This window comes from Lynx rufus, unplaced genomic scaffold (assembly GCF_022079265.1).
Source record: "Lynx rufus isolate CCGP_SWC_20201006 ecotype Redwood Valley unplaced genomic scaffold, mLynRuf1.p SCAF_18, whole genome shotgun sequence".
Classification (NCBI taxonomy): domain Eukaryota; kingdom Metazoa; phylum Chordata; class Mammalia; order Carnivora; family Felidae; genus Lynx; species Lynx rufus.
The window spans coordinates 22,108,136-22,178,667 of NW_025814832.1; the positions used below are offsets into that span (position 1 = coordinate 22,108,136).

The 70,532-nt window shown below is 51.4% G+C and overlaps 2 protein-coding genes across 3 annotated transcripts; one reads left to right on the forward strand and one right to left on the reverse strand.

Annotated features, from left to right (window-relative positions):
* The first annotated feature begins 10,173 nt into the window (after positions 1-10,173).
* TOB1 (transducer of ERBB2, 1) lies at positions 10,174-15,655 on the forward strand. Of its 2 annotated transcripts, none has more exons than XM_047081028.1 (2): positions 10,174-10,354; positions 13,708-15,655. In XM_047081028.1, the coding sequence occupies exon 2, from the start codon at positions 13,857-13,859 to the stop codon at positions 14,892-14,894; it is 1,038 nt and encodes a 345-aa protein (XP_046936984.1). In that variant the 5' UTR covers positions 10,174-10,354; positions 13,708-13,856; the 3' UTR covers positions 14,895-15,655. The 2 variants fall into 2 exon arrangements, with proteins under 2 accessions (XP_046936984.1, XP_046936983.1); XM_047081027.1 differs by lacking the exon at positions 10,174-10,354 and adding an exon at positions 11,499-11,787.
* Positions 15,656-32,785: 17,130 nt separating this feature from the next.
* On the reverse strand, positions 32,786-37,205 carry WFIKKN2 (WAP, follistatin/kazal, immunoglobulin, kunitz and netrin domain containing 2). The gene is made up of 2 exons (XM_047080398.1): positions 37,005-37,205; positions 32,786-34,306 (listed from the first exon to the last, which is right to left on the reverse strand). The coding sequence occupies exons 1-2, from the start codon at positions 37,203-37,205 to the stop codon at positions 32,786-32,788; spliced, it is 1,722 nt and encodes a 573-aa protein (XP_046936354.1).
* Positions 37,206-70,532: the final 33,327 nt, after the last annotated feature.

A 70,532-nucleotide genomic window follows, 5' to 3' on the forward strand; every position in this document is an offset into this window, starting at 1 on the left:
CTTATCCCCAATACCTCAAACACAATTGAGAGTTACTGATTCTGTTTGGCCTAACTAGGTCAGTGACCATCCCTGAACCCATCACAGTGGCCAGGACAATGCCATGTTCCAGTTGTCTTCAGCATAGATCTTAGGACCCAACAGAAGGAGATGGATGGAGAGTGGCAGAAGGGTAAATGTTCAAACAGAACCCAGGACTGTTGCTGGAGGAAACAGGAATGGATAGTGTCTAAAATACCCAGCATGGACAGAAAAAGTAGAGATAGAAGGAATTAATCTTCCTGGGGGCCCAGCAGAATTTTCCACAGAAAATTTTTAGGTTTTCCAGAAACCAAAAGCTTTGGGCTTATACCCTGCCAGAGAATTGTTCCCTTTTCTTTTGTACCAAGATGGGTAGAAATACTGGTCTACAGACAGGGTCTATTTCCTTGCTAAAAGACAAAGTATTTCGTCTTCAAAATAATAGAACAAGTGAAGAATACTCTATTGAATGATAAAAGCAATTAAACATAGACCGATAGGGCAATTCCTGTGTACCAAGCACTGTACTAGGCTCTGGGGTTCAGAGCTAAATAAAATATGCTCTAAACAGAATTCCAACAATGTCATTTCCCTACTGAAAAATCATTTGATGTCTTCTTGTCTGTTAAAGGCAAAATTCCCAATTTCCTAAGTCAAGGCCCTCAGTATCTGGCTTCTGCCTATCCAGCCTCTTCTCTAGAGTCTCAGTACCTTTCCCCTTTCTCACATAGTCTGTGTTCTTTCATTGGATTAGGCAACTACAGAGCAAAGCCATCAGTCAATATTGATCGACTGCAGGGTCCTACAGAGTTCATGTGCAAAGACATAAAAAAGCTTGGAATCAATCCAACATAGGAGACAGGACATAAACACATGGAAAGCAAGATAACCTAAGAATTAAGTAACAATCTAAAACACCAAAGCATAAGGTTCTGAGAGATGTTTTGAAGACGGAAATGACAGAGTTGGTGACACTGTATATGAGAGAAAAGAGTGTCGCTAATACCTGTTTATAGTTTACAAGCACTTTCACATTATTTCTTCCTTGAACTGAATCAAATTTCCATTGGACAAAAGAAGCAAAGGAGGGGGAAAAGGAGGAGATGAGGAGGGGGGAGGTTGGGAGGGGAGGGGGAACAGGATGAGGAGGAAGGGAAGGAGGAAGGAAGACAATGTTAATATCTACTTAGGGTTTTACAGTTCACCAAGCATTTTCTTCTTCCTTATTTTATTTTATATTTTATTTTATTTTGAGAGAGCGAGAGCATGTGAGCAGGGGGAGGGGCAGAGGGAGAAAGAGAGAGAGAATCCTAAGCAGGCTCCATGCCCAGCAAGGAACTCCCATCTCATGACCTTGAGATCATGAGTTGAGCTGAAACCAAGAATTGGATGCTTAACCGACTGAGACACCCAGGTGTCCCAGCTCACCAACCGTTGTCCCAGGCATGATCTCATTAGATCTCACACAGCTCAGAGGGAGTTAGTGCTTCTATTCATTACAAGAAGGCTGAGACCCAGTGCAGCCATACCCAGCTAACACCTGGCAGAGCAGGACTTAAACACAAATTCTCTCAAGTTCCTAATGTTTCTACTCTGCTCAACTATGGGTGAGATAGCAAAGAAGTGGGAGCTATGCTGGGTACATCCTATGCCAGAGCAAGAACATGCAAAGTCAAAAGGGAATGTCTCAAGTAGTTACCAGTAAACAGTGTGACATGTGGCAGAAGGATGGAGGAGAAATGAAATTGAGTAAACATCACTAGATTTGTTTGTCTTGCCTTTTTTATTTTTAATTTAATTTCATTTGAGGGGTAGGGGAAAGGGGAAGAGGGAGGAAGAGAGAAAGAGAAAGAGAGAGAGAGAGAGAGAGAGAGAGAGGATCTCAAGCAAGCTCCATGCTCAGCACTGAGCCCATTGACGGGCTGGATCTCATGACCCTGGGATCATGACCTGAGCTGAAATCAAGAGTCCATCCCTCAACCAACTGCCCCACCCAGGTGCCTTTTTTTTTTTTTAATGTTTATTTGTTGTTTTTGAAATGGAGACAGAGGATAAGCAGGGAGGGACAGAGGGAGAGAGGGAGACAGAGTTTGAAGCAGGCTCCAGGCTCTGAGCCATCAGCACAGAGCCCGATGCGGGGCTCCAACTCATGAATCACGGGATTATGACCTGAGCTGAAGTTGGATGCCTAACCAACTGAGCCACCCAGGTGCCCCTTGTCCTTTTTTTTTTTTAAAGCATTAATAACCTTTCAATAAGGCCAAATGCTACAAAGTCTAAAATAGATAAGAAATCAAGGTTCTAGGGGTGCCTGGGTGACTCAGTTAAGCATCTGACTCTTGATTTCTGCTCAGGTCATGATATTGGGGTTCACAGGTTCAAGCCCCGCATCAGGCTCTACCCTGACAGTGTGGATCTTGCTTGGGATTCCTTCTTTCTCCCTCTTTCTGTCCCTCCCCCTCCTCTCTCCTAAAGAAATACACTTAAAAAAAAAAAAAGAAGGAAATCAAGGTTCTATAAAGAGGTAAAAGACCCATACTCTGAAAATTATAGAACACTGATGAAAAAAATTGAAGATGACCCAAAGAAATGGAAAGATATTCCATGCTCGTGGATTGGTAGAACAAATATTGTTAACATGTCTATACTACCCAAAGCAATCTACACACTTAATGCAATCCCTATAAAAATACCTATAGCATTTTTCACAGAAGTAGAACAAACAATCCTAAAATTTGTATGGAGCCACAAAAGACCCTGAATAGCCAAAGCAATCTTGAAAGAGAAAAGCAAAGCTTGAGGCATCACAATTCTGGACTTCAAGTTATATTATAAAGCTGTAGTGATCAAAACAGTATGGTACTGGCACATAGATCAATGAAACAGAATAGAAAACCCAGAAACACACCCACAACTATACAGTCAATTAATCTTCAACAAAGGAAGAAAAAATATCTCATAGGAAAAAGTCCCTTCAACAAATGGTGTTGGGAAAACTGGGCAGCAACATGCAAAAGAATGAAACTGGACCGTTTTCATACACTATATACCAAAAATAAATTCAAAATGGATTAAAGCCCTAAGTGTGAGACCTGAAACCATAAAAGAGAGCACAGGCAGTAATTTCTTTGACATTGGCTGTAGCAACTTTTTTCTAGATAGGTCCTCTGAAGCAAGGGGAACAGAAACAAAAATAGACTATTAGGACTACATCAAAATAAAAAGCTTTTGCACAACAAAGGAAACATTCAACAAAACTAAAAGGCAACCTAAGCAATGGGAGTAGACAGATGCAAATGACATATCTAATAAAGGGTTAGTATCCAAAATACATAAAAGAACTTTTAAAACTCAACACCCAGAAAACAAATAAACCAATTAAAAAATGGGCAGAAGAGGGGCACCTGGATGGCTCAGTCAGCTAAGTCTCCAACTTCGGCTCAGGTCATGATCTCTTGGTTTGTGGGTTTAAGCCTTGCATCGGGCTCTGTGCTGACAGCTCAGAGCCTGGAGCCTGCTTCGGATTCTGTGTCTTCCTCTCTCTTTGCCCCTCCCCAACTTGCACTCTGTCTCTGTCTCTCTCTCAAAAATAAATGTTTAAAAAATTTTTTTAAATGGGCAGAAGAGGGGCGCCTGGTGACTCAGTTTGTTGAGCATCCAACTTCGGCTCAGGTCATGATCTCACGGTTCATGGGTTCGAGCCCCGCATCAGGCTCTGTACTGACAGCTCAGAGCCTGGAGCCTGTTTCAAATTCTGTGTCTCCCTCTCTCTCTGCCCCTTCCCCACTCGCGCTCTGTCTCCCTCTGTTTCAAAAATAAATAAACATTAAAAAAAATTTTTTTTAAATGGGCAGAAGACATGAACAGACATTTCTCCGAAGAAGACATCCAGATGGCCAACAGACACATGAAAAGATGCTCAACATCACTCATCATCAGGGAAATGCAAATCAAAACTACAATGAGATATCACCTCATACCTGTCAGATCGCTAAAATCAGCAACACAAGGAACAACAGGTGTTGGTGAGGATGTGGAGAAAAAGGAACTTTCTTGCACTGTTGGTGGGAATCCAAACTGGTGCAGCCACTCCGGAGACACAGTATGGAGGTTCCTCAGAAAACTAAAAATAGAACTACCCTATGATCCACTAATTGAACTACTGGGTATTTACTCAAGGAATACAAAAACCCTAATTCAAAGGGATACACACACCCTGATTTTTATATTAACATTATGATAGCCAAGATATGGAAGCAGCCCAAGTATCCATTGACTGGTGAATGAATAAAGAAGATGTGGTATATATTGACAATGGAATATTCTTCAGGCATAAAAAAGAATGAAATCTTGCCATTTGCAATGACATGGATGGAGCTAGAGAGTATAATGCTAAGGGAAATAAATCAATCAGAGAAAGACAAAGATGACATGATTTCACTCATATGTGGAATTTAAGAAAAAAATAAATGAGCAAAGGGAAAAAAAGAGGAAGAGGCAAACCAAGAAATAGACTCTTAACTACACAGAACAAACTTAGGGTTACCATAGAGGAGCTGGGGTGGGTGGGGAATGACTGAAATAGGTGATGGGAATTAAGGAGTATACTCAGTGTCATGAGCACTGAGTGATTAAAATAAAAACTTAAAAAAATAAAAATAAAATGAGTAAAAACCATCTAGAGCATTTGGGGAAGTTCTAAAATGCAATTTAAGATCAGAATCGTGTTCAGCAAACTATTTGGCACACAATATGCAAGGTGCTCACATGCATTAAAGAGGAAAAATTCAAAGACCTCTCATAGAAATGTGGAGAAAAAGCGTCGCTAGAAAATTCATTGAAAGAGTAGTGCAAAGAACTGACAATTATGTGAAAACATATTCATCTTACACATGATCAAAGAAGTGTGAATCAAAACAACAAAGAGATACCATTTTATTTATCAAATAGCCAAGAATAGAACAAATATCCTAGCGGTCAATGCTGGCTAGGATGTAGTGAGATAGACATAATTATACACTGGGAGTGTAAAATAGTACAGTCTTTCTGGAAAATGGGTTGTCATTATGTATTAAGAGCCTTAAAAATATCCCTTCTGGGGTGCTCATTTGGTTAAGCGTCTGACTCTTGGTTTTGGCTCAGGTCATGATCTCACAGTCTTGAGATTGAGCCCCATGTTAGTCTCTGCACTGGGTATGGAGCCTGCTTAGGATGGTCTCTCCCTCTCCCTCTGCCCCTCTCCCTACTTACGCTCTCTCTCTCTCTCAAAAAAAAAAAAAAAAGTTTAAAAACTATCCCTTCTCTTTGATAGCTGATAAATACACTTAGGGAACAATCCCAAAGAAATAATCAGAGATGTAAAGATTTATATGTAAAATGTGTGCATTGATAGATGAATGAAAAAGAAGATGTGGTATACACACACACACACACACACACACACACACACACACATACAGACACACACACGGAGGATATTACTCAGCCATAAAAATGACTGAAATCTTGCCATTTGTGACAACATGGATGGACCTAGAGGGTGTTATGCTAAGTGAAATAAATCGGAGAAAGACACGTGCCATATGATTTCACGTATATATGGAATCTAAAAAACAAAACGAATAAACAAACTAAGCAGACTCTTAAATGTAGAGACAGATGGTGACTACACTTATGATGAACACTGAGTAATGTATGTAACTGTCAAATCACTATGTTGTACACCTGAAACTAATCTAACATTGTAAGTCAACTATACTTCAGGAATAAATTACTGAATTACAAATTCATTGACATTCCTCCCTTTGGAGGTGGTGGGAGTGGCGGGGGGGGGAGCTCTGGGCTTTCCTCTTGAATCTAGACAGGCTTCCGATTACTTCGACCAATGGAGTATGGCAGAAGTGGGGCTTTGTGAATTCCAAGGCTGGGTCGTAAAAGGCCACGCGATTTCCATTTTGGCTTAGAATGTTCGCTCTTCAGAAACTCTCTCTTGAGGTGCTTGCTCTGAGAACCAGCTGCCATGCTGGGAGAAGCCCAAGCCACAGGGAAGGTTCAGAGGCCACGTGTAGACGCTGCAATACGGTGTCAACTGAGCCCAGCCTTTGGGTCATCCCAGCCCAGGTACTAGACAGATAAGTGAAGAAGCCTCCAGACAGATTCATGCTGTTCTACTCAGGAGCCGCTGGCCACCTGTGCTAATTTAAATGTACATTTAATTAAAACTAAATGAAAGCTTTAGTTCCTCAGTCACTCTGGCCACATTTCAAGTGCTCAGTAGCCACAGCACAGAGATAGGCCATTTCCATCATTGGAGAAAAGTTCTATTAGACACATCTGCTCCGGATGATTCTTGAATGTTCAGATCTTCCTAGCTGAAGTTCCAGATGTTGTGGAGCCTAGAAAGGCCATCTGGTCCCCTCTACCCTGTCTGAACGCCTGACCTACAGGATCCCAGAACATAGTAAAATGGGTGTTTTATGCTACTAAGTTCTGGATGGTTATGTAGCATTAGTAACTGGAATAAGTTCCTTTGATAAGAAGAGCAAAGCTTTCTCAGAAACCCTCCCCACTGACTTCTGTTTACACTGCTTTGTCAGAACAGTGTCACAATGCTAATTCCACTGCAAAGAAGCCTGGGAAAACATGTAGTTGGCTCTTACAGCTTTGTGTGTGTGTGTGTGTGTGTGTGTGTGTGTGTGTGTGTTCTCTCTCTCTCTCTCTCTCAAATACAATATATATTGTTGGACCATGTATATCTTTTCTAAACTAGAATTTTGTTATGTAATTCTGTTTAAGGAGAGCTGCGTAATAACGGATGCAATCTACGCTTGAAATTGACATAGCATTTTAACAGAGCATTTTCCATTTTTCTTAGCAGACAGGCTACAACAGGTGAAGTCCAGAATTCATACGTTTAAAGTATTCTAACACTATTAGCTCACAGAGGCTTTCAATAAATGTTCTTTGCAGGTAGAATGTTATAAACACTGTATCATTCCCAGAATCTGCAAATGTAATTTGTGCCTGAGATCAAAATCCTCATCCTTGGCTAATGGAGAGAAATTCAAAGATTTGGTCTGGATTGTTGTTCACCAAGATAACAGGGAGTAAGCAGGTTATAAGGGCACCTTCTCCCGTTGGACCCAGTGCTTCAGTGGGATTGCCTGTTCCAAAGATAAATGGGTTTGTTCAGTGTTATCTAGTTATCTTTCAATTACAATGTCCGTGTTCCCATCTCTTTTAGACAACGTATGGCCCTCCTCCACTAACCCATATGAGAAGCCACAGGAAACCACACTGAGGTTTCCTCAGTCATAAGTGTGTGACTTCCTTTGAAAAGTGTTTAGGAAAGGGGCGCCTGGGTGGCTCATTCGGTTGGGTGTCAGACTCTTGGTTTCGGCTCGGGTCACGATCTCACAGTTCGTGAGTTTGAGCCCTGTGTCAGATTCTCTCTCTTTCCCCTGCTGTTGCTCTCTTTCTCTCTCAAAGTAAATAAGAAAAGAAAAGGAAAGAAAAATGTTTAGGAGAGAATTGGTTTACTTGGTTTTTAATAACTCAATGATTATTTAATAATTGCTCCTCAATAATATTAAAGTGTGCATGACAGTCTGCAAGAAATGAATGACAATGATGAGAAAGATATCATGCCTGTATGCTAACTTTCAAATAAAGATAAAAGTTTGATTCTCTAGAAGCAAAATAAGCCTTGATAAGTACACATCAGGAGATGGTGACTCTCCTGTAATCCTCAGTTTGCAAAGAAACAGAATGAGAATTACAAGGTTTAAACGGACACATCTGTCAGAAATCAAGGCGGGAGTGTGTGTGTGTTTGTGTGTGTGAAGAAGATAATAATTCAGCGCACTTTCAAGAACTGTATTTTGCAATGATATTGGAACATACTCGTTTACCTTCAGTGTAAGGCACTGCTCTAGGAATCTTGTGGAATGCAAGGTGGGGAAAGGCAAAGACTGTGATTTTCAGTGACTATTATTCGCCCAGAGAGAGGAATACCCTATTGTTGCGATATCACCTGAAGCCTCCTATCGAACGCTTATTTTTTTTTCCCTCCATGAATCAGAATAGTCATTTAGCAGTCCACTCCCCTGAACAATTCCAAAGTAAATGTTAAATAGTAATAAGCCATATGAGGGGGTTCCTTTAAAGTGTAAACTTGCATAAGGGGAATTTTATACCTCGTGACTTGGAGGAGTATGAATCTGGTTTCCCTGTATTTGCGATCTATATTTTTAAAATAACTATGTTATTTACTTTAAAGGCATTGAGTTTTAAATGTGCAATATTTTAATTGAAAGAGATGTTAGAGATTATGTCATCCAACACTTTTTATAGAAGCGATATGAAGGTTGATAGAAATGGGTAAAATTCAGATACCTGCCCTTCAGGACTTTGCCCAGTATATCATGGGGCCTCCACATGTGTGTGTGTGTTTATACCTGCTCTGAAAAGTCCTCATACCCTTGGGCTGAGCTGCAATAACTCATACAGTTTTGTCATTTAAATTTTTTATTAGGGGCACCTGGGTGGCGCAGTCGGTTAAGCGTCCGACTTCACCCAGGTCACCATCTCGCGGTCCGTGAGTTCGAGCCCTGCGTCGAGCTCTGGGCTGATGGCTCAGAGCCTGGAGCCTGTTTCCGATTCTGTGTCTCCCTCTCTCTCTGCCCCTCCCCCGTTCATGCTCTGTCTCTCTCTGTCCCAAAAATAAATAAACGTTGAAAAAAAAATAAATTAAAAAAATAAATTTTTTATTAAAAAACTCTATTTACCGCTATTGATAATTAATCAGAACCTATCAGACGACTGCTCTAGAGGTTTAAGCCTGGGATTATAGATTGGGGACATTCAGAAAAGAGAATTTGTACCTTCCTTTTGCGAATTCTTGAAAAGTATAGATAAGGTAGACAAAATTACAATTCATCTATCTTTGGTTAGACATTTTAATCTCAGCCAAGCCTAATATGCTCCTCTAATTATAGTGATATATTTTCCAAACTACAAATCAGGACACATGACCTCACACATGGTCCTGCAATTCTGGATGTTTGGTACAGTAATACCATTTGCCTAATGGTAAGAGAAATTATGCTCTGGAGCACATGAAAAATGAAGTGCTTCACTTGATAAACCATTCCCCAAATTTCCCATCTTGTTACCTGTAATTTCTGTGCTCAGCTAATCATAAAATTAAAAACAACTCATTTTTTATAACAAATGGAAGGAATGCTCATTATAGAAAACAAAAAGTTACAACTGAGCAAAAAGTAGAAAACACTGAAAGAATATCTTGATGTAGAGAAAGGGGAGTTTTAATTTAAAATGCTTCCGGGGTGCCGGAGTGGCTCAGTGGGTTGGGCGGCTGACCGGCTCAGGTCATGATCTCACACTCCGTGAGTTCAAGTCCCGTGTCGGGCTTTGTGCTGACAGCTCGGAGCCTGGAGCCTGCTTGGAGTTCTGTGTCTCCCTCTCTCTCTCTCTCTCTCTCTGCACCTCCTCCACTCGCACTCTGTCTCTCTCTCTCTCTCAAAAATAAACATTAAAAAAATTTTTTAATGCTTCCAAGAAATAAAATAAAATAAAATGCTTCCATACTTTCACAATCAAATCCCACTTTTCCTTGTTACAAAAAAATCCAAAGACTAAAAAATCAGTCATTGAGTAAAATTTCTATGTTCTTAAAACAGACTGCAGGAGTTTTAGGAATCTGTACAATAAACATTAAATCGGCCACCTGACCACTCCCACCCTCAAACCATTCTACAAACCAATCTTCCTCCCACTCCCACTCCCCACAATGGCGACTTTAGAAATTTCCGAAATAGCCTCTACCAGTTCGGTTCCTTCTAAAGGGGACCAGGGATGGAGGCACGAGGGCACGGGAGTCATAGTGGAGAAAAAGGCTACATGCCTAAAGCGTAAAGTCTCTAGGCCTAACACCTAAAGCGGATGTGTGCGGGCACAGCACAACCGGTCTACACAGCCGGCTCCGCGGACACCCCACTCCTCGGGGAGTTGCGCTTTAACTTCCTTATAGCAGGTTGAGAGTTCAGGCCCCACAGTTTTAAGAGGAAGGCGGAGCCCCAGCTGGTGTTTTTCCAGGAAGCACTTCTTGAGCTCAGAGGAAAGCGGGGAGAGAAGGCCAAGCGCCGGGCGTTTCATTCATTGCTCCTCTTTCTCCCCCTCCCTACCATCCCTCCGCCTAGACTTTCTCTCCTCTTTTCCCAGTGCGAGCTTGACGTCTGTCTCCTGGATACCAGACAGCCAATCGCCTAGTTGCTAAGGGAGAAGTGCGGCCAATCAGGCGTCGTTGCTACCTGTGAGTAATATTTTTAGCCGAGAGGGACGCTCGGTTCCACTCCCACTGTAACTTCGTGTATTTCTCTGCTGCAGGTTGTGAAAAGGGCGCTTACCCGCCTCCCTGGAGTCCCTCTCTTTCCCCGCTCCCTGTTTACCCGCTCACATTTCAACTGAAGATTATCTTAAACGTGCATTACAGGAAGGCACCGTGTTTATTGTGTGTATTTATGTTAAAATACATTTGAATACACGCATGCATATATATACTTGGATACGTACGCAGTTTGGCACGGAGGCCTGGGTTGGGACCTTTGGAATAAAATGTGATTCTTCTTACAGTCTCAAGCCACCCCACGTCCGAGTTGCTGCCAGATCGCATGGGGAGGTCTGAAGTGGGATGCAGAGGCAGTTAAACTGTCACCTCGGCGGGAGGTGTGGCCAGGTGGTCTCTCTTCCCCACCCCCAGCCTGGCACGGCAGCTTTGGGTTCTGCTGTTGCCACTCTCTGGGTGGCAGTTGGCCTAGGCCCCTGAGGTGATTAATATTCAATTAATCGGGTGCACGAGTCCCTGTCACAGTTCGCCCTTTCTCTAGGCTCTCCTGGGTGCACTGGAGGCCGATTTGGTAGCTCGTTCACGAGTGGGATTTTCCTGGGCCACAGTCCCACTCGGGTAGTGCATTTTTGTAAACTGTCCCCTCCTTCTCCAGGCTCTCCTCCCGTTCTTCCCCGCCGCCCCGCCACCTGCCTCGCTCCCCTCCCCCCTCTTCTCTCCGGTGCTCTCCGCCCAGATTTAGCGTCAGCCGCCCCACCCACTACCGTCGCCCTCACTGGCACGTCTGCCCCCCAATCCCGTTCCCAGCTTTCTCTTAATCCCACCCACAGTGGCTCCAGAACGTCGGTGCATTGGCCATCGTGGAGCCCGAGGGGTGTGGCCTTGTCCACTCGGCCCTCCGCCGCCCGTCAGGACATGGGCAGGCGAGACTTGACCAATGGCATCGGGGGGCAGGGCAGGGGCGGAGCCGCTGCTGAGGGTCTGGGGTGCGGGGCCGCAGGGCGGGGAATGGTTACGCTGCCCGGAGCTGTGTGACGCGAGGCGGGCGCGCGCGCACCCCTACGGGAGGGAATGGGGGCAGGGAGGAGACTATAAAACGAGAGGCGGGGCGCGCGCCGCGGCAGAAGGAGCGAAGCTCTGGCCCGGCGCGGAGTGGGCGCACTACGGGGACGCTGGGCCGGGCACCGGGCTGTGTGGAAAAGCGAGCGCGCTCGCCTGACCCGTCCCCGCCACCCCGAGCCACAAGGGTCGAGTTCCTGAAACCCGCGCCGAGGCCCCCGTCCTCCGCCCGGCGGCGCCGTCTTGCATTCAGCCAGCTGGCCGCTGCCGACCCTCCCGAGCCCCCGCCCTGCCGCCCCTTCTCCCCCGCCCAGCGGCCGGGTCTGTGGTGGAAGCAGCCAGTAAGTATCGAAGGGCGGCGGGCGGGGTCCGGAGGCGGAGGGGCTGCAGCGGCGTCGAGCCCCGGGCCCTCGGGGACGGCGGCGTCGCGGCCCGGACGCGGAGGGGAGCGGCTCCGAGGGGCCCCAGCGCGCCCGGGGCCCGGAGGCGGGGCCGGCCGGCGCGTCGGTCTCGGCTCGGGCCGGGAGGGTGAGCAGGGAAGGGCTGCCCGGGCGAGCTGACGGGAATCGGGGGTTGGGGCGCCCGGAGGAGCGGCGAGCTCGAGGGGGACGCTGGGGTCCGCGGGGCCGGTGGCCGCCGGGACTGAAAATGGTGCGGGGGAGCCGGTGCTCCCGGGCTCTGGCCGGGTCCCAGGAGCCTCGGGCGGGGGGCGGGGGGCGGGAGCGGCGGGTCAGGTTACGGCGGGGGGAGGGGAGCGGCTGACCCGGAGCGGCCGGCGCCCCGACCTGCCGGGTGCCCGGCCCCGAGTGGTTGCTTTGCCATTTCTCGTGGCCTTCCTCCTCCTCCTTTTCGGAGGAGACTTGTACTCTCCTCCTCCTCCTCTCTTCCTCCTCCTCCTCCTCCTCTCTTCCTCCTCCTCCTCCTCCTCCTCCTCCTCCTCCTCCTGCTGCTGCTGCTGCTGCTTTTTGCTGCTTGCTGCTGCTCCAGCGCTTGGGCTCCGAGGGCTGTGAGCTGAAATCTAATGAGACCCAACTGGCTGTTTATGTAATTCTTCACACTCCTGTCTTAAGGCGTTGCTTTAAAACTACCTTCCGCGGAGCCTGAATTTCGCTCGGCTGCACCTTCAAGCAATTTGGCTTAATCAGCTGCCTTCGCCGGCACTCCGGCTTTGGGCTTGCAGAGTGTAGTTTGTGGGCCGCCGGGGATCCTTTCCCTTTGTCATCACGAATATGGAACATGGAACAGATGGATTAATACCAACTTGAGTTTTAAATGTCCTTTTAAATCAGCCTCAGTGTACGAATAGATTCCTTTTGCAAATATCTTCTGTTTGCCCTTGATCTTTTCTTCTCCCCACCCAGTGCTGATCCAGCAAACGTTTAAAGGTCGACCTTATCGTACCAGCCTCCCCGGCTGTTCTCTTATCGTGAAGGAGGGAGGTGGTTTTGAAAATCAGAATAAAACTCAGAAGCCCTCCCCTTTAAAGAGAATAATCAATAGAGTGTTGAAATTAATTATTGCTTTTGTTGCACTTGCTGCTAAAGAGAAATTTTCAGACTTAGAAAAATATACATTGAAAAGAAAAGGCACAGAGAACCTCGATTATTACAGTGTATGCCCTTAGTATTCAAGAGGGCAGCTATATGGGATAATTTGTTTCATAATTATCGTTCACAAGGTTGGCAATTCATTTAGTATTTAGTATTTTTAATTTTAGCATCATGTACTTTGGAAATCAAAATAATTTCCCTAACTCCTCAAATGTCTAAATGTTTAACGATACAGCAGATTGAAGCAGCATAAATCCAGAATGAATTGAAATATAAAATTCACTTCTAAATTGGTGAATAGGAATATGATCACTTTCTAAAACTGGTATATATGTGTGTGGAGGTGGGTGGACGGGTGTCTGGAGTAGAGTTTCCAATAAATAATCTTGTGAGAATTGAGGGAAGAAATACGCTACATGCGCTAGAGAGATACTGTTTTTTAGAACTGTTTTCAGGAAAAGAAAAAAAAAGTAATAGGGTTGAAAATTTTGTTTTAAGTGTAAATCCTAAGTTTTCCCATGAGATTTTGAACTTCAATAAACAATTTTCTATTGTACGTTCCTTTATTTTGTGCTATTTATATTTTTCTGACTTGCTAGCCTATTAAACTTTTTCTAAAGTAACGTTACTCTGGGGGTAGAAGAGGTTGTGGGACTGAGATTTATCTTATTTGGACATGTTTGTTTTTGTTTTGTTTTGTTTTTCTTTAAGGAGCAAGACCACTCAAGGTGAAGGATAACCTACAGAATACCAGCACTCTGAATGAGAATTTGTTTCTCTGCCACAAACTGAACACTTGTATGTGTGTGTGTGTGTAGGGGGGAGTTGAAACACAGAGCTCACTTTGTGGCATAGCAGCTATGCAGCTTGAAATCCAAGTAGCACTAAATTTTATTATCTCATATTTGTACAATAAGCTTCCCAGGAGACGTGTCAACATTTTTGGCGAAGAGCTTGAAAGACTTCTTAAGAAGAAATACGAAGGGCACTGGTATCCTGAAAAGCCATACAAAGGATCAGGGTTTAGATGTATACACATAGGGGAGAAAGTGGACCCAGTGATTGAACAAGCATCCAAAGAGAGTGGCTTGGACATTGATGATGTTCGTGGCAATCTGCCACAGGATCTTAGTGTTTGGATCGACCCGTTTGAGGTTTCCTACCAAATTGGTGAAAAGGGACCAGTGAAGGTGCTTTATGTGGATGATAATAATGAAAATGGATGTGAGTTGGATAAGGAGATCAAAAACAGCTTTAACCCAGAGGCCCAGGTTTTTATGCCCATCAGTGACCCAGCCTCATCAGTGTCCAGCTCTCCGTCGCCTCCCTTTGGTCACTCTGCTGCTGTAAGCCCTACCTTCATGCCCCGGTCCACTCAGCCTTTAACCTTCACCACTGCCACTTTTGCTGCCACCAAGTTCGGCTCTACCAAAATGAAGAATAGCGGCCGCAGCAACAAGGTTGCACGTACTTCTCCTATCAACCTCGGCTTGAATGTGAACGACCTCTTGAAGCAGAAAGCCGTCTCTTCCTCGATGCACTCTCTGTACGGGCTTGGCCTGGGTAGCCAACAGCAGCCGCAGCAACAACAGCAGCCGTCCCAGCCACCGCCGCCCCCGCCGCCGCCGCAGCAGCAGCAACAGCAGAAAGCCTCTGCTCTCTCTCCTAATGCCAAGGAATTTATTTTTCCTAACATGCAGGGTCAAGGTAGTAGTACCAATGGAATGTTCCCAGGTGACAGCCCCCTTAACCTCAGTCCTCTCCAGTACAGTAATGCCTTTGATGTGTTTGCGGCCTATGGAGGCCTCAACGAGAAGTCTTTTGTCGACGGCTTGAATTTTAGCCTAAATAACATGCAGTATTCTAACCAGCAATTCCAGCCTGTCATGGCTAACTAGAAAAAGAAAAAATGTATCTTACGAGTTGAAATGCACGGGCCCAAGGGGGATTTTTTTTTTTCACCTCCTTGAGATTTTTTTTTTTTTTTTTTTTAAAGCTTATAGTAAGGATACATTCAGGCTTGGTTACAAAAATAAAACATGCATCATTTTTCATTTGCCAACCAAGCACAAAGTTATTTTATACTGACTGTATATTTTAAAGTATACTCTCAGATATGGCCTCTTACAGTATTTAAGATATAGCAAGGACATGGCTGATTTTTTTTTTATAAAAAATTGGCACTAATAAGTGGGTTTATTGGTCTTTTCTAATTGTATAATTTAATTTAGTACAAAGTTTGTAAAATATCAGAGGATATATATATTGTTTCTACGACATGGTATTGCATTTATATCTTTTTACTACAGTGATCTGTGACAGCAGCAGCTTCATGTTGTATTTTTTTTACTGAAATTGTAAAATATCCATCTTAAAGACATCAACTATTCTAAAAATTGTGTACAGGATATTCCTTTAGTGGTGGAATTAAAATGTACGAATATTTGCTTTTTCAAAAAAAATGTATTTTCTGTTAAAGGTTTAAAGATTTTTGCTATATATTATGGAAGAAATGTAATCGTAAATATTAATTTTGTACCTATATTGTGCAATACTTGAAAAAAACGGTATAAAAGTATTTTGAGTCAGTGTCTTACATGTTAAGAGGGACTGAAATAGTTTATATTAAGTTTGTATTAAAATTCTTTAAAATTAAAAAGCACTTCTTGTGGTCTTTATTTTGAAGCTGTTGCCTGGCCAGTGCTTGGGATGATTTTATTCATTCATTCATTCATTCATTTGCAGCTTTCTTCAGCCCACACCTGTCTCCCTGTGATAGGGATGGTTATGCTACGGCTGGCCAACCCTATTTTACAGCAAGTTTTAAAGTGTGTCTGCTGACATGTAAGAGAGTCACATGATAAAATGAAATTCACTGGTAACCTGAGAGGATTTATTTGAAATGTATAGGGGGAGGCCATTGGATCGGTTTTCTGTTTCTGCATGGGAGATGAATAACTCAGAAACCTTGCTTGGACAAAACAGCTGACCTAACTAAGAAGATTAGGTGTGTTTACTAATTCTCACACTTAAAGTTCAGTCATATTTAGCTGGAGAATATATGATGAAAATCTGAAGATTGGACAGGTTGCTCAATGTTAGTATTCCATGTGCATTTTCCCAGAAAGTTTACCTTTTTTTTTTTTTTTCCAATACACTTGGATAGCCAATCTGCTGCTTTGGAAGTAGAGGGGAGGTTCAAAGATTACTCACCTATAATACATCAAATTGTAGTGGCTTGGGAAGGGGGTTCTTAAAAAGTGAGGAGTCAGAAGAGAAAGACGCTATTTTTGAAGTAAAATAAGTCATTTCACTGTTTAAATGTCCATTGATAGTGTGTTGACATCGTATCGGTGAGAAATTTGCCTTGAATTGGAGGAAAACTTTGTACATATAGTAGGAACCAACACTGTCTGGGTTCCTGGTGAAATAAATTTGGTCTTAAATGAGTTTTTTTGGACACCAATGTACAAAAAGCCTTTTGTCTGTTACCCATGCAGTTTAGAGCAATAAAAAGTTTTAAAAACACAAGCACTAGGCATAACCGAGCCGAGCTGTCTGCCCCATGGTGAGGCCTTTGTCCTTGAGTGGACAGAATGAGGCTATGAAGAGGTACTGGGATAGTGAGTGGAACCGGGAGATCCGGTCTGCCAGCACCATCAATTATGTGCTTTTGTGATCCCCAACTTTGAATAGCTATAAGAACACTCACTAATGGTTTTAAGTTCTAGTATCTGCTAGAGACTTTTGGGTGAGGTTCTAGGCTTACCAGAAAAAATGTTTTACGAATCTTTTTTTTTTTTTTTTTTTTTTTTTACGAATAAAGACTCCAGTTTTAACATACTTCTTCTGACCATCAGAAGGCAGCGGGACAGTAGATATACATAGAATTGGTAACAATCTGGGACACTAATACGTACAATCAGATTCTAAGTAATTGAGCTTAATGTAAATATGAATATCTCCCACATCTTATGGATGTGTGTATTGCCAAAAGATCCTAGAGGAATTTCATACTGATCCATATGTCAGTCTTGATTGGCTTCAGAAAAATCAGTTCAATTTGAACTTGGTGTCCTTGAAGGCTTTTTTTTTTTTTAAAGAATAAACAGAGGCACTGTTTTCATGCCCTTTTTGCTCATTAGGAATGGAAATATGTTTTAAATTTTTATTTTAATTCCAGTTAACATACAGTACAATACTACTTTCAGGTATACGATATGGTGATTCAACACTTCCATACATCACCTAGTGCTCATCACAACAAACGCACTCCTTAGTCCCCATCACCTGTTTCACCCATCCTCCCACCCACCTCCCCCCTGGTAACCATCAGTTTGCTCTCTGTGGTTAAGAGTCTGGTTCTTAGTTTGTCTCTTTTTTCCCCCTTATTTGTTTTGCTTATTAAATTCTACATACGAGTAGAATCTTTGTCTTTCTCTGACGTCTTTCCCCTAGCATTATACTGTCTCCATCCATGTCGTTGCAAGTGGCAAGGTTTCATTTTTAGGGCTGAATAATATTTGTGTGTATATATATGTAGACATATACCACATCTTTACCCATTTATCAACCAATGAACACTTGAGCTGTTTCCATAATTTGTTATAAACATCAGGGTGCAAGTATCTGTCCCTTTGACTTAGTATTTTTGTATTCTTTGGATAAATACCTAGTAATGCAATTGCTGGGTCATAGGGTAGTTCTATTTTTAACTTTTTGAGGCACCTCCATACTGTTTTCCAGAGTGGCTGCACCAGTTTGCATTCCCACCAAGAGTGTGTGAAGGGTTCCTCTTTCTCCACATCCTTGCCAAGACTTGTTTCTTGTGGCTTTGATTTTAGCCATGGAATGGAAATTTTTCTTTTTAAGATTTTATTGTTAAGTAATTTCTACACCCAACATGGGGCTCAAATTCAACCCCGAGATCAGGAGTCACGTGCTCCACTAACTGAGCCAGACGGGCATCCTCAGGAATGGAAATTTTTCAAAAGGTACTTTTGTCAGGGGCACTGAGTGGCTCAATTGGTTGAGTGTCTGACTTTGGCTCAGGTCATGATCTCAGTTGGTGAGTTTAAGCCCCACTCTCTGCTATCAGCATGGAGCCCACTTCGGATTCTCTGTCCACCTCTCTTTCTGCACATCCGCTGCTTGCGTTCTCTCTCTCTCAAAAGTAAAATTTTTTTTTTTAAGAAAGGTACTTTTGTCTAGCATACCTTATAAAGCCTTAGAAAAGCTTACTTAACATCTTGGTCCCAAATCTTTTTCTCCCCATTCTGCTGTCACACTCTTGACCCTTTGTGGGAAATGTTTTAGTTGACGATTTGATGAGTTAATTTCTTTTTTAAGATTTTATTTTTAGGGGCGCCTGGGTGGCTCAGTCGGTTGAGCGTCGACTTCGGCTCAGGTCACGATCTCGCAGTCCAGAGCCTGGAGCCTGCTTCCATTCTGTGTCTCCCCCTCTCTCTGCCCCTCCCCCGTTCATGCTCTGTCTCTCTCTGTCTCAAAAATAAATAAAACTTAAAAAAAAATTAAAAAAAAGATTTTATTTTTAATCTCTATACCCAGAGTGTGGGACTTGAACTTACAAACCCTGAGATCAAGAGTCTCAGGATCTACCACTAAGCCAGCCAGGCACTTCTGATGAGTTAATTATCTTAATAGGTCTTTCTCATTGTTTTTACTTCTATAACTATGGATACTGTCGGTGTAGCAGCCTCTGAATGGCCCGTTCTTGGTGTCCAAAATACTGTCTTACAGATTGCATAGCTCATTGATGATTGAATAAGATGATACCAAAAAGTAGCTCTTTGGGTTTAGAATATTCCTTACTGACTGTCTTTTCTAAAATCAGGTGTATTGTTAAATCTCCTTTGAATAGCTTTAAGCCTGTATTAGATGGCAAATGTAGACCTTCAGTCAAAATGCCTCCTTAAAAAAAACAAAACAACAACAAAAACGCCTCCTTAAAGAATAATGACAATCTTTATTTACTGTGGTTAACTTCTTAGCTTTTGAAGGTGAAACTAAAGGTGCCCTAAGTGTAAAATGTTCCAATGTGTGTTTGTGTTAATTTCATTCTCATATAGCTGTCTTATGTACAGGCATTTTAATTGAGAGATTCGCACAAATGTTTAGGAGGTAGGTTATTTTAAAACAAGTCACTGTAGGGGGGGTGCCTGGGTGGCTCAGTCAGTTGAGTGCCCGACTCTTGCTCTCTGCTCAGGTCAGATCTCACTGTTCATGAGATCGAGTCCCACTTTGGGCTCACTCTGACAGCACGGACCCTGCTTGGGATTGGGATTCTCTATCTCTCTCTTTGTACCCCTCCCCCCATCTCCAAGAAATAAACTTAAAAAAATAGGGGTGTCTCAGTCGATGAAGCATCCAACTCTTGGCTTTGGCTCGGGTCGTGATCTCTCAGTTTGTGAGTTCGAGCCCTGCGTCCTTAGGCTCTGTGCTGGCAGCACAGAACCTGCTTGGGATTCTCTCTCTCCCTCTCTCTCTGCATGTTTGCGCTCTCTCTCTAAATAAACTTAAAAAAAAAAAAGTCACTGTAACATACAGAAAAAAGTATCTCTAGTTGGACATAGTCAAGCTAATGAGGTAAAATGCTAGTTGGAGATCTCCCATACCCTTTCCCTACACAGAAAATAGCATAGGTATGGTAGGGTACAAATGCATCTTTGCTTGACTGCAATGCATGCTGTTATCAGAAGGATAATAACGCTAGGGCAAGATCAGGTAAGAGGAAAACAGCCTCATTAGAAGACAAGTATGTAAAATCGCCGTTGCTGAATAAAACTGTTGATAGTGTTCACTATGCCAATCAGTTGATGCTTAATCGATTTGGCCCGGGAGGCCACTTAAGATCCAAGGTCTTCAGTTTTTTGGTGTGTTATCTTAGGAAGACACTTTCTTCGTGGTTAACGAACCTTGGATCGGTATCTGTGCATATACCTGGAACATCAGTACAACACTTCTGTTAAAGCCATTTAAAAAAACCTTTTAAATCATTTGAGTAACAAATGCTCATAGAGCACTGACTACATGCCATGCACAGTTCTGACGCAGTTCACAGAAGCGGGGCTGAGACCGTTCAACTCGCCCACGATTGTGGGGCCAATAAGTGGCAGGCTTGGAATTCAAACTCCGTGAAGTTCCAGAATTTAGGCTCTTCAACTTGATGCTTTGTTCCCTGGGATTAGTTGTTCTTAAGACCTGACGTTAGGGGAATAAGACTATTTTTGATGTATTAGCCACATGGCTGGTAGAATCCCTACAAGGGCGTTAATGAGAAGAGTCTAATGGAAGGTTCTTGACCATGCTCAGGAGTCCTGATGATGTATTGGGGGAGATGCACACGATATTTCCGGTGGCCATAAACTATGATTACAGGCCTTCTGGAAATGTTTTTAGAAGTCATTAAGTCAGTGCTTTCGTTGATCTTCTTAATTCAATAATGTAAGTTGCTTCTCTCATTTTAGAGCCACTGGATGATATTCTCAGACTAAGACAGTAGACTTAGTGGCCCCATTACTTCTAAGTAGAATTATAATTGTTGACCTCCTGCAGCTCTTTTCTCACACATTCCTCACCTTGCTCTTGTCTTCAACAATGTGTTTCTAGGACCTGTGATTTCCTTCTAAATCACTTGGACATCCGTGACTTCTGTATGTATAGATGTTGTGGTAAATGGTCTTTTTGCCCTTAATTTTAAAACACTAAGGAAACCAAATGACCTCTTATTCCAAACTGGTTCTGAAAGCCTCCCTTGAAAAAAAAAAATCAAAATACACTTAGGTTTATAAAATTACATTTTAGGGATGGGGGCCACTCCCTGGCTCCTGACACAACGCACTAGGTTCGTGGGGAACCTAGTGCTAAACCATTGTTAGATGACCGGCTTCTGAGTTAGGGTTTCGGACACAGCAGAGCAGCTCCCTCAATGCGATCTATTGAAAGTCAGCCCTCGACACAAGCATTTGTAAAAAGTTGCACTTTAAAAGCATAAGCTGTTATGGATGAACTTGCATTCCCATTAGTGTTGTTATGAGTTTGGAACATGTTTAAACTGCACAATAAACAGAAAAATTTTTTTAATGTTTACTTTTGAGAGAGAGAGGCAGAGCATGAGTGGGGGAGGGGTAGAGAGAGGGAGACCCAGAATCCAAAGCAGGCTCCAGGCTCTGAGTTGCCAGCACAGAGCCCGACATGGGGCTCGAACTCACGAACTGTGAGATCATGACCTGAGCTGAATTTGGACACTCAACCGACTGAGCCACCCAGGAGCCCCAGAAAAACCTGTTTTTAAAATGGCTGAAAAGAATTTCAGTAGTTTCTCTATGGACTAAATTTCGTTAGGCTGAGTGCCAATTTTTAGGATTTAGGGTTAGAATTTGATGGACTAAGGATTGCTGAACCCCTGGCTGGGCTCTTGGAGGTTTAGCTTGGGCTAAAAGTCGTGTTATTAGTGGAATGTGAAGTAGTAAACCTCTACTAAATATTTCTCAATATTTGAGGTTCAAGATTTATATTTTAGAAGACTTGCTTTATACATAGTCCGTAAGTGGAGCTTTGAGATCATCTCACAATCGGGCAAACCCTAGAAGAAAACATTTAATCAGGCGGCAGCTCATGCCTGGGGGCTATGGAGTCTGATTCCTTCCTTAAGCATATTAAGTTATTTGACTCAGATGGCTCAGTTTCTTCATCTGCAGAATGGGTGCGATGATATCAATATACTTCCTCAGGCAGTTCCTGAGGTGCTAATCCCCTCGCTATGAAACGTTGTCAGTGAGGTAATGGAACACGTGTTCTTAGGGGTTTACAGTATTTAGAAGGCACGAAGTCCTGACTTTCACCCTCCGTTTGTTGACCTCTGACATCAGAAATGTAAATGCAAACCATAACCATCTTTGTTATACCAACATTTTGTTGTCCCATCTGTAATTTGCATCCACCGAGAATTCAATAAAAATCCTACAGTAATATCCTAAAAGCGATTCGATTCATGTTTTGGTGATAAATACCCCCGAGCGTGTGTCTCTAGTTTTGAGGCGTGGGTAGGGAAACCCATGTTTCAGCATTGTTTTTCATTCAATCAGCAAGTCGATTTAAACCCAGAATACAAGTGGACGTTTCTTTTGGGAGCAGCCAAACGGTCCGTGCTGTTGTGAAAAGTCCTGAAATGGTTGTTCCTATTTAAACAACACCGGCTTGAGAATAGGAGTAGTTAAATGTAGTTCTGGCAGCAGATACGTCCTACGGATAACGGTGCTAGCTTTATTTTAGTGCAGGTAGAAACGAAGAGGAGGTTTGCTTTCCAGAAGGGAAAAACATGGAGGACTTGGAAGGAAAAACACATTCCTCCTGGCATTACGAGTACTTTACTTCACTGATAAAATATGACCAGTGTGCAGAACAGAGAACAGGTGTAAAATATTTTTAGACAAACCTTGGCATATAGTGTAGGTCGCATCCCTTCTGTCTATACACTCGAGTCTTTCGAGAATAATTGTGGAAAGACCACATTTACGGAATGAGCTAGGCATTGCTTTTGTGGTTTTTAGGTCCTGGATGTTCAAGTCAAACATAAACTTCCTTGCCAGCCATCAGGTTGCAGCTATTTTTAAACCCTGGGTCTCCGCCTGCCCTCCTAGAGCTGTTGAGTCTCCTTTTCCTTCCTGAGCACTGTTGGGAGAGCTGGGAGAATCTGGGGCCATTGCCTCTTTGGGCGCACAGAGAAAGAGATGTGGCAAGCACGGACGTGGCCTCAGTCTAGCTTAGTTTGTAGCAAATGGGTATACATGGATGACTTCTGGACACTGATGGAAGGGAACACTGGATACTCCTGTCAGTATAGGTCACGAAATGGAATCACATTGTCCATCATAGCCCCGATGCCCTGCGATGCAGGCTCACGCCTCTGTTTCTACCTGCAGGCACCCCTTTCAGACTGCTTTTCCTTGCCACCCCTCCACCGCCCACCAATTCACTGCTAGCAAGGATGAAGTTTGGATTTCGATCTGTTTTGTAATGAGTGTGCCTGTTCTTTTTTTTTTTTTTTCATGTTTATTTTTGAGAGAGAGCGAGGAGGGGGGGAGGGGCAGAGGGAGAGGGAGACATAGAATCCAAAGCAGGCTCCACAGGCTCTGAGCAGTCAGCACAGAGCCTGACGCAGGGCTTGAACTCACAAACCGCGAAATCATGATTTGCGCCAAAGTTGGACGCTTAACCGGCTACGCCATCCAGGCGCCCCATCTTTTTTCACTCAGATTATCCAGATCTGCCTACTGACCCCAGAGCTCTTTTCCCAAAAAGAACACCCTTTGTTTTGTAAACTACCTGTCAAGGTAAAGTTCGGTAGAGTCCTGGGGACCGACTTTCTGCTAACCCCTTTCTATTTCTAGGAAACATGATGGGATTTCCAAACCACTTCAATCCAGTGCTTAAGACAGCTGTGGTCCCTGGGCGGCCTTTCTAGAAACTAAGGTGTCACCTGAGGCCCTTTAACTGAGGACTTTAAGAACCACCCAGTTTTCAGAAGCTCACCTAGGGAATGTCATCTTCCTGAAACCTACAACAGATTGGAAGATACGAAGGAAACTTCATCTATCTATCTATCTATCTATTTAGTACTTTAGGAAGAGATGTTTTTTGGGAAGGAGACTTATTATCTGGGCCACAACTGTTCAAAGAACTTTTCAGATTCTGCGTAAAAGGAATAGAGAGATGGAGGTAAGACCTTACCTCCCCAGGAGCCTCTGCCGGAGGGGAAGTGTCTGGCAGCCGGTAGGAAGGTGGCTAGGGTGTATCTCCTCTGTCTGCCCTTCCTGCAGGATCTGGGAAAGGTGAGAGAACAGCGAGAGAGGACGCCTCTGGACACACGGCCTTGGGACTGGTCCTGGAGATCAGTTCCCCTTAGCGGAGGCTTTGCAGAATTTTGGGGACCCAAGACAACTACACCTGGCGTGGGCACATCACACTTTCCTGATGGCTATTGTGTTCTTCCAGACTTTGAGGGAGGGTAGGTAGCTGTGCTGTACCTTGTATGCTGCTTATTTGGTGATGATGATTTGGGCATTATTTGGACTCTTAGGGAGTCCAGAGGGAATAACCAAAGTCAGAATCTCAGTAATAATAGCCAACACTTTATCAGATTTACTACATGCTAGATATTGTCCTAACCACTTGTACTTTAAAAAAAAAAAAGAATTTATTAATTTTGAGAGAGACAGCATGCGTAGGGAGGGGTAGAGAGAAAGGGAGAGAGAACCCCAAGCAGGCTGGACGCAGTTACAGCACAGAGCCCATCGCGGGGCTCGAACTCACCAACCGTGAGATGGCAACCTGAGCCGAAATCACGAGTCAGATGCTTAACTGACTGAGTCACCCGGGTGCCCCCAAGCACTTGTACATTTTAACTCACCTAACTTTCATAAGGACCCTCTGAAGGTTGTGCTATTGCCCTCATTTGTAGATAAAGAAACGGAAGCAGGAAGCTTGTGACAGTTATGGCCAGTAGAGCCAGGATTGGATTTGAACTGTGGGATTCTGTTTGCAAGGTCTGTGATCCTTCCCCACCACACTAGCCTGCTCCTTTGGTTGGCCTCAATAGGAGGGCTTTATGAAAGAACCATACCTGATTATTTAGGGGACATGATCTGAAATGCACTTTGTGACAAGACCCCCTGAGTACCCAGCCTGGTCCTGCAAGAGGTGGTTTCCTCGGCAACCCTAACCTCATTTGAATATCACTCTTTGCCCGGCACAGCAAGGAAAGGGAAATCAGCAAAAACACGGTGCAGTAGGCTGTGAGAGTTGAAGGTCACGTGCTAGTTGTATTTATCCACATCACTACTACTGTCTGGGTACTCAGATTCTTTGAGAGGTAACAGGAGGTGCTGCACATCCCTGAAGTCTTCAGTCCCGGGCTTTTCTAGTACTTACATAGCCAAAGAGTGAGGTTGACTCAGGAGCCTCCCTGGGGTCCAAGTCCACTCAGGTCCCTAAATTGTCTCAGACAAAGGGAGATGTCATTTCAAACAACACCTGTTTCATCCACTCAGTATATTTATTGAGCATCTATTGGCGTAGGAACTGGTGATGATACATATAAACACTTAGGACCTTTCAAGAGGCTTACATTCTAACAAAAGATAACACCCATGCCCAAATAATCATACACAGGAGAATGTGGAAATATGTACAGAAAAAGGAGAGGCGTGTCCATCAGAGGGATTCTAGATTGCAAGGGGAGTTATGAAGTGATAAAGAATGGGTCATCCGGGGAAGCATGGGCTCCCTCCAAGTCCCAGCCCTGGTGGAGGGAAAACCTGGTTCTGGTCCTTTTCCTCCATCTGATGTGTCCACAGCAGGAAGAATGTGTGCTAAGCCTTGGGGTTCGCAAAGGCAGAGGGCATCCAAACTGGAAGCTCGGCTGGCAGCCCATCACTCCCAGGAGAAGCTGTCTTTGACTTTGGATATTTTAAGTGTTTTCCTTGTTCCAAGTTTGTATGTATGTATGTATGTATGTATTTAGAGTGCTCACGAATGGGGGAGGGGCAGGGATAGAGGGAGACAGAATTCCAAACAGGCTCCGCACTGTCGGTTACGGAGCCCGATGCGGGGCTCGAACCCCCACACCGTGAGATGATGACCGGAGCTGGAATCAAGAGTCAGGCGCTCAGCCAACAGAGCCACCCAGGTGCCCCTCATTGTAACAAGTTTTGACCAGAAAGACACCGTGAAAGAGAGCTGGTTTAGAACTTTATTCATCAAACCCAGGCGTGGGATGGGGAGATCTGGTGAGGAGTCCAAGAGCGGAAGTAGGTTGCACACGGGGATGACTCTAATTCTTATCTTTACAAGATGCTCACCCTGGAAACCTCCTCAGGCTAGAAGCTCCCTCTAGGGGTCATCTCATTTGTTTTCTTACCTTTAGAGACAAAACTCTGTTTTTGTAAATATCAGGGCTCCCAGCGGGTAGCACCGGCTAGCACACCAAAGCGGTGTGGGTGGAATGGGTATGTTCACTGCACACACACCCCCAGGGCACGCCCACCTGCCGTCCTCTAACCCCGTATTCTACTAACCAAGGGAACAAGTCTTTTCAGAGCTCAGCTGTTGCATTTTCCAGTTTGGCTTTTTGGATGCCTACAGTTATCTTCCAGGTTGAGCAGAAATCAAAGAATGAGGCTTTGGAGGAAAAGCTTAATAAATATCTAAGCCAGAAATTAACAGCCCCAAGTAACTTTTCTCCTGGGTCACTCTCCCTAGTCAATGCCCTTCCCTAGGCTCCCCTAAGTTTCCTTTGTAGCTGAGCTACTCCGTCATCCTCTGAAAATACCGCCACAAGCTGGCCAAGCCCCTTCATGGGACCGGCGCCTGTTGAGAGAGCATCACTGCTCTGAAAGAAGCATGCATCTGGATTTAGAACAGGAAACCCCAGCGTCTCATCCATGCCTCAGCCCACCTTCCCCAGCAGGGTTGGAGCTCTAAGGCCGCACAGTTTTCCCTACGGGATCCTTGGTAACTGCTATAAGAGCTAAGTACGAATGTTCTAGGGGCCTCATTAAGCCTCCAAATAAAATTATTCCCAGTAACCCTGTACCAGAAAGAATATGGGCTTTGGAGTAGGACTTTGAACTGAATCCCAAACTCACCCTTGAACTCACCCTCTTAAAGCTACGCAGCCCCAGATTTCCTCTCTGAAAAGTCCCACTTGTTATGGTTCTTGTGAAGATTGTGTGAGATCTGTAGAGCATTAAGCATAGGGAACAACCTGAACTCTCTCCACTCTTCTGTGAGGTGGGGCTTGACCCCCCCCATCTTCCCTCGCCCCCACTCTCTCTCTTCCTGTGGCTTAGCCTCGAGGGCTTGTGCTCAGCCTTCTTAGGGGAGGTCAGCTGGCCTCAAAACATGCATTTTCATGAGAATCCTAGGCAGTGAAACTTAATTTTGGATTCGTGGGGAGGGGAGAGGAAGCAAAAGCGAGAGCAGACCATATTTCACTCTTCTGTGGTGGAAGATGTTGTACATGTGGTTGAATGCACGGGCTCTGGAGTCTCCCAGACCGACCTAGGCTTGGTTCCTTGCCTGGCCAGGGGGCTGTGGGCAATCTATTCAATCTCTCTGACCCCCGACGTCATCGTCTCCGAAATCGTGGTAAGTAATAACCACCTCACAGGGTTGTGAAGATTCAAGGAGATACTGTATGAGCACATATTAGGTGCTGTTAGCTATTAGTCATGGTAAAGGGGCATCTGATTGCTAAAGGGCACCCACCTTCTGGGACGGGGACGAGTCACCGTCTGTGCAAGTCTCACGAAAGCTGTGTAGCGCTCAACCATGAACACCAGCTTTCTCCTCTTATTAGGGTCATAAGGTGAAACCGTTGGTTACGATGATTGTTAAGGACTGCTCTGAATCTGAGTTATCTGGTCACATCAAGACTCCAGGGCTCTTATCCCCTTTTATTCTGTTGGCCCCTGTGGTGCATTGAGATGTGGAATAGTGCTTGAAATAGGAAGTCAGTAAGAGCTCAGCTCCCTGCTCTGAGGTGTCGAGGCCAGGAACGAAGGCTGGAGAAACACTCTTAGAGCCTCCGTGAATGTCCCAGAGGTTCCCACCTCGACTACATTACTACGTTCTGTGTCTGCTTGCTGGTCCCCAACTGCACAACCTAGAGTGTCTCTCTCTCCCTCTCTCTCTCTCTCTCTCTCTGCCCCTCCCCCACTCACACCCCCCCCAAAATAAATAAACTAAAAAAAAAAAACAATAAAGTGCCTGATCCGAGCTGTCATCAGTTAAGTGTCCCTTCCCTCTTTTGGGGGGCTGCACTTCTCTCTTGCTGAGGGTCCCTGCCAATGCCCCAGTCCCCCCTGTTTCCTGGCTGCCCACACAGAAAGGAGACAAAACAGTTCTTATCTTCAGACAGAACGGGGTGCATCCCTCACACCAAGACCGCAAACGAATGATCAGGATGGGTACATCTTCACATCCTGTCAAGTCTCTGGTAACATTAAGACTTGAGAAGGGCAGGGAACAACCAAGCACACCCCCCCCCCCCCCCCCCCGCTGACAGACGTGCTGGAAAGAGGTCCCACCTCCAGGAGGGTCCAGTCTAGGAGATGTTGGAGCTGAGTCCTGTCTTCCCTTCACCTGAGTGGGGTTGAGGGTGGCCAGGGTGTTGCGGGAGACCGCGATGCCAATAGTCCTGTCCTGGGGTAATCTGGGATGTGGACACAGAGATTCCTACTCAACCCTGAAATAGAAATGCTGAAGAGCTCAGGAGCCAGAGAGGCGGGAAGGAGAGGGGTGGTGGGCCTGCCCACCTGCCTGCCCTTCCCTCTCCCTCCGGAGAATGCCAGCTGGAGGGTTATTCTTCCTTCCTCAGCCCAAGAGATGAGTGTCACTTGACCTCAGGGCACATTCCAGAATGAGGCCACAGCCAAGAATAGGACCCAGGAACCCTACCACCCATCCTGCCTATATTAATCACACATTCCCAGAGCAGGAGAGAGACTTCAGCCTCCTTGAGGCGGTGGAAGGAGGAGGAGGAAGGGGAGGGGGAGGAGGAGAAGAGGGAGGGGAAAGAGGAAGAGAAGGAAGAAGAGGGAGAGGAGAGGGAGGAAAAGGAGGGGAAGGAGGCAGTGGTATCAGGAAGTGGAGTTGGGAAAAAGCAGGGAAGACCCCAGAGAAGCCCTTTCCCAGCTCTGGAGCCTTCTGGTGCACCTCGTGGCTCTTGGCCCCGGGACCCTCTGTTCATCCAGCAAATCCCTGGCGAGCCCTGGGTGCTGGGCCCTCCCCCCACGAGCCTCGGGAGGGCCCCCAAGCGGTGCTTCTGGCATGGATGGTGCAAGCGCAAAGGGGGACAGCGGAGCTGAGTCTCGGAGGACAAGTAGGCGCAAGGCCAATGTCTCGCTCAGGAATGCCGGCCACGACTGCTTAGGTGTGTGATAGAAGTACCGTGGCACGTGGCACGTCGTAAGAGCGGGCCGTCTGTGCGCGTGTGCGTGTGGCCGACGCGCTGGATGCGTGTCCTACACTGCGAGAAGCAGATGGCCTACATTCGAGTCCTGACTCTGCCACGTAGCGGCTGGGCGACTGTGGGCAAGTCTCAGGCCTCCTCCAGCCTCAGTTTTCCCGTCCACAGAGCAGGGTTCTGTCCTGTACGGTTGTGGCGGAGGCAACAAGAAACGGTGTCTGAGAGCCCGCTCGGTGCTGCTGTTACAACAGGACCGTTGGGGACCACACGTTCTCCCCATCCGCGTCCCCTCCCCCCCCCCAAGGAAATCACCATGTGGCTGTGTGTTTGTTCTCCCTTTCCTTCGTCAGGTTCCGCCCCTGGTCCCTGCTCTCTGGCCCCACTGTCCAGGGGGTGACATCAGACTATGGAGCAGCTGGCCAGACAATGGAGCAGAGTGTCCTAGGAGGCTGGAGGTGCTGGGGGAGGCAGAGGGTGGAAAAAGCCAAGCTGTCCTGCCCCAGAGGCCTCAGGCTGGTCCGGAGACAGCCGGCACCAGACCAGGCCTCTGAAGAGGCGAACAGAGAGATGGATTGGAGCAGGGAGGGTGGGGAGGGGAGCCAACGGATGCAAGGAGGGAAGGAGTGAGTGTCCAGTGTAGACAGGGGGGCAGGTGAGTCTGGCCTCGGAGCTGGAGGAGAGCTCAATCCCCCGACACCCCCCCCCCCACACACACACCCACTTCACTGTGTCCTGGGCCCCAGCTGGGGAGCCTCCCCAGTTTACCTGGCAACCAGGTCCCGGGAATTTAGCTCAAGCTCTACTGAGCACCTATCAGAGGTCAGTTACTGGGTAACACTTGAGCAACGGAGATCAGAGACTCAGGCTTGGTTTCGAGGACGAAAAACTGAATGCCATGTCGTAGGACCAAAATTATAATAGATGCCCGTTACCTAAGTGCCTGTAGTTTCTGAACCCCACATCAGCCCGTGAGGGATGATCAGTTTGAATGTGCTCTGTGAGCAACAGAATAAAATATTTGAAGCTGTATGTTCACTGCATCCGTGAAACCCCAGGCCCCACAGGATGCGGCGAGGGCTTTAGGTCCTGGGGGCCTGCTCTTGGCCAGGGGGCTGCTGAGGGCAAGGAGGAGGCCCGGAGACAGCCTTCTGTGCCAGACTCCTTCTCCCGGTTTGGCAAGGTTAACAGGGTCAAGCTCCCCAAGTCTCCAGGAAGTGCACTTATCACCCTCTGTTTTACAGATGAGGAAACTGAGGTTCCGAGAGGCACCGGGAAAGTGTCAGAGCCCGCATTCAGACCTAGGTGGATCTGAAATTGGTGTCCCCTGAATGTCACACCTCCACCAGGCAACCACTAGGGCTCAGGCCCCATATCCGTGCAAGGGAGGGGGCGGGGAGAAGGGAGGTGACAGGTGCTAGCATGTGGACACTTGACCCCTCAGGCTCTAAGGCAGTGTGTCATTTATTGGGGCACCCCTGCCTAGAAGCAGGTGCAGCAGAATGTCCCCAAACTGCTGAGGGCAGGTGAGGCGCTGAGTCCTCCCCTACCTCCCTGGTTCCCTGACCCAAGCAGGGAGGGGACCTGGGGTTAGTGCTCACACCTCCTTGGTGGCTAAGTGTTGTGCCTAGCATCTTCCCCAAGGTGACCTGAGAAGCCCCCACTCCTCTGGCCTCTCTTCTCTGCCGGGGAACAGCTTGTCTCCCGATCCCGGCTTCCTCCTTCCTGCAGGAATTATCTCTAAGGAGGGATGGGCCAGACCTGGCCAGGCTGGATGGGGCTGGGTGTGGATTTCTCCCGGAAGACCCCCCGGGGAAGTGGAAAGGGGGCAGGGGTCCCTGGTGCTCGGCCGGCTCACAGCCTCAGGGACAGATGAGATGTGGGGCATGCCACGGCCACAACTCCCAGGATAGGGAATAGCCACAGGCGCCCGACACCAAAGGTGCTGCTGTCCCCATTTTGGGAACAGAGTGTTGTGCTCTGAGCACACGTAGGGCTTCGGGACCCGGACTCACCCAGAGGCCCCCTAGGGAGCCACAGCTGGGCAGCCTGCCTCTTCCTGCCCCACTCATCTCTCCTCCAACATCGTGCCTCCAAACACGACACCATCAGTGGAGTCTGCCCCTGGCCCACCATGCTGTCGTGACGGGCAGGGAGCCTGGGACGGAAGTCCGAACATCCGGGCCTAAGCCCCCTATCTTCCTGGGTAAGTCACCTGGCCTCTCTGGCCTCAGCTTTCCTGAGCTGCGGTGAGCACCGCATTTAAGGAGCCTCAGAGCTCCAAAGTGGGGCGAATGTTAGTGTCCCTCTGTCACCCATATATGGTCCCGTTGGCCAGACTTCCCTCCTGCAAGGTCACCGGAGCAAATGACACTACCCCCCCACCCACACACATTAACCCAAACAAATCACACAAGAAGGGCTTTTGATACTATGAGCTTTTAATTGGAATCTTCCTCCCTACATTTGAGGAAGGCTCCACAATGACCTTCTTCAGCTTTGGAGGGGCCAGGACAGAATGAAGGGCTGAGGAGGGATGGGGGGCAGATGTAGAGCTGACGGTGGCTTTCTCAAGTCCTTTAGTGTGTGTGTGTGTGGTGGTGGGGGGGGGGGTAGGGGGTGGCTGGTCCTGTTCCGGAAGTCCAGAAACAAGAAGTCACCAACAAGCTGTCACATCCCCAAACCTGCCCTGCCGGGCTGCACCTAGAGCTTTCCTCAGGTCCCTGCAGCTCCTAAGGCCACCACCAGATGGAAGCATCGAGCAACATTCCTTTCCTTTCCCAGGCCGGTCTCCCCTCCTCCTTCCCTTCTTCGTCTTTCACTTACCCACTCCCCCCAACCCTGACTTTTCCTCTTCCTATATTTCCTTTCCCACCAGGACAGATCCTGGGGCTTCTATCTGCTTTCTGTCCGAGGGAGCCAGTGGCAGACGCAAATGGGGAGGGCCAGCCATGGGTCTGCTTCGGGCCGGGTGGGGGTGGGGGTGGGAGCCCTGGGATCTGGACATTCACGTTCAGCCAACTAGGAGCTGGGCGGTGACTAATACCTCTCTGTGCCCTAGCACCTGGCACCCAGCAAGTGTTCACAAAGCACCCACTGAGTTGGACTGAACAGAGCTGAATTCATAAATCGACCGTCAATAAACCAATCAATAAAGCCAAGGAGAAACACGGAACACGTGTATTCTGCTGGTGCCATGGTGGCCTCAGGGACCACAGAGCCAATTTGGCCGAGGCACCGGCTGACCGCCACCTCAGGGCCAGCTGTGTGCTGGGTCAGACCATGCCTTGCCCTTCCCACTTCCCACAAGCCCTCACGTGAAGCAGTCTCTGCCCATAGCGGCTGTGGGGAATCTGTCCAACGAGTCCCTGGGCCCTCCTTTTCTCCCCACCTACCCCTTTTGCAGACCAATCCATTCCGTGATTCCGGTGACCACTGTGCAGATGCCCTCTCTGGACCCCTGGCTGGGAGCCAGCTGGGGACAGGGGAGCCAGCAGAGGGGGCTGGCCAGCAGAGAGAGGGTCATCCACACAAGCAGACTGGTCACCAGGAATAATGTGTGTCTACAGGCTTCTCCTTTTGTCCCCCTCAGCTAAAGAAAATACGGGCCCCTTACCGAACCCAAAGACTAGTTGATCTAAGAAACTCTGGTGCCATTTTTTCCACCATTTTTCACCGATTGCTGTTTCCCTGCTGGCCTAAGACCGTCTAACCTGACCTTGCCCAGCTTTTGGACCAAGGGGCGTCGGGGGCGGGTGGGTGGACGAGGGCCAGGGAGGGGGCCGGGGAGGGGCCGGGGCTTCAGTGCAAGCCCAGAAACTCCTTGAGGACGTCGCAGGTCTTCTTGTGCATGACCTCGCGAAGCTTCCTGACCCGCCGGCTGCTGGACGCTCCCACGAAACTGTCAGGCCGCAGCATGGCCATGCCGCCGTCCACCTCGCCCATGATGATGAGCGGCGTCTCGCCCACCGTCACGTTGGGGCAGGGGCAGGTCCAGTCCACATGGAGCAGGGTGACTTCCAGCGGCTCCCGGCCCAGAAACTTGAGGCCCATCTTCTCATCCTTTAGAACCTCGTCCACGGTCACCAGGGCGCGACCCGAGTCGGGCTCCTCGGTCAGCTCGGACACCCGGCCCAAGATGACGAAGTCGCTCCGACAGAAGCTGGTAACGAGCTTCTGCCTGGGCTTGCAGGCCCGGCAGCGCTGGTCCCCCCGCGGGAAGGGGCAGGACTCCTCGCAGGCCTCACGGCTCTCGAAGTTGTTGCTGTTGCCCTCGCAGCCGCCATACACGAAGGACTGGCACTGGCCCGTCTGGCTGTTGTAGGCCCAGCGAGGCGCGTAGGCCTTGCAGGGCCCCTGCAGGGCGGGCAGGCTGCATGCGGCCAGCGGCCCGCTCATGCAGGCCAGCATGCAGGCCTCGTAGGTCTCAAAATGGTTGCGGTTGCGGTGGCAGTGGCCAAAGGTGAAGGTGACGCAGTTGTTGGCCTGCGCGTCGAAGTGCCAGCGGGTCTGCTCCTCGCCACAGTCCTCGCTGTCGGGGGGCTTCAGGCACTCGGCCGTGGGGAAGGCTGTGCCATTGGGGCTGCTCTCCGAGGTGGCCGCGGCCTGACCCCCCCTGACCACTGACAGTGGGAAGTCGGCCCGCAGGACCCCGGCGGCATTCCGGGCCGTGCAGGTGTAGATGCCAGCGTCCTGGGGCTGGGCGTTATAGATGACCAGCTGGGCGATGTTGGTGACCACCACATTGCCGCGCACGTGGTTAGGCCGCATGACCACGTTCTCCCGGTCCTCCAGCTGCTTCTCCCAGGTGACCTCGGGCCGGGGCCGGCCCACCACATCGCAGAGGAAGCTCACCGTCTCGCCCACGGTGACCGACTGGTGCACGGGGTGGTTGAGCAGAGCGGGGGCCACCATATCCGGCCCGGGGGTCTCCGGGGAGGCCGTGGTGGGGCGCACGGTGGTCTCGGGCGGCAGGGGACTGGTGTTGGGCCAGGTGAAGTGGTGGCGGCAGGTGACGACGGCCAGCGTGATGCCCTTAGAACAGGCCTCAGCATCCATGTAGCAACGGTTATAGTAGGTGAGGCCGTCGGAGGCACACGTGAAACTGGGCTCCTTCTCACAACGATCTTTGCACTTGCACACGGGCTGGCCGTCCCAGATGTCACACTCGGAGCCCTGCTGCAGACACATGAAGTGGTCGCATGTGGCCTCCTTGGGCATGCCCACCGGGCCCTTCTTGCCTCTCACGTCCATGTACCGGGCGGCCACGCAGCTCTTGGTCCCGCACACGTTCGGGCAGCATTTCTCGGGGGTCTCACACTCCTGCAGAGGGAGCCAGATCGAGAGGCCCGAGTGAGGACGAGCCGGAAGAGCGGACAGGCTTCCCCCACCCCTACCCCACGGTTCCCGTGGAAGGGAGCCGGTATCTGTTCACTGCCTACCGTGAGCCAAACGTGCTGATAGTAAGAGTGGCTGGCGTATCCATAGCACCTGCTATCTGCCAGGGCGGCACGAAGAACGTTTCTGCCTGCCGACTTAGGCTCATCACGAGCCCGGGAGGTGGGCCCAATCATCATCCTCCCCTCACAGGTAGTGATAGCTGAGGCACAGAGAGATTAGGTAACTTGCCCAAGGTCACACAGCCAGTAGCGTGAGAAGAGGCGGGCCACGTACCTCTGGGAGGGGAAGTTTTCTTACTACCATTTTACAGATGAAAAGGCAGAGACTCAGAGAAGTGACGCCCGAGTCCATAGAGCCGGCAAGTGGCAGAACAGGGCTTCAAGCTCCAGGTGGATGGGGTTCTGAGGTCTAGTTTGGAACAAATGAGCCTGCCTTTCTGTCTTTTTTCCACTGGGGTGAGGACGCCCTGGCCGAATTGAAGAGGTCACACCAAACCCTAAGAAGGAAAAATCGGACACCTCCGGGGCAGAAGTTCGAGGCCGGCCACACACACACACACACACACACACATACACGTCAGGAACGACAGCTCTGTGAAGGGACCGCATTCGCTCAGAGCCAAGGGGAGGGGCAGGCCGGACAGGCCCAGGACGCCAGGTCTCACCACGGAGGGCTGTGCCAGACCCAGGTGCTCAGTTCCAACGTGTGGGACGTTTCATGGGGAAATCAACACGGAAAACAGTCCCCTTGGGTGGCAAAGGTCAGCAAAGCCGTCAGCGAGGACTTACTAGGCTGTAATCCCCCCTGATTCTCTGTGGAGCCACATAAGGCATTAGTTTAATTCCTCGAAATTAGCAACATGCTCTGGGGCCGGCACAAACTAGGACTTCACGTGGTGTTTTCGACAATAACACATCGTACTCGCTGGGCAGGCGGGCAACGGTCCTAATCCTTCGCCTTGGTAGTGGCTCTGTGAATTACTCCCCACTAGGGCTGGCCTCTTGTGGTTCTGACTTTTATTTCAGCCTCTTTGACATTCCACATCAGCTAAGAGGGGGGAAAAAAAAATCCCCCACCGGAGCTGTGTGGAGCCTGCCCGCTTGACCTGTTTACTGTTTTCCCCTCTCGGCTCAGAATGGGGACTTTGTTTTGCAGCCCTTGCTTGGCATAGACTTCTGGGCCACACCAGGCGAGGCTTTGGTCCGGGGATGGGCGAATCTCGGAGCTGGGGTCTGAGGGCGAGAGACCCAGTGGGGGCTGGAGGGCAGGAGGGACTGGGAACAGACAGGAGCCCCGGCTCCTTGGCCCGAGGGTCATCAAATTCCTTAAGAACTGGCCCAGGAAGCTCCTTTAGGACCCCGATGTCCCTGAAAGGTTGGGTCCTCAGAGACCAGGGGCAGGTGTCTCGGCACAGGGAACCTAGGAGGAATTCTTAGAACAGTTTTTGCTTAAGGGCCCAGAATATACCCAGAGGCTCATGAATCCCTAGCCCCACACGGTGCCTTTTCCCCAAGACACGCCAAATCAGCCAGAGTCTCCCTGTCCCACGCGCCACCCGATTTATCAGGCCAGCCTGAGCCACTGAAACAGACTTCCCTGCAAATGTAGCCAGTGAACCGCGTGACCTCAGCTGAATGGGAGTGCTCTGCCTCCACACTCCTTATCTCCCCTTCCTCCGTCACCACCATCGCTCACTGGCAGCGTCTGGCCTGAGTGGTCTGACAATTGTCCCCTGGACACCATGGGGCAGAGGCCACTCTCTGCAGGGCTATCTTGGCCTTTTCTGGAGATTCCATGCTTTTGGAAAAGGCCGCACCAGGGTCTCTCCCGTGCCCCGGTGATGCCCAGCCCAGCCCAGCCCCGAGCCCTAGGAACTGGCCAGGCCGGCAGGAAGCGCCTCTCTCCAGGCAGCTGCTAGGTACCAGCACGCTCTCCATCCCCTGTGGGGAGTGGCAGGAATGGCCCTTGGACTTGGGAGCCGGGAGAGAATTGCTCTAACCCCAGCCCTGCCCTGCTTGGCCCAGGCTGCTCTGATGAGAGCAGAAGGGAGGACCGAGGAAGCTGGCAGGTTGGAGCTCACTCCACTTCCCTCCCAGGGCCAACCAGAGAGTCTATTCAGAGCTGTTCCTGCTTACTCTCCCCATCAGCCTGGTCTGATCTCCAGGTCAGGGTGCAAACCCCTGGGCAGGTGGCCTGGAGGCCTCAGTCCGTTGTCAGAGACACGCAGCTTCTACGTCCACCCTCCCATCCCTGGCTACGGGACCTTGTGCCGCTCGCTGCACTGCCCTGAGGGTCTGCTCTCACCTGCTGATGGGGGGCTGAAGGGCTGGGCCAGACCACACGACACGCCTGGCCTAGTTCTGGCTCCGAGCAGCCTTCGGCAAACACGAGACTGGGAATCCCAGGATTCGCCATCCCTGATGGGCTTGGACATCACACCCACCTCTTCATCGGGGTCTCGGACCCGGGCAGACATCACGCCCTACGTATCTCCATGCGGCCTGGGGCCCAACTTCCTTTGTGTTCCTGGGCCCTGCCAGGTGCTCCTGAGCCTCCCCAGCCCACGGCCCCCACTAACACACTCACGTGGTCCGTGTCCGGCGTCTGGATTCCCACTCACCTGGTCCGTCTCACACTCCCGCTTACAGGTGCTCTGGGCGTCCACCCAGAGGTTGGGGTTCATGTCGTTGGGGCAGATGCCAGCGTGAGAGTAGCGGATGGGTGGCACTGCCAGGCCTCTCAGGGGCACCCCCAGCAGCAGAAGCAACACTGTCACCTGCGCCCAGCGGGACCAGAGCCGGCAGCACCCCGGGGCCCACATGATGCGGTCTATGGTGGCTAGAGACCTCCCCTGGGACGAGGCCAGGGGCTGGGGCCCCCCAGGGCCTTCTCCTTCTCTGGGCTACAGACACCTGCCCTCCCCGCCACCCCAGCAGGCTTCCTCGGTGGGGCTGCCTCCGGCTGCCTCCAACAAGTCAGTGCAGCCCGCTGGGCCGTGCGGCTTCAGATAAAGGAAAGGTCTTCGCAAGGAAACTCCCTCTCCTGAGTGTGCAGGGAGAGGAGCCGCGGCGGGGGCCCGAGCCTGGATTTATATCCTGGGCGCGCCACCCAAGTGGGAGCGAGCTAACCTGATGCCTGTCACAGGCGGGCTGCTGGCTCCTCTGTCCCGTGGCTGATCACAGACTTGTTGCAGAAGGGGAAAAAAAAAGCTGGAAGCGGTTTAGGCGGCGTATCTGGCACGGTGGGACACCTGCTTGTTTTTGACTCCAGGAGGCCTTTTAACCCCTTCAAGGGCCAGAAATGGCATGTGCTTTGGGGGGGAGCTGGCTCCGGGACACGCAAGCTCACTGTAAAGGAGCGGTTTGTTTCCCTTTCCCCCACCTCCGCTGGCCGGGCCCCCTCCTCCCCGTGGCCACCTCTGAAGAACACACAATCGCTTGTTACGAGGAGGGACCTGCAGCCACAGGGTTAGCATCGCCTGGCCCGATAGCACATTTGAGAGCAAATGACGTGGAAAAACAACAAGTTCACGGCCATTCCAGGGCGGGCCTGAGCAGCAGCGCTGTGCCGTGTAAGCCGCCTCCCGCCCCCGCACCAGGTCCCCCTGCGGGGGGTGTGCGCTCGGACAGCTCCCTATCTCTCTGTCCCGGGCAGTTCACGGCTCAAGTTCCAACTTCGGTGAATTGCCCCCAAATCATTCCAGAGACACATACCAGATATGCTCCGGCTCCCCCAGCTGCCGGGACCTATCACATTCCTCGCTCCTCGATTGACACACTCGTCCGCTCCGAGAAAACCTCCCCGGTGAGTGTCTCAGGACAGCGCTGGGCGGCGGGGCCGCCCTCACGAACCACCACACAGGTTCCCTGAGCCCTTCAGCGGTGCAGGGTACTTCGGCCGTCCTGTCACTTCCCCCCACTTTACAAAGGAGAAGGTTCCGGGCTGGAGAACCTCGCCCAAGGTCAGCCACCGTGGGCAGTGAGAGTGATACTCATTGCTAGTGTTTACGGGGCTCTCAGGATGTGCCAGGCTCTCCGCACACATCACGTCCCTTCATCTTCACAACCAACTACCCTCGTGGCAGATTTGAGGAAGAGACACCCAGAGAGGCTAAGCAACTCACCCCCCCGTCGCACAGCGCTATGGGATGCCACCGTCGACCGGGAAGACCCGGCAGCCAGTTTGCGGGTGCGGGCAGCGGCCTTTGGGAACCTCCCTTCCCCCACCTGGCTGTCAGGTCTGCTGTCAAGGTGCAGCTTCAGCTCTGGTTTTTAGAGGCCGGAGGGGCAGTTGGTGAAACATCAGACGCTGTCTTGGTGGAGGGGGGCAGGGAGAGAGTCAGAAGCTGCTGGGAAGTTAGGGACCATGTCTCTCCCGTTTGACAGGAAAGGGCAGGTATGTCAAACGCCCCCGAAAAGTGAGCTGGCCAAAATGTTTTTGCGTTGGTCGCTTGACCCCCAGAGGGCGAGAGGTAGCGGGGAGACGGATCCCCAGAAAAGAGAGGTACCTTTTAAAGGCCCAACCACACAGGAGTTGAGGAGCGGCGACGGAGATGCTTTGTCCCAGGGAGACTAGATGGCATGGTCCCAGCACTAGTCGGAGCCAGAAGGGACCTGGAAGGCCCCCAGCAGTGCTCTCATTTCACAGATGGAGAAACTGAGTCCGGAGCCCAGGCCCCTCCTTTCCCAGGTCCACTCTCCCCTTCAGGGCTAGCGTTGGCCGTCTAATTTGACTGTAGAAAAAGTACAGCCCTTTTCTCCACCCTGCAGACTTTTCTTCTTCCTCCAGGCGTGGTGTATGGCCTTTTCCCTGCCTGTACCCATCCTTCCCCATAGTGCGGGTCGTTCCGCAAGATCTGTCTTTTCTGCTTATGTCGAAGAGCTAATACAGGGTGTCAGGTCCTAATTCCCTAAATTATTGGAATAAACTTCCCCCTCCAAGGCCGGTCCCCGTAATGAAGCCAGACAGTGGCGACGCCGGCTGCTCTGAATTGCCTGTAATTTCATAAACCCGTGTTCCAGCTGCTCGGAGCGGGGCCTGAGCCCCGCACTTGACAAATGCAGTTTGTGCAGCCTCCTTTGAAATCAGAGAGGGAAATGGACGGTGACACATTTCTAAGCAGGGCTTAGAGGAATTGTCACGGCCCTGTTACTTGGGGACAAGTATCCAGGGAGAAGAGACTGGTTTCTGGGGAGTCACCTGAGACCACTAGAGGTAATGGCGGGGACAGGGGAGTGGGGACAGAGCAGAGGTGGCCGAGACGGGGAGGCTCCCCCGCCCAACTCCTTGGGGTTGACTGAGAAAGGCCTGTGTCCTCCCAGCTCAGCCCTGTCAAGGGCCACGGGCCTCTCTCCCTCCTAGGGCCCCATTTCTGGCCATTCCACTCTGAGAACTTTCAAAACAGCATCGGGGAAGAAGGGGCCTACAACGCCCCAGCTCTCCCTCTCAGCCCTTCCAAGTCTCCCACCAAAACACAGCTCAGAATAATAAATAACATCTGATCAGGGCTCGGAGCCCACACGGTGTCTTCACCTACATCATCCCGCCGACCCTCACGCCAGCCCCAGGAGGGAGCCTGGGAGATGTCGCTGTGAGCTCCTCCATTGTACAAGAGAGGAAACCGAGTCACCGAGCGGCTAGCTGGGCCTGCCCAGGGTCCCGAGGCTCACGCCCTCCCTGCTGCACCCCTGTCCTATGCTTTTCACACAAGCCATGCTTGCTTCCAGCCCCTCCAGAAAGGTCCCCCGCTGGCCACCCCGCCAGCCCAGCTTGTTTATAAGCTGTTCTGGGAGCACTTTGAAGTGTCCTCCTGGGCCCCTCCCACACTTCCTCAGATCTGACTGCTTCGTGTCTCTCTTCTCTAGAGGGCGGCAGGGACCCCACCCTCACCACATCCCTGGTACCATCCCCCAGGCCTCCTTCCCACCAGCCAGTGTGAGCCTCCCTGGAGCAGAGCCTGGGCTGAGTCACCTGAGCAGGCCCCTGACCTCGGGAGTGTCACCTGCCTTCCCCCCCTCCCCGGGGGGACAGCGGGCATGCTTGGACTTGAACTCGAACTCAAGAAGAGCTCTCTCCGGCTCCCACCACTGCGGAGGTCGGGGGCGGGGCGGCCACAGCCCCTTCACCCTTTCCAGGGTGGGTTCAAGGCCAACTCTAGGTGTAGCTGCAGGAAGCCACCCCGGACAGTGGGCTCTGGGTGACCCTTGACCTCAGGCTCACCCTTCACATAACAACTCCCAAGCCGCGGGGGCCTTGATGGGACAACACAGGAACACCACTTCCCAGATCGCCCAGGCCTCTCCCCTCTGGGGACCGGCCACACATGTGGGGACGCCCGGATCAAACCTCTTACCTCTCGAAGCATCTCCTCCCCCTTTCCTTCCTTGATGGGTTTTAAAGCACCTACTATGTGCTTATTCCTAGGTACACAGAGATGACCGTCCTTGTCCACAGAGAGAGCACAGCATGCAAACGCATGATGAGGATAGTGAGGGCCATCTTGGTGGGGGGGAGGGGTCCCTACAAGTGCTCGGGGGCCAGGGAGGGGGAGAGAGGCCCGGGGCTGCTGTTGTGCAGATGTGAGGCGCGGTGGGTCCCAGAGCCTGAGCAGCAGGCAAGACGGAGCACAGAAGGTGCTTTCCGGCACTCACTCCCCCTCAGAAAGGCCTGGCCCGCAGCACGGCCTCCTCGGCCAAGGCCCTCCCTCTGCAGGGCCCAGGCCTCCAGAAAGGGGAGGTGAGGGGAAAGTCAGTAGGTTTGGGAGACGGGGTGGGGGTGGGAGCGGCAGGTCTTGCTTCTGCGTGGGGCGGCCCCAGGAAAGGCAAAGCAGCAGCCCGCGCTGATCCACCCTGCTTGGGCCCCTGGACCCGAGGCAGCCACGCTTTCTCCCCAATGGCTGGGGGAGGCCAACCCCCTGGGAGCCTCCCTGCCCTGATCCTCGATTTAAACCTCTGTGGGAGGAGGAAGAATGTACGAAGCCAAGAAGCAGGGTGCTGGGGAGAAAGAAGTCCCCAGCAAGGGTGCTCAGAGGCCTTCTCAGAAGGCCCGGGCTGCATTGGCTACAGGCTGTGATTCGTCAGACCCAAGCCAGGGAATTCAATAAAGCGGGCAGCTCATTACCCAGCTGGGGACCCCCTGCCAGAGCGGCCGCGGGCCTGGGTTACATTACAGGGCTGTGTGAACTCTCCCCTCCGAGTGAGACTGCGCTGGGTTTCAGAATAATTATGGGGCCTCAGCAGATGGTGGAGGCGAACAGGGGAAGCCTTCAGCTGTGGGACACGTGACTCCAGGCATCTGTGCGGAGCAGGACATGGGAGGGTCCCCACTGGGCCTCGGGGGAGGCAACACTGAATCGAGATCTGAGAATTGTGGGGTTGGCTGTGGTGGGGCATAGCCCAGCCCCCTTGGCCGGCCTGGCCTCCTTAGACCCCTGTCCCTAAGGCCCGGGACAGGGGCCTGAGTCCCTGGAAGCTGGTCAGTGTTTGAACAGATCTGTGTGTCAGGAAGCAAGGACAGGAGACACAACTTCTGGGCACTTTTGAGCCCCCAGACGCCTCCCTGGAGAAGGTGGGCATCAGGTGCTCAGTGGATTTCAGCCCGGTGTCGGACCCCTCGCCCACTTGGGAAGCTCCATGGTGCTCAGGCTGAGCGCTCCTGACTGTGCGAGGAGTCAGGAGTCCTGGGTTCTCAGCCTGGTCTGCCATCGGTTCACTGTGCGACCACCTCTGCTTCCCCATCTGAGGCCCCTTCCAGCTCCCTCCTCTGCGATCCCATGTCCTGATTCCTCCAGCTTTGCCTTCATGTAATCAGCTTCAAAAAGCCCCAAACAGCTCTCAGCCAAGACAAACACGGGTGTGTAGAAGCCAAAAGACCACAGGGCTGCAGAGTGACTGTCCATTCCACTGCTCTCCTCTGCTGGGGGAGAGCCACAGCCCCTGTTTCCACTTTTCCCAGGCCTTGGGGCTCGTGGGAATGCTACGAGTAGGGGCACAGCCTCCGTCCTGCTCAGCCCGTCCCTATCCTAGAAGCTTCTTCTGGCTACCCCACCCACGCACTCCCTCCTTCTCTGCCTTACTGTTTTTTCCCCTCCAGACGAAGCGAAATGAGAAGGTCTCAGACCCTTGGGTCTCCCTGCTCACCTGCACGCTGCTGTGCAAAGGGACACATGTTCCTAAAACCAGATGCATTCCTGATCCCCACTGTAGGGTACCACATGGTGGGGGTGGGGCGTGAGAAACAGGCCTCTTCCCGACTGAACCATTACTTGAAGACTTCCGGCTTAAATATGGCTTCCCCAGGGCGCCTGAGTGGCTCAGTCGGTTAAGCGTCCGACTTCGGTTCAGGTCATGATCTCACGGTTCGTGGGTTCAAGCCTTGCGTCGGGCTCTGCGCTGACAGCTCAGAGCCTGGAGCCTGCTTCAGATTCTGTCTCTCTCTCTCTCTCTCTCTCTCTCTGCCCCTCCCCTGCTCATGCTCTGTCTCTCTCAAAAATTAATGAGCATTAAAAAAAAAAAATTTAAAGATGGCTTTCCCACCTCTTCAAGATGAAAGCCAAAGCATTTAACCCAGATCACCATGAACTTCTGCCTCAGTATCCTTCTCCAGTCTTATCATTTCTCAAACTCTGGAAGCTGCCTCATTCAGATCCTTAAAAAGCTCCATGCAGTCTTCCCCTGCCCACCCCCCCCCCCCGACATTGTCCTCTGCCATGGACACCCTTCCTTCTCCGGGCCAACTCCTTCCCAGCCCATCCTGGCAGCTCCGAGTCTTTCAAGAGGCATTCCTGATCTCAGGGGCTGAGGAAGGTCCACGCCACCTCTCATTTGCGGAGTTCCTGGTATTGCTTTTACAATGAAAAAGCAAAACAAAACAAAAGGCCAAAACTGGGGTATAAAACCCGTGGCAAGGTTTAATCATTCCACGCTGTCAGGACAGGTCGCTGTTCGTTTGAGTGTAAATTGGTTCAGGGATAATGTCAAAAATCCACACTTGAGGCCCTTTGTGAGCATGGCCTGGCCTGTCACCTTCCTGGGATTGCCCATGATACATACACCTGAGCACCCTTTACGTGGCGCCGAAACTGCTTATTTCTCATCTATCACCCAGACTGGGCTACAGACCCCTGGCAGGCAGAGAGCAGGCACTCTACCTGTGTATGCTGAATGAACGGACGATCCCATCAAGCAGACCAGGCCCTTGCAGGGCAGGAGTGAATATTCCTGGAGTCAGTCACACCGGAGAGAGACCAGTGGTCCTAGGACAGGAAACCAGAACTCCAAAGAGCAGCTTTAGGCAGGCAAGGGAGAGTATGCCCATCCTTGGGCCCGCCAGCCATTCTGGGCAAGAAGGAACCTAGAGTCTGCAGGGGGCATCCCTGGAGGCGAAGGAAGGTGCCCCAGGGGGGTCCACCACTCCCACCATGCCGCGGCCCTTGGTTCCTCCCCAGGCTTCCATGAGCCCCTCTTCAACCACGCTCTTCTCTGCTTCCAGAGTCTTCTCTCCAAATTCTGAACTCGAACACGTGCTTCCTTGCTGTAAAGGGTTGAATGGCAGCTTCCCAAAAGTTATGTCCATGTCTTAACCCCCAGAACCTGTGAATGTGGTCTTACTTGGGAAAGGGGTCTTTGCAGAGGGAATTAAGGACCTTGAAATGTGCTCATCATGGATTATCCAGGAGGGCCCCAAATCCAGTGACAGGTGTCTTCGTAAGAGAAAGGCAGAGGGAGATCTGAGATGCCGAGGTTGGGGCGGGGGGGCACTTAAAGAAGGAGGCAGATGGGAGTGATGTAGCCTACAAGCCCAGGAGCCTTCAATCCACCAGAAGCTGGAAAAGGCAAGAAAGGGATTCTCCCCTAGATCCTCCAGAGAGAAGGAGGTCTGCTGACACCTTGACCTCGGCTTTCTGGCCTCCAGAACTGTGAGACAATACATTTCTATTGGTCTAAACCACTGTGTTTGTGGCGATTTGTTATGGCAGCCACAGGACACGAATACACCTGCTGAAAGCTTTTCAAGACCCTTCCCGGTCAGAATTTAACGGCCTCCAGGGCCCTCTGAGATCTGCCCCTACCACCTTTCCAGCCTCACTGCTCACCCTGATGGTCCAGCCGGACAGAACGACTGGTGTTCTCCAAATGCCCCACTCAGATGACCAGCCCTCCTGGTTGGCCTGCGACTAGCCTAGTTTTAGCCCTGAAACTCCTCTCTCCCAGGAGACTCCTTAGACCCGGGCACACCAGAACAGTCGGCCCCCTACGTGTACCATACGGTCTATACCTTTGTTCAGGCCATTCTCTCTGCCCAGAATGTCCCAGAAGCTCTACTGCAGGGTAACACCAGGAAAGGGGCCGGTGGGGCAGTCCAGAGCCCTGGGGTAGGCCTCAGGGAGTCACAGCTGGACCACACAATGAACCATGAGACCCCCTGGGTCTCGCCGGGGACCCAGAGTCAGCTGGCAGCAGAGGTCAGGCCCCAGCCTCCAGGAAGGGCAACAAAGGCCCAGGGTGGGGTGGCAGCTGGACAGTCGCTCTGGCCTCCTGGGGGGTGTTACAGCTGGCGCTGGTGCAGGTGAATGGAGACAGAAGGGTGACTGTGGGTGGGGGTCACCGCCATGGCTGCTGGGTGTGGGTGGGGGAGGCACGGTCACAGGCATTTTGGCAGAAGGAGGCCAGTGACCCTGAGGGTTAAAGATCAACGGTCAGAAGAACCGTCAAGTTGGAGTGCATTCGGCTGCGTGTAACAGATGCTGAGCCGCTGCGGCTTAAAGAACTAGGAGTTTTTACTTTTCTCACAGAACAGGAAGTCCCAGGCAACCTGGCTGATTCCTCAGGGCCCTGACTCCTGCCTTTTCTGTCACCCTCAGCATGTGGCTTTTGTCCTTAACACCCAATGGTGGCTGCTCCCCTGGATACTTCCTCATTCCAGACCCAGATTAGGGGGGAGGGCCGAAGCCCCTGGAACTCGTCCATCTATTCAGGGAGGAGACAGCTGCCGAGAGTGTGGCACGACCACACCCACACGCTGGCCAGCACCGTGTCACATGACTGTAGCTGCAAGGGAGTCTGGAGATGGTTCTTGCTTTGCAGCAAGGGGAGAAAGAGGTTCTGACTAGCTTTGGGCGGGCAATCCACAGCTGTCACAACAGCCTGCCTTCCTTCCTTCCTTCTTTCCTTCCCCAATAGCTGGAGGGGCGTCTCATCTTGTCTGCACTGTAAACTAGCTTCTGGTTTTAGAATTGGAAAGTCAACTGCTATGTAGGATGATGGGGTGTCGGATAAAATGGATGCGGATTCTCAGTGATCCCCGTGGGTCTGTGGGATACCAGTGGGCTACAATAAAGCCGGGTTGAACCAGCCCCAGAGGCCCTGGATGCAGAGGTTGGTAAGGTGCTCGGTACACAGAGGGTTTGACGGGCTTTGGTAAGCAGGGCTGGCTCGTGACTGTAACCCCAAGAGAAACTGAGCCAAGGTGGTATCTGGGAAGGGGCCTTTTAGCTCGCCTACCTTGACGGTGAATAAATACCTCGACTGAACCCGGCCCTGAGGGAGGAAGGGAGGCCAGTGTCAGGGGAGACCAGAGCTTTGGGGGTATGTTCAAGTCTACAGTCCCAAGTCTGCATCAAGACGGAGCCCCAGAAACTGAGGCAGGGGGGTGGGAAGGGGGTCAGGAGGGGGTCAGGTGGGTGGGGGAGTCGCTATACAATTCACAACGTACCAAACATTGGGATGATCATAGGGGTACCGGGCCAGCCGCAGGGAAATGGGTTGTCATTCAATAATCATTCACTGGGGAAAGACTGATTTTATACCTGCTGCGTGCCGGGTAGTATACGAGGCCCTGGGGACAGAAACCAGGCTTAGCCTTGGTGCTCAGGAAGTGGACGGTTCCAAGTGGAGAGGAAGGTGTGGAAGTCACATGCTCAGGAATCCAACTACAACCGGTGCATGTTGGCAAGGGGCCCGGGGCGGGGGAGGGGGGCAGGGAGCCTACCAGGAGGGGAAGAGTGGGTCAAGCAGGGTTCAACTGAGGTGAGGAGAGTCTTAGCCAGCTCAGACGCAAGGCTGGTGAGGCCGGAGCCCAGAAGGAGAGAGAAGTCGGGGCGCCTGGGTGGCTCGGTCGGTTGAGCGTCTGACTTTGGCTCGGGTCACCATCTCACGGCTGGTGGGTTCGAGCCCCGCGTCGGGCTCTGTGCTGATGGCTCGGAGCCTGAAGCCTGCTTCGGATTCTGTGTGTGTCTCTCTCTCTGCCCCTAACCCACTCACGTTCTGTCTCTGTCTCTCTCACAAATAAATAAACACTAAAAAAAATTAAAAAAAAGAGAAGTAGCCAGTGGCTGAGGCTGCCAAGGTGGGCAGGGGCTACACCCTGCTGGGCTTATAGATCGTGGTGAGGGGTTCGGGTGTAATTTTAAGGTTGGACTATGTCACTGAGACTCTGAAAGGTGGCGAGGGTCAGATGCGGCAAAGAGGTGATGGGGGAGGGTGGGGAGACTTAGGGAGGCCCCGTCACCCGGAGCACAGCACTCGGGTAGGCCCTGGGTTAGTATCACAAGGGAGGGAGGGAGGCCGGCTCTCTGCTCCAGGCTGAGGCTGGAGAGGCAGTGGAGAAGGGTGGGCCACGTGTCATCAGTGACTGCGGGCTGGCAGAGAAATGGCCCAGTGGAAGCTTTGGTTGATGGGCTGGGGACGGCCTTTTCTTTCTTCCAGTTTCTTTCAGGGAAGGGGAGAAGGGGAAAGAGAATGACATGACTAGCCCCTTGAAGGCGAAGAAGAGACTCCTTCCATGTAGGACAGCACTCGTCCGGGAGAGACGACGATGGGATTGAGCTCACAATTGGATTTCCTCCCAACTTCCTCCACCCAGCTGAGGCTGATAAAGGCCCCCGGGTTCGGAGTGGCTCAGATGCCAGCCCGTTGCCAGACCTCACGGAAGACTTTCCTGCCCAGTGAGCATGGGGGCTTGCTTCAATCAACCCTGCACAAACCTGCGGACTCATGCTACCTAATCCAGAAGGCCAGGGTCAAGGCTTCATTAGCACGACCACTGCGACCTGCCCCTTTGAGTGCCTCCTACATTGCCCAGCTAATTGCTTCCCTGGAGGGTGTTCTCTTCGCCGTTTTACTCTTTATCAGGAGCCGAGTGTCAAGATGGTCTCAAAGTAAAGGCACCCAGCAGAACCTGGGAGGCCAGAGCAGTCGAGAACGTGGCCCAGCAGCTGAAAGCCTTGATCTGCCCCATCGGGCGAGAGGGTTACTGGCATTGGAGGGATCACAGGAGGCAGGTGCTGAGGGAGAGGCTGAACTGAGCCCTACCTGCCGTCTGGGACCCTGGGGAAGGAAAGTGCTCTACGGCTGAGGCTCTCAAATGTTTGTTCTTCGCTGTGATTCAGGACACGTATGCATGTCCGTAACTAGAACAAGGGTTTTACAACTTTTTTTTTTTTTAACCATCAACAGACCCTAAGCCTCAATCACCCTTTGGCTGATTGATTCTTCACTTATTTACACATGAAGCACTTCTCAGGAGTCAGAGTGTGTCCTGTGCTGTACTTAGAACTGGGGAGACGGATGGAGTGAATTAAAGGGCCTCCTGGGTCGTGGATTTGGAATGTTGGTGGGGGAGACAGATACTAGACAAACGCTCACACAAAAGGTAAACGGCACATTTCGGGGGTGATTAAAGGAAATATATGGGCTGGCCTCCTCTGCCTGGTCCGTTTGTCCACCTGCGAAGGGTGGGAAGTCAGCTGGAGTGGACTCTGAACACCTGGCTGGCTCAGATTTCAGGGGGGAGGGTCAGGGTTTAGGAGCCCTGTTTCCAATTTCGAGCTGGGGTCAGGGAAGGGCTTCCAGGGGAAGTGATGTGGACGTTGGGCCCCTGAACGATGAACTGTAGGCAGCCAGGCAAGGGGGGAACAGCCCATGCACAGGCTGTAAGGTGTCTGGTTACACGGACCATTCAAGGAACTGGAAGACAGCCATGGAGGCCGGAGAAGAGTGAGCCCACACGAGTCCCTGTGGTCTCGACTCAGAGGGGAGAGTCTCTAACCCGTGCCTACACCACCACCGGGAAGGAAGCCCTGATTTTACCTTCCGTTTAAAAAACTGTTTCCTGGGGCGCCTGGGTGGCTCAGTCGGTTGAGCGTCCAACTTCAGCTCAGGTCATGATCTCGCGGTTCGTGGGTTCGAGCCCCGCGTCGGGCTCTGTGCTGACAGCTCAGAGCCTGGGGCCTGTTTCGGATTCTGTGTCTCCCTCTCTCTCTGACTCTCCCCCATTCATGCTCTGTCTCTCTCTGTCTCAAAAAGAAATAAACGTTAAAAAAAAAATTTAAAAAAAACCTGTTTCCTGTGGCGCCTGGGTGGTTCGGTAGGTTAAGCATCCAAGTCTTGTTTTCGGCTCAGGTCGTGATCTCATCATGATTTGTGGGTTCGAGTCCTGCGTCAGGCTCTGCGCTGACAGCATGGAGCCTGCTTGGGATTCTCTCTCTCTCTCTCTCTCTCTCTCTCCCTCTCTCTTTCTCAGAATAAATAAATAAACTTAAAAATATATATTTAACGGGGCACCTGGGTGGCTCGGTGGGTTAGGCGTCCGACTTCGGCTCAGGTCATGATCTCATGGTCCGTGAGTTCAAGCCCCACGTCGGGCTCTGTGCTGACGGCTCGGAGCCTGGAGCCTGCTTGGGATTCTGTGTCTCGCTCCCTCCCTGCCCCTCCCTTACTCGCACTCTGACTCCCTTTCTCTCTCAAAAATAAATAAACATTAAAAAGAATATATATATATATTTATGCAAATATATATAAATAGTTATTTATATATATCTAAAAAATGTTTCCTTTGCACTTTGGATTCTGTTTTGGGCAGGTGTGGGAGTGGGGATTTGCGAAAACAAACAAACACATGAAACAAACCCGGTGTGCGGCTCAGTGAAGGCTGGACCACAGGAGACCGGTCGGTTAAGCACTACTCTCGCCAGTTGCCAGCTGAAAACGTAAGAACCACTCACTGTGTCGATATTTGGGAATCTCCCGTGAGCGCGAAATAGGCCGGGGTCAGTGGGACACAGAACAGGGGCAGAGAACGGGCCAGGCCCCTTCGTCAGGAGCCACCAGGAGGATGTCCTGCCAGGGAGGGCCCTGGACGAACGGGCCTCTCTAACGCCGGGCCCGGCAGGCAGGCATCATGGCAGAGGACAGGGAGGGCTGCCCCGAAGATTTGTGAGGTGCTACTCCCCAGTCAGCAGCAGGGAAGTGCGGGTGAGCGCGAAGGGAAAGAGGGGGCACGAAACGCCTGTTCCGGGGAGTCGGTCCCTCCCTCCCTTCAGGTTCCAACCCAGGAGCAGTGACCTTGAATCTGTCCGTCTGCCCAGTGTGGCCTCAGGAACCCAAGGATCCGAGGAGGCAAAGAGCCCTCCACTGAGGGCAAAGGGCATGAGGGTGTCGGGATGAGAGTTCCATGTCTGAACCCTATGGCTAGTCCTCCCCTTGGGGATCCCCGACCAGGGGACCTGGTGCTAGGACCTAGCACAGTACCACATTCATCAATCTTAGCATCTAGGGGCTGTGCCTGAGCCCCTTTCTCTCTGCAAGACTCCCTAGTAAAGGAGACCCAGACTGAGGAGGCAGCTGGGGCCAGGGCCCTCAGGACGGCTCCAACCTCCCAGCTTCCTCCCCAGGGTGCGAGCCTCGGGGTCAGGGCGGGCTGACTGGCCGGACACTCGGCCACAGGTGGCGAAGATGGCCCGGAAGAGGGCACAGCTGGGGCCCCCACCAGCGAACCCGTCCTGGGACAGCGGCTCCAGGTCTGGCTGCCATGGGGGAGAAGAGAGGAAAGAGAAAGGACCAGACTGTTTTCCTGGAAGAGCAGAAGTGGACCCGAGGGCATGTGTCAAGGCCACACACATGCCCTTGAAAATAACCCCATCCATGAGTAAACTGTGGGTGAATGAATGTTCTCGGAACCCGCCTGGTAAGATGAGCCTTCCTCCTTTGTCCACCCTTTCCATCTTCCATCCTGTCACAACAGATGACGCGTCCCTCGATTGAAGGGGTTTTTCTTATTATTTTTTTTGTATTTTTTACATTTATTTATTTTTTGAGAGACAGAGAGAGACAGAGCACAAGCTGGGAAGGGGCAGAGAGAGAAGGAGACACAGATTCTGAACGTGATTCAGGCTCTGAGCTGTCAGCACAGAGCCCGACGTGGGGCTTGAACTCACGGACCACGAGATCATGACCTGAGCCAAAGTCGGACGCTTAACCGACTGAGCCACCCAGGCGCCCCTCGATTGAAGGTTTTAATGTGCTGCATGCCTCCCCTTCCCTCCCCTCCCCTCCCCTCCCCTCCCCTCCCTCCCCTTCCCTCCCCTCCCTTCCCCTCCCCTCCCCTCCCCTTCCCTCCCCTTCCCTCCTCTTCCACATTCTTAGCAAGTTGATATCATCATTTATGTCTCCTCTCTCCCAAACGCTCACTGCCTCCTCTCTCCTGCACCATTTCCATTAGCATTCGGACACACTCAAGTCTCATCCATCCTGCACAACGAAATCACTCCCTTGATCCCACATTCCCCTTCCATCCACAACCCTGCCTCTCTCCCCACCTGGAGCCTCGGTCTGCATTTTCTGTGTCCATTTTCTTGCCTCCCGAATCCACGTGCTCCCATCCAGCTTCCCGCATGCACTTTGCCAATGCACCTGCTGCTAAAGCCACCAGCGGCGGCCTTGACCCTAAATGATATACCCAATCCTGGTTTTCTCCATCTCTCTGGAGCCCGTGACCTTTAGACCCTTTGCTCTAGGGATATGACACCCCCCCCCCACCCAGGTTTCCACCTACTGCCCTGGTAGCTCCTTCTCCAACTCCTTTCTACCCCACATTGTTGTGCAGAGAGGTTTGTCCCCACTGCGTCCTCAGTAACCCCTCCTCTCACATCACGCTTCTCCTCCCACCACAGCAAGTGGTTCAACACCGGCTGCACCTTCAGAATCATCTGGGAGCTTTTAAAGAGTACCAGCACCTAGGGGCGCCTGGGTGGCTCAGTCCGTTAAGTGTCCGACTTCGGCTCAGGTCATGATCTCCTGGCTAGTGAGTTCCAGCCCCGCGTCGGGCTCTGTGCTGACAGCTCAGAGCCTGGAGCCTGCTTCGGATTCTGTGTCTCCCTCTCTCTCTGCTCCTCCCCCGCTTACACTCTATGTCTCTCTCTCTCTCTCTCTCAAAAATAAACATTAAAAGATTAAAAAAAAAAAAAGTACCAGCACCTGAACGCTACCCTAATTAAGTCAAAGGCACAAGCATTGGGCCCCGGTGTGAGAGGTTTCAGGCTCCCAGATGATTCTGAAGGTGCAGCCAGGGTTTTGAGCCGCTTCCCCAGATGACCTTGATCATGTAAGCGCCAGGAGACTTCAGAGTCCCATCTGCACACCCTGCGACATCCAGAAGCATTCTTGGTTCCCCAGAGGCATCTAGTCAGATGTCTTCTCATACAGGGAGTCCATTCAGTTTACAAGCCACTCCAGAGTCCAACAGCTTATTCTAACACTGAGGTCATATGGTTCTTCCTCTTATCTATGGGTAGTCTTCCATAATGGGAAGATATTTTCTCTCTCTCTGGCCTAAGACTTTAATAGCACATCCAAAACAAAGTGTTTTTTTTTTTTTTTCAGTAAGCTCTATGCCCAATGTGGGGCTTGAACTCATGACCCCAAGATCACATGTTCCATGGCATGTGCCACCTAGGCACCCCCAAATTTATTTTTTCCCCAAATTTATTATTTTTATATCTTGAATCATGAATGAAGCTGTCCTGTCCTGGTGACTACGTGTTTCCCCAGCCAGACCTCAAGATCTTTGGAGGCGGGGCAGGGACCATGCCTTAGTCACCACTGCGTCTCCCACACCTCGCGTGGTGCCCGGTGTAAAGTTTTGTTGAATGAATAGATGCATAAAATTTTACAAGTATAGCCCACAGAATAAGCCACCACTCTGGCTGGTTTCCCTGGGTGGATTCATAAAGAGGAGACACGAGCTCTTAGTCTAGAAGCTGTAATTTAGAAGGCAGACCTATACTGTCTGCAGAAAGTACATGGTCCTCGTCTGAGCATGAACTTGAAGGAGGGTCTTGTAGAGAATCCGGAGCCTGGCACACGTAAGAATCACCCGGAGGGCTTGCAAAACTTGTCCCGATCCCACTGGGGTAGGGAGTTTGTCTCTTCACACACTCCCACCGGCTGCAGACCAGAATTGAGGGACGTCTGGCAGTCCCCAAGGGCAAAGTTTCTATCACTCAAATATCTAGGGAGTAAACTGAGGGGAAAAGCACTGCAAGGTGGAAATTCACCAGCAGTCCAGGTAGAAAACAACTTTCCGGCACCAAACTTGCCCCAGCACCCCTTGCTGGGGTGGGGAAGCCCCACGTGGGCACAGACAGCATCCAGGGGCTGACCAGAGGCCTCCCTTACCGGGCCAGGGGACCTCCTGTCTCCCCAGGGAGGCTCAAATAAATCATCCAAATGAGGGAGACAAGGCAGGGTTTAAAAGGTGCTTCCTGGGTCCTGTGTGCTCCTGGCTGTATTCGCCAGCCCCTAGCATACATCTGCCCTGCCAAGGAGACCCCCTCTCCCTTTCAGTGACTTCCAGAACAGATGTCGAAATGTGGTATCTAACCACGCAATGGAATATTGTACTATTAGTCAACCCTGAGAACATGATACATGCTATAATGTGGATAGGCCTTAAAAGCATAGTGCTGAGTGAAAGAAGCTAAGGGAAAGGCCATGTATTACACAATCCCATGTGTATAAAACGTCCAGAACAAACGCAGAGAAACGGAAAGCACATTAGTGGTGGCCAGGGGCTGTGAGGAATGGGGAGTGACTGCTAATGGGTATGGAATGTCCTTTGAGGGTGATGGAAAGGTTCTGGAACCAGATAATGGTGATGGTTGCCCGATAATGTGAATGCACTAAATGCTCCTGAATCGTACCCTTTAAAATCACTTAAATGGGGGCGCCTGGGTGGCTCAGTCGGTTAAGCATCTGACTTCGGCTCAGGTGGTGATCTCCCGGTTTGTGAGTTCAAGCCCCATGTCAGGCTCTGTGCTGACAGCTCGGAGCCTGGAGCCTGCTTCCGATTCTGTGTGTGTGTCTCTCTCTCTGCCCCTTTGCCACTCATGCTCTGTCTCTCTCTCTCTTTCAAAAACAAATCAACAGTAATTAAAAAAAAAATTTTAATGGTTTAAATGGTAACTTTTATGTTATGTGTATTTTACCACAATTTAAAAAAAAAAGAACACGTACGGTTGTTCATAAGTACAGTGTTTTCTGTGGACCCCTCGTGGTTCTGTGAGAACCCCCAGGGCTGGGCACCACCGGTCAGCTCAAAGGCTTAGGGGTTCAGCCCAGGGACTGGTCTGGTTCCCCAAACCAGGGCAACAGCCAGAACGCCCAGAAACAATAAGACCCCTGTGCCTCCCAGTCACCCACGACCATGGTCTGTTTCTACCCACAGAACACTTCTGACACCAAATGCGGGCCCGGTGGGGGCCCACACTAAGCGATTCTCCAACACCAACGGGGCGTCCTGCAGTTTAATTCGATTCCGACGCTAAGTACCTGGAGTTAGCATCAGACCCCACAGGCTAAGGGCTCCATCCCCCAACACTGCCCCGGCTTCAGATGCCAGTGCACGTCTTGGGCCACCAGGACTTCTGACTGATGAGCTGTAAATTCGGGGGGTTCCCACCGCCTCCTCCCCAGGTTTGGTAATTTGCACAGAACCCAGAAAAACAGTTTACGTACTGTTCCCAGTTTATTATAAAGAACACAGCTCAGGCACGGTCAGATGGAAGAGAGGCGTAGGGCCAGACATGGAAGGATTTCTGAGCCCTCGCCAAGTGCACCCTTCCCCACCCCCCACCCCCCACCAGGACCGGTGTTCACCACCCGGAAGCTCTCCGAACCTCCTCCCCACCCCATCATCTGTGCTGAGGGGTCATAGCGATTTCATTACTTGGGCAGGATTGAGTGAATCATGGCCATTAGTGATTAACTCAATCTGCAGCCCCTTCCCCTCCCGGGAGGCTGGGGTTGGGCCGTGGGGAGCTGACCTCAGGCCCAGGGCGCGTGCAGAGCAGCGAGGGAGCAGCAACGTGGACACAGCGGACTCAGGTTCGTCTCAGAGGAGGGGACGCTGAGGTAGCCCAGGGCGGCCGGTGAGCCAGACCAAGGTGGCCCGGAGCACTGCAGAGGAGGCAGCTTGCAAAGGGAGTCAGAATCTGGCAGGTGAGGGGTGAGTAGAATGTTCCAGGCAGAGGGACTGACAGGCCGAGGGCAGAGGGAAGGAACTGAAAGATGCACACAACTGACGGGATTCTAGAGGCCGAGGAGATGAGCGGGCGAGGATGTGTCTGGAAGGACAGGCCGGGGCCATGGAGGACAGGGCTGTGTGGTCCACGGTGACGCATTGGTTCTGGACTGTAGGGAAATCTGCGACTCCTCTCTGCTTCATCCTCTCTAGTCAAGTGACTCCCGAGGTGCCTCCAAGATACCTATTGCCTGTCTACTTCCCTTGTCCTCCTTGTTATGAATCTAGTTTATGACACCATCGTCTTGTCCGAGAGTGGCTCCCTTACTCGCTTTTTCTGGTTCCTCGGAAGTCCCTCAACATCACTGTCGCAGGGAATCATAGCCTTCCCCTCGACTAATCCCAAGGCCTCTCGGCCTCTTCCCACCTCCTGTCCCCCAAGGATGGCTCTAAGATGAAGGTTGTGACTGGAGGTCACCTGCCCTCACCATGTTGCCTTGACTCCTCATGGTCACAAAGTAGCTGCAGCAGTTCCAGCCTCCCCCCCCCACCAAAAAAACAAAACAAAACAAAACACCAACACACCCAGAAAGAGCTGGGACATTTCCCTCAACAGCTCTTTCTAGAAGAGGATTAAATCCTTCCCAAAGGCATCTCCACAGTCTTCCCTTCAGATTCCATTCCTAAATCAATCACTGGCCAGAGGAGTGAGACATCATGATCCCCCCCACCAGGAAGGAGCCCACAGGGCCCAGGACTGCTCACATGACAAAGAACCAGAGTTTTCTCAGTGAGAAGGTGAGGACGGCTCTTGGCCAGGAAGCAGCAGGTCTCATTACTTCCTGTGAACACTGCAATTTACTCACAAATCTACTTTCCCTCTCCAGGACAAATCCATCCTAAAATATATCTTTGTTGGATGCCACAGACCCATAACACCCCACCCACCGGCTTCCTTCTGCAGCATCTCTCACGGGAGATCTGTGAAGACCCCAGCCTGGTCCTCCAGCTCCAGGCCACACTGGAACATCATCCTGTTCGCCACAGCGGCCCCGTGCCCAGACCACACAGTCCTCTTCCAGAGAGGAATTCCAGACACCCACCGCTCCGGCTCCGGCGATTTTCTCTTTGCAACATTGTTCGGCCGACAGTTTAGCAGAGACGGAACCCTGATGCGTGTCCTGGCTTAGTTCCACTAATGCAGTGACTCGAGGGAGGTCGGACGCCGCCACACTTCCGTTCCCAGCAAACCCCGAATCTGACTGTGTCCTCAATGGTGAAGGGAGGGATGGAACTTCCTCTTAGTCAAGACACAACTTGGGCGTTGTCTGGGAAGGGATACTCGGAGCCCAGAAGGATGTAGAAAACGGGTCATCAGTTTTGAGTAGTGTCTTCCACCTGTACCGACAGTGACGTGCTGGAAAATGGCTAATAACCAGTCCTTATCTTTCTCCCCCCCCGCCACACACCTCTCTCTCTCTTTCATCTATCTATAATGAACTTGAGGGGCGCCTGGGTGGCTCAGTGGGTTGAGCGTCCGACTTCAGCTCAGGTCATGATCTCGCGGTTCACGAATTCGAGAGCCCCGCGTCGGGCTCTGTGCTGACGGCTCAGAGCCTGGAGCCTGCCTCGGATTCTGTGTCTCCCTCTCTCTCTCTCTGCCCCTCCCCCACTCACTCTCTGTCTCTCTGTCTCTCTCTCTCAAAAATAAATTAAAAACATTTATTTATTTATTTATTTATTTATCTCTGCCACCTGGGTTGGGTGGCAGAGATGCTCATGGGTCTTCAAAGCCTCCAGCTGCTCCCCCAAATCCTTGGAGCCACAGTCCTGAGAGTCCATTCCCCTTGGCTCCTTCCCTTCTATCTCCCCCCACACACTCTGTACCCTCACTACCACGACCTAAATCGGTGCCAGAAGGCTGAGGGTCTGCTCTGTGCTTAATGTGACCAGTCAAGAAGAGAGAGGCAGCATTGTGAATAACCCAGGACCAGGAGAACTGCATGGAGCCTCTGGACCGCCAGGCATTTTCACAGTCTCCATTTCGAACCACCAGCCTTGACTCCCCTTTCTGGTCTCTCAATTCCTGTTTGCTCAACCCTCAACAGCCTTGTCCTACCGGAACCGGATACTCAGCCTCATTTCCCTGGAAGTTCTGTTCTTGCCTGTCCCCTCCCTTTCAGACTGTTAGCTCCAAATGCTTGGGCTACTGAAGAGGCACAAGTCTGGAAGTGTGTGGCCCCAACAGTTACTTGCCTCCCTCCACGTGCAGGATTTTGACCCCCCAGTCACCTACCTGAGGAAAGAGGATCCAGTGAACTGAAAGAAGTTTACTGTATCTGGTGCACAGGGCACCTGCTGACAGTCGTCAGTACACCAGCATCAAAAGGATCTGCCAGGGAGGTCACTGGTATTGACCACGCGGGGCTCCAGGAAACAAAAATTGATGTTATTTTGAGCGATGCAAAATGTCAGAACTTTTGCAAGAAAAATGACATCCATGTTGCATTTCCAGGAAGACAGAATATTGTACTAGTTGTGACCTCATGATAGCTCTGTGTCACTGTGTATTAGTTTTCGGTGGCTGCTATAACAAATTACTACAAGTATGGTGGCTTAATTCAACAGCATTTATTATCCCTCTTGCTCTGAAGGCCAGGAGTCTGAAATCAATTTTTGCTGGGCGAGGATCTAGGGGAGGACCCATCGCCGGGCGAGGATCTAGGGGAGGACCCATCGCCGGGCGAGGATCTAGGGGAGGACCCATCGCCGGGCGAGGATCTAGGGGAGGACCCATCGCCGGGGGAGGATCTAGGCGAGAATCTCTTCCGGCTTCTGCTGCCTTCCAGCTCCCCAACTGCACCACCTCAATCTGCCTCTGTCTACCCAAGTCCTCTTCTTGAGTAACATCTCCCGATGTCTCGATCTGATGGGAATACTTGTGGTGTACTTAGGGCCCACCGAGATAATCCAGGATAATCTCCCCATCTCAAAATCCTCAGCTTAATCACATTTTGGGCCATAGAAGCTAACGCACCTTCCAAGGATTTGGAATGGATTTCTTTGGGAACCTTCATTCAGCCCCCCACACACGGGGGAACTACAGACTTCAATCTTTTAAAAACATCCTACACTACAATGGTGCCAGGCACAGATAATTACAGGACTTGTGGACGTTATTAATTCATGCAGATGCCGTGGTCCAGGGACAGAGCATCAATTCAAGTCTGTACAAGAAACTTCCAGTCCCACCAGTGCCTCTCTGCTTCTGCATGGACAACCTTGCTTAGAGAGAGCATCTAAAATCTTCATGTGAGGCCTTCTGAAAAATATGAGGGCCCAGCCAGTGGCAGTCCGCCAACCCTGCCCCATGCCTGCTCAGGATAGGCCCCATGGCCGGTGCGCCATGGTGCCTCCAATTCCCCAGGCAGGGAGCCCATTTGGAGCCCGCTCACATCTTCATCCAAAACTCGACGCCTGAGGCCCCCACCTATTTGTCTGAAGGAGGCCTGTCTTATTATTCTTATTGTTCCAAAATACATCTCACATAAACACCACCATTTTAGCCATTTAAGGACAGACAGATCAGTGGCATTAAGGACATTCACAATGTTGTGCAACGATCATCATTAGCTAGACCCAGCCACTCCTGTACCCCCCTCCCCCAGTCCTGGCAACCCTAATCTGCTTTCTGTCTCTATGGATTTGCCCATCTGGATCTTTCCTATAAAGGGAATTGTACAATGTTGGCCATAAAGAATGTGGCCGTGGGGCGCCTGGGTGGCGCAGTCGGTTAAGCGTCCGACTTCAGCCAGATCACGATCTCGCGGTCCGTGAGTTCGAGCCCCGCGTCAGGCTGATGGCTCAGAGCCTGGAGCCTGTTTCCGATTCTGTGTCTCCCTCTCTCTCTGCCCCTCCCCCGTTCATGCTCTGTCTCTCTCTGTCCCAAAAATAAACGTTGAAAAAAAAAAAAAAAAAAGAATGTGGCCGTGATAAGCCGGGCTCCTTAATGAAATGCGCACCTGCCTTTTGGTCTCCCCAATCCCTCCTTCAGGGAACAACCATCCTTCTTCTGACCCTGTGGTTCTAGTGGGTCTTCTGTGCCCTCCCAGCGTTCTTGACTGATACAGAAGTCCGAAGCTCTCGGTGTTTCCCGGGAGTGGAGGAACCAAGTCCATAGGGGGAGGGAATGAACCATGTGGGGAGAGAGAAGCAGGGCTGAGACATGAGAGTCCTGGGAGGAGTGGGGGGGGGGGGAAGTCCTAGAAACCACTGTGCCTGAGTGCAAGGCTTTCCTGCCGTTGGTTGGTTGATTCTGGTAAATTCCTCTCTCTGCCTAAGCTGCTTCATATTGGATTTCTGTCACTTTTTTTTTTAATTTTTTTTTTAACGTTTATTTATTTCTGAGACAGAGAGAGACAGAGCATGAACAGGGGAGGATCAGAGAGAGGGAGACACAGAATCGGAAGCAGGCTCCAGGCTCTGAGCTGTCAGCACAGAGCCCGACGCGGGGCTCGAACTCACGGACCTCGAGATCATGACCTGAGCCGAAGTCGGCCACCCAACCGACTGAGCCACCCAGGCGCCCCTTAAAGATTTTTTTTTTAATTTTTTTTTTTAACGTTTATTTATTTTTGAGACAGAGAGAGACAGGGATTTCTGTCACTTTTAACTCGAAGGACCCTGGGACATCCTCAGCCCTCTGCCACCACGAGGCTTGGTGCTCTCTGAAGCGGAGAAGATGGGGAACCTCACCTTTGCCCAGACTACTGTCACCTCGATGTAATGACTCTGTGGGATCCCAGGTGTTTTGCTGAACTTTGAATGTGCAGGACAAACTGCGTGGAGTTCAAATCCAGGTGGGGGCGGGGGGGCATGCATAGCCTTGTTAGGACCCTGGAGGTCAAGAGCGCAAGGTTTTCTAGTTATTCCTTGGACAGTTAAGCAGCTGGGAATCAACCCTCAACTTGTGGGATGGCTCTACCCACACTCCTCGTGTTATTTAATGGGAAACAAATGGGATCCTGCAGTGGGTCACTCTGGACCCGGAGAACCTCCCTGGGAGCTGCCCAATGTGGCCTTGAAGAGTCACAGGCCAGGGCAGTGTCACTTCCGAGACAGCCAGTCCTCAGGCCCATGTTATCCCCAGTGTAGACCTCCCGGGCCCTGCTGTGTCTAGCCAGGGCCTCCCCAGGAGCAATCCTCCCTACCTCCCCTTCATAATGAGTTGTGAAATCAGAAAGTGTAAGTCTTCCCTTTAAAGATGAGAAACGCAGGGGCGCCTGGGTGACTCAGTCGGTTGAGCGTCCGACTTCGGCTCGGGTCAGGATCTCCCAGTTCATGGGTTCAAGCCCCACATCGGGCTCTCTGCTGTCAGTGCAGAGCCCGCTTTGGATCTTCTGTCTCCCTCTCTCTGCCCCCCCAAGCATGTACTATCTCTCTCTCTGTCTCCCTCTCAAAAAAAAAAAATTAAAAAAAAAAAAGATGAGAAGAGCAGAATGACAATTATAGAAACTTCTTTTGTTTGGTTTTCTTTAAAAGGGAACAATGGACCAAGCAATGTCCTTGTCATGCCCCCAAGAAGAAGTATTGAGGTTATTAAAATAGCTTGCTTACTTTGTGCTAATGAGAAAAGCTGGAGAATATCAATGAACTTGTGGAGTCCACAGAGCCCGGATTATCCAACTCATCAGGCAAAGGTCCCGAGTACAACTAAAGGAGACTCTTCTCCGGCTTCTAGGACAAAATACTGTCTGGGTGGCACCCGGCTGGCTCAGTTGGTTGAGCGTCTGACTTCGGCTCAGGGCACGATCTCACGGTTCATCAGTTTGAGCTCCACATCGGGCTCACTGCTGTCAGCCTGTCAGCACAGAGCCCGACATGGGGCTCGAACTCGTGAGCTGCGAGATCATGACCTGAGCCGAAGTCCGAGCTTAACCAACTGAGCCACCCAGGCGCCCCTGCAGATACTGGTTTTAGAATGAAGGTGCCTCTCACTATTTCTGAGTTTCAGTGAAGGCAAAGCTCTTACTTCTCCCACCCAGACCCCGCCCAGGCGGCGGGGTCGGGCGGTGACTCAGGCTGAACCCCACTCTGGTTACAGTGATTGCCATGCCAGACGCAAGACCCTTCTCTGCTCCGGCCCCTCAGCTGACAGGGCAGGAAGCTGCGGCCTAGAGCTGCTGAAGCTCCAGGAACCACACCCCCAATTCGACTTCCAAGCTCTTCAGGGACGCCCCGGCTGAGGGCACTCTGGGGCTCTCCTTGGTGACCTACCAAGAGAGGCCCCTTTTTCTGTTTTAACCAGTTTGAGTAGACTGTCAAAGAGACCCCAACATTTCCGGGGCTCAACAGAGGGGAGAGAAACTCCACTGCCATTGCCACAGCCCTATCACCCAATAGCCAGGCTCCTTAGCAAGGAGAAAGGCCCGGCCTTCAATGGCAGCCATGGGCCCCCAGGAGCTGGGACACCCATTCGCATCTGGGCACCCTGGTCTCCTCTGAGCTGGCCTTACAGAGGGCGGTGCCTTTTGTGTGCTGTTGGGGACAGAAGATCCAACAGGAGGCAAAAGCACAGGTGTGCCATCACTTTGGAGACAGCTGGTCCTCGCTGAGGTCAGTGTCCCAGGAAGGAGTAATTAGGCCACCTTCAGAGGGCGGGCGAACCATTTTACAGGGCCCTGGCTCCCCAAGAGGGTGCATCCGACCTCCATAGCCCAGTCATCCGAGACAAGTGACCCGGCTTGTGCCCAGTGAGATGGAACTGTTCCCCAAGAATTTCTACATCTGCTACAGGCCAGGGAGCCGAAAGTGCTGAGCGGGTGTCAGAATAGCTGGGGACAGAAGCTAAGAGATCTTGTGGCCTGAAAGCTCCGTGGCTACCTGTGTTATGAGGGTAAGTCAATGCTTCGAAACACAAGCCCAAGAATGACAGCGCGTAAGCGCAGTGAAGTTGGTTTCTCATTCACATAAACAGCCCCAGGCGGGCCCAGGTCTGATGGTTGATTGGAGGTGGAGATCTTCAAGTCCCTGGGCTCTGTCACCTTCCACATGGCTTCCAAGATGGCCCTGGTGTTGACAGCCAGTAACGAAAGGGCAAACACAAGTGGGGAAGACTTCTATAGTTATAGCAGGCCTAGAAGAAGAATGGGCATATTTCACAGGCTAGGACTCTGTCGCACGACCACATCTAACTCCAAGGGAGGTGGGGTGCCGTCCGGCTGTGTGCCCAGAATGACGAGGACACCAGTTTGGAGAGCAGCTGGAAAATCTCATCACACCATCCAACCATGGCTGCCATGGATATGAGGTTCACCTGTGTGTGTGGTATCCACGCTCCTGAAGCCCGGAACCACCCTGGCGGCTTCCACGGGAGGAGCTCCTAGGGAGCACCAGACTATAAATTCCGCTAGGTTATACCCCTAGCCCCACCCTCCAGGGAAGGCTGGCTCCTCCGTGCTCGCTCATCAGAGGGCAAATTCTGCATGGCCCTCCTGGATGCTGGACGCTCTGCCCATCATGTGGTCTCGGCCTTGGGACCCTTGACCTTGACCCCAAACTGAGAGCCTCTCTAGGGTACCATGGCTGAGGGTTTCTAGATGAGCCTCCCATCCGCACTCCACTGCCTCTGTGGCTGTCTCACCACCCTGGGAGCACCGTCCATCCTCCACCTTGACCCCCGCCAACCCCGGCCACTTCCACTTACCTTGCAGAAGCTCTCTCCCTCCATGAATGATTCAGCTCCCCGAAGTCACAGTTCCCCTCCCAGGTTGGACAAGCATCGTCTCCCCTCGACTACCCACCACCCAACAACCAATGACCAAAGAGAACTTCTCAACCACATCCTTCAGGAGTTGGGGCAACAGTGGGATGAAGCCAAGGAACTTTCGGTGACAAGGAGTCCTGACTTCAGACGCCCTCTCTGCCACTGGCTAGCTGGGTCTCTCTGCGCGAGTTCCCTACCTCGCCAAACCTCAGCAAAATGGGGGTGACGAAACCTCTGTGCGGGATTCCAAGAGTTGGAGGAGACGGTGCATACAGAGCACGGGGCCCGGTGCACAGTAGTTCATCGGCCGTGGTCGCTCTTGTAACCGGGGGCTCCAGGCCGCTGCCATGCGCTTCGAACTTGGAGGCGACAGTTCACCCAGGCCCCTGCCCAGATGATCCCATGCCTCCACGGGGTTGATGACCACAGACACTGCCGGTGACTCCCAAGTCATTCCCAGTGCCCAGCAGCTCGCCCACCGCGGCCAGGATGACCTAATTCACAAACTGGATCTGGTCTTCATGCTTCGAACCCATGCGTGTTGTCCCATCGCCTAGAGGATTCGGTCCAGACTCCAGGGTCCAGGACTCCTTGCTGTCTGGTCCCTGCCTGTGACCTCTGCCGCATTGCTGGCCCGGCCCCCCACTTTGGTTCTTCCGGCCTTCTGAGTGATTTGCATCCTTGAAAGGCACCTGGACTCCCTGGGTCTCCCTTCCTTTCACTTCCAGAAGAACCCCACTCACCCCTCAGTGGCCCTCCCAAAGGACAGCTCCCCGCCTCTCCAAGCCTAGCTGGGGCCCCTCCCCCAGCCGTCTGTCCCTGGAGTGTTCCCGACCAGAGCATTTCTCCCTGTTGTCACTTTGCTTTTGTGTCCCCGGTGGCACTGCATCTGCTATGTGACAAGTGCTGAGTATATGGTGCAGAACAAAGGCATAAATTAATGACCAAGCCAAGCCCGACCCTGAGGCGGCCCTGAGGAGACCCAGTGCCTGCGAGAAGCCGGCTTTGCACCGCCTTCCTCACCCAGCTCCACTGCGGCCTCCCCAGGGCTGGGCCAAGGCGGCTGGCCAAGGACTGTTGGTCAGGAAGCGCAGGCTGCAAACCCTATGCGTTACCAGCACGTTGTCGCTCATGCAACTGTTCTGGAAGGGGGGTCTGCAGTTGCCCACCTCCCTGTTCTGCCACGTCTGCAGTTGCCGGGAGCTCTGCAGGGGGAGGGGGGAGAGGATGCCAAAGTCCAGAGGGTGTTCAGGGCCGGGGCTTGTTAAGGAAAGGCAAATTAGCTCGCGGGGTGTACGGGTTGAATTGTGTCCCCCAAAAGATATGTTGGCGTCTTGACTTCCGGTCCTGGGAACGTGACCTCATTTGGAAATAGAGTTGTAACAGGTAAGATGAGGTCATACTGGAGTAGGGTAGGCCCTTCACCCAGTCTGACTGTGTCCCTGTGAGAAAAGGAGAAGAGAGACAGACACACAAAGGGGGACGCCGTGAGAAAACGGGCGCAGGTTGGAGTTTTGCTGCCGCGAGCCAAGGAGCACGGGAGTGCGGGCAAGTCCAGAAGCGAGGACGGCAGAAGGCAGGAGGTTCCCCGGCAGGATTCAGAGGGAGCTCGGCCCTGCCGACGCCTTGACCTGAGACTCTGGCTTCCAGAACATGAGACATTTCTATGGTTTAAGCCACCACGTTTGTGGAGCGTTAGACCAGGAGCCCTGGGAACAAACGGGGCAAAGGGGAGGTCGCAGATTTGGAGGAAATGGCTCTGATCTCCTACAGTGAGTTTTGGAACCTCTGTTGTGCCCATTCCTGTCCCTAGTCATTCTTCTTGTGAGGCCACCAAGAGCAAAGGCCAAGTAATGGAACTGGCAGGCGGAGAGTCTGGGGAGCCCAGGTCCCCAGGCCCCTCCTCATTTAGGGCGAGGAGGAAGCTGGTGGAGGGCAGCCAGGGCCAGCGTCGTCTCACACCCGGCACCTGCCTCCCCAGGCCCAGCACCGGCTCAGTCCCAGCCGCTCACAGCTCACACCGATGCCCTGCTGTCCCCCAGGGCTGCCCCGCTGCGTGCACTTCAGATTCAGGCGGGCCAGAGCTCAGCCCTGTCCACCAGCCCCGAGCAAGGCCGTGCCCGTCCCCCAGCCTTGGGTCTCCCTCCTGTCTTTGCTCCAGCACCGGAGGCCCCCCAGAGTCTGTTCCACCTGCCAGGCCCAGACATCTCCTCCTCCCTGCATCTTCCCTCCCGGCCCCATCCCTTGGTGTCTCCACGGTGCCAATGCCTGGGCACAGCTGAAGAGCCCCACGGTGTCGTGGAAAGAGAAGGAGGAGAATCACACACACTTGCCTTCGAATCCGGGCGCTGCCATTTCTAGCTGTGTGGCCCTGAGCTAGCTCCACCCCGTGTCTCTGTTCCCTCCTTGTAAAGCTGAGATCCCTGCAGGTTAGGGGAGGTAGCTAATCAAGCTTAGCAGAGGTTCTTTTCCCTGGGCTCCTGGGCTGGCCTCCAGAACTCCAAGAAAGCACCGAGGCCGCCGATAAAACAGCATGTGCCTGCCTCGCGCGTTGCTCTGAGGAGAGAGTCTTTAGCCTTTTTCTGGTTCTCAGAGGGGTCCATGACCCCAGCAGTCGAGACCCCTGCGTCAATCCCTGCGTCCAAGGCCCCCAGCACACTGCCCACTTGGTGCTGAGCGCCTTTCCTGGGCTCCCCCCACCCGCCGACCCCGCATCTTGCTGTGAGTTGCACTTAGCATGTGCCATTGTGGGGCTGTGTCTCCCACATCCTTTGAGGAAAGGGACTCACGCAGGGACATCCTGTTCGCTATGCCTGACCCAGGGCTCATTTGCCGACTAGAGTCTTTTTTTTTTTTTTTAATGTTTATTTATTTATTTGTCAGAGAGAGAAAGAAAGCACAAGGTGGGGAAGGACAGAGAGGGAGACACAGAGTCTGAAGCAGGCTCCAGGCTCTTGAGCTGTCCGCACAGAGCTCGACACGGGGCTTGAACCCGTGACCCGCGAGATCGTGACCTGAGCAGAAGTCAGATGCTTAAAGCACTGAGCCACCCAGGCGTCCCACAAAATAGAGTTTTAACAGTGTTCCTTCCGGGCACCCCCCACCCCCAGCGCCCTCAGTCTCCTCGTGCCTACTTCTCAGCCTACCTTGTGGCCACCTCCCTTTGCCCAGCCTCAGGGCACTGATGTTCCCAGGGTCCTGCCTGGTTGCCTTCTCCCCCACCCCTCTCTCCAGACAGAGCGAGCCTCACAGCTTCCATAGTTTTCCCTGGATACCAGTGGGGGTGATAGCCGCTCTGACACAGAAACCCAAGGGTTCACAAGGGAGATGCCTTTTTTGCTCCGCAGAATCCAACTGGCACTGTGTCCCACAAAGTCATCAAGGGAACAGCCCCCGCCATATTTAGCACATGGTTTCCAAGTGGCCTCGGGCATCTGTGTCCGGCAGCCTGGGGAGCACGCGGAGAACGACGTGGAAGGTTTTGTGGGCTTTTATGATCGACACAAATGTCACTTCTGCTGGCCAGAACTCCGCCTGTCTTGGTCCCTTCAGGCTGCCACGACAAAATACCACAGGCCGGGCGGCTTACAAACAACAAACATTTCCTTTCACAGTTCTGGAAACTGGCAGGTCTAGGATCAAGATTCGGTGTCCGGTGAGACCTGCTTCCTGCTTCACGGACGGCTCCTCGCGCGGCAAGAGGGGCAGGGAGCCCTCTGGGGTCCCTCTCTCAGGGCGCTAATCCCATTCACAAGGGCTCCCCCCTCATGACCTCATCACCTCCCAGAGCCCCTACCTCCTGATAGCATCACAATTGGGGCTAGGATCTCAACATATGAACTTGGGGGGTGGGACACAAACATTCAGCCCACGGCCAATGGCCACATCTAACGACAAGGAAAGTAGGAGACGTGGTCCTGACGCACAACAGGCAGCAGACAGGTTACGGTGGGCGGGCAGCCAGCTAGTCCCCGTCACGAGCTGCCCGTCTGGTCCTGGAAGAACCAGCCCCCGCTTCCTCTCCGACGGGGAGCACACGCATCGCTCCCCAAAGGGACAGCCGAGTCCCGTGGCCTCGCCGTCTTCTGGGACCTCCGCGAGAGGCACGGTTCTTTCTCCCTCTGGGTCCTCTGCAGTTCCTGGCCATCTGGCATCCGGAAACCGACGAACTGAAAGAACAAGTTATCTGTGCCCTTCCCTCCCCCCACAGCCCAAACACACACAGTGTTGGACAGTAGGGCTCGGACAGAGTTAACCACAATACAGTATCCCAAGGGGAAGGGGAAGGACGGAGGACATAACGCAGGCTCTGAACGCGGGAACACTCCTGCCCCAGGAGGTTCTGGAGGAGCCCTGTTCTCTCTGACTCCTGGCTCCACCCTCCAGAGCTTCTGCCATTTTGCTCTGAGGTCACGTTGGAAGTGACCTTTCTTGCCTTTTTTTTTTTTTTTAATTTTTAAAATGTTTATTTATTTTTGAGACAGAGAGAGACAGAGCGTGAGCGGGGGAGGGGCAGAGAGAGAGGGAAACACAGCATCCGAAGCGGGCTCCAGGCTCCGAGCCATCAGCACAGAGCCCTACGCAGGGCTCAAGCTCACAAGCTGCGAGGTCACGACCTGAGCGGAAGCCAGACGCTTAACCCCCTGAGCCACCCAGGTGCCCCTCCCCCTTTTATTTCTAACACTGTTCTTTAATTTTTAGCCCAGGAATTCTCATATAGGAAGAGGTGGTGGTGGGAGATCGAATACAATAAAACACTCTTTTCTAAGAGACACAAGAGACTTAGAGATGGTCCATGCTAATGGCTGAGAACACTCAATGTTCTCAAATGTGAACATGTGAGGCGGGTGTGGGGGATGGGCCCTCCTCCGTTAGGTGCTCGTCTTTTGCAGCTCCCCGTGGTAAACGTTGTGAGGCCCAAAGGTAGTCTGAAGGCCCAAAGGGTTAAAGACTTGTTTTAAGTTCAGGTTTCTGGCTCACTGGACAATGCCGCTCCCTCAGAACCTGCAAAGGCTTCTCATCTCTTTGCTTCCTGTCGGCGTCAGGTGCCAGGGACCACATTTAAGATTCATTTTGAGACTCAGTTCTCCTGACTGACTTTTTTTTCTGCTCCCTGGCCTCGGGCTATTCTCTGTCAATGTACTAATGGCCATCCCGAGACTCTCAGGCCCCTGGATGGGACGGAGGACGCTCCCTTACCCTGACCCTTGCACAAGGCCAAGGCTTACCGGGCTTTTGCCGCACAAAGCTTTGTTCAATATGATTTCCTTCAGCTTGGCATCTAGAAGCGGTCAGCTTTCCCAACCATGGCCCCAAACTTCTGGAATCTTTCTATTTCGTTTTAGTTTTGCTTTGCAGATCAGCCGATTCTGGCCTGGGCTCATCTTTTCTAATAGCTTGCTAAGCGCTGCCTGTGACATCCAAGGCTCACTATGACAATCTGGTTTACAACCTCTTCCCTGAGAATGACAGGCTCAGAGGACAGTGGTCCTGATTACCTTGGGACACTGCACAGGACGGGCCTCCACCCTTCCAGACCCCAACTCCAAACCAATGCCACACGTTTTAGATTTTCATTATGGTAGCACCTGACTCCTGGTACCAATTTCTGTCTTAGTTAAAGTAACACTAACTTATATAAGAGATACACCCCCAAATTTCATTTGCTAAACACACTGTATTTTTTTTTACTGGTATAAAAGGCAGTGGGGCACTATCAACAATAGCCAAAGTATGGAAAGAGCCCAAATGTCTATCGGTGGATGCCTGGATAAAGAAGATGTGGTATATTTATATACAATTACTCGGCAATCAAACAGCATGAAATCTTGCCATTTGCAACTACGTGGATGGAACTGGAGGGTATTATGCTAAGCGAAATTAGTCAATCAGAGAAAGACAAATATCATATGACTTCACTCATATGAGGACTTTTAAGACACAGAACAGATGAACACAAGGGAAGGGAAGCAAAAATAATATAAAAACAGGGAGGGGGACAACACGTAAGAGACTCTTAAATATGGAGAACAAACAGAAGGTTGCTGGAGGGGTTGTGGGAAGAGGGATGGGCTAAATGGGTAAATCATTGTTGCACTATAAGCTAACTAACTTGGATGTAAATTTAAATAAATAAATAAATACATACATACATACATGCATAAAAAGCAGTGGGGAGGGGATGCGCCTGGGTGACTCGGTCGGTTGAGCATCCGACTTCAGTTCAGGTCATGACCTCACGGCTCGTGAGTTTGAACCCCGGGCTGGGCTCTGTGCTGACAGCTCAGATTCTGGAACCTGCTTCCAATTCTGTGTCTCCCTCTCTCTCTCTGCCCTTCCCCTGCTCACACTCAGTCTCTCTCTCTCTTTCAAAAATGAACAAACATTAAAACAAATTTTTTTAAGGCAGGGGGCACCTGGGTGGCTCTGTCGATTAAGCATCCGACTCTTGGTCTCAGCTCAGGTCTTGACCTCAGGGTTGTGAATTCAAGCCCCTCACTGGGCTCCTTGCTGGGCATGGAGCCTACTTCAAAAAAAAAAAAAAAAAAAGCAGAAAGGAGGAGGGCGAGGGATTAGGGACCTCTGTTGCTTACAGCCCTTCAGTGACTCAGGCAGATTGAACCCGTACCCTGTTCAGTACACAGCTTCTAAGGGAGACCTGGACATCAGAATCCAGGCACAAAGAGACAAGAGCAGAGCAGGGGTTAGCCTGATTCTGGAACACAGCGAGACCCATTCATTTACATATGGCTCATGGCTGCTGTCATGCTGCAGGGACAGAGTCGATTCAGCCCAGCCGAGATTATATGGCTCACAAAGCCTAACGTAGTTACTTACCCAGCCCTCTGCAGAAATGTCAGCCAATCCCTGCAGGGGGGGACCTGAGGGTACGCGGGCCAGGCCTGGAAGCGCCATCAAGGTTTCACTCTGGTTCCATTGGCCAGAACTCTGCCACGTGGCCCCTCAACTGTAAGGGAGGCTGGTAAGCGTGCTCTCAGGGGGCCCCTGGAAGGCAGGGGAAAGAGAGAGTCAGCATCCGGCCAGTCCCCGCCAGAAACACCCTCCACGTCCCGGGGCTTCTGACTCAGCACGCTTTCTACACTCCAGATCCATATTTCTAGCCACGTGCCCGACTCCTCACACTTTACCATCCTCCAACAGACTCTGACCCTTTCCCCTCCAAATCTGTTTCTCCTTCTGTGGTTTGTAATTCGGTTAACAGTTCATCATTCCCCGAAGGGCCCCAAACCGGAAAGCCCGGGATTGCCCATGACCTTCCCATTCCCTCAGCCCCAGATACACACTCTTCCCGTACCTTGGAGCTTGCACCTCCCAAATTTGCCCCCCTCTTCTCTGTACCCTGCTGTGGCATTGGCATTAGCCTCCCAACTTGCAGCCAGGACCCCAACTACCCCTGACGTGTGCACACGATGGTCTGGGCCGGCTGCTTCAACACCTGGTCTGCCCAAACCGCTCCCTTGCTTGAACTTTGTGCTGACCCCAAAGGAGAGAGACTAGTCACCTGGGATCACCCATGTGTGCAATGGCAGAACTGAGGCGGGAACTTTGGTTTATGGGCCTTCAAAGACCCGTTGCTCCGCTCCCCCATTCTTGGCAGGATAAACCTCCAGGAAGCACAAAGAAAATTCTTTGCATAGCAGAAACTCTCAAACCAGTGCAAGGGGAGCGGCCCCCGTCGCACGCTCAGAGAAGAATTTTGCCGTGGTCTGAGCTGGTTTGCTCTGCGGGGATGCGGTCATGTACCTTTCACGGGTTCTGTCCCCTTGCCTCTCGTTTCCACCTGTTCTATCAGAGAGTCCTAGTTCCCACAGCCTGATACCCAGGATGTGTTCACAGAGAGAGTCTTCCCCAAGAGAGTCTTCCTCTAGGACCAAGTCCTTCCCAAAGACCCTCGAGGGTCACTGTGGGTCCACTCCCCCCCCGGCCCCTCCTCATGACACTTTGGGGGACAAAAAGAAGCTGAACTGGGCCAGAGTCCTCCTGGAGAATCTGGCGTTGGTCCTCAGGGCTGCCTGGATGATTATCTGATCTAATTGGGACTTCCCTGGTCGCTCGCTGCCACTCTCC

Coding starts and splice junctions, on each gene's coding strand:
- WFIKKN2 (XM_047080398.1), bottom strand. CDS start 37,205: ATGTGGGCCCCGGGGTGCTGCCGGCTCTGGTCCCGCTGGGCGCAGGTG. Junction 34,307..37,004: donor GGGAGTGTGAGACGGACCAG/GTGAGTGGGAAT, acceptor CTCCCTCTGCAG/GAGTGTGAGACCCCCGAGAA.
- TOB1 (XM_047081028.1), top strand. CDS start 13,857: ATGCAGCTTGAAATCCAAGTAGCACTAAATTTTATTATCTCATATTTG.